At 54.1% G+C, this 56,956-nt stretch overlaps 1 protein-coding gene across 4 annotated transcripts; it reads right to left on the bottom strand.

Annotated features, from left to right (window-relative positions):
• Positions 1–222: 222 nt before the first annotated feature.
• FHL1 (four and a half LIM domains 1) lies at positions 223–56,154 on the bottom strand. 4 transcript variants are annotated; one of them, XM_064159132.1, is made up of 8 exons: positions 56,090–56,154; positions 46,614–46,720; positions 44,824–44,965; positions 9,437–9,618; positions 7,554–7,731; positions 6,764–6,933; positions 3,943–4,129; positions 223–1,153 (listed from the first exon to the last, which is right to left on the bottom strand). In XM_064159132.1, the coding sequence occupies exons 4-8, from the start codon at positions 9,590–9,592 to the stop codon at positions 996–998; spliced, it is 849 nt and encodes a 282-aa protein (XP_064015202.1). In that variant the 5' UTR covers positions 9,593–9,618; positions 44,824–44,965; positions 46,614–46,720; positions 56,090–56,154; the 3' UTR covers positions 223–995. The 4 variants fall into 4 exon arrangements, with proteins under 4 accessions (XP_064015202.1, XP_064015203.1, XP_064015204.1 ...); XM_064159133.1 differs by having other exon boundaries at positions 223–1,150; positions 56,090–56,153; XM_064159134.1 differs by lacking the exons at positions 44,824–44,965; positions 46,614–46,720; positions 56,090–56,154 and adding an exon at positions 39,030–39,125.
• Positions 56,155–56,956: the final 802 nt, after the last annotated feature.

Below are 56,956 nucleotides of genomic sequence, written 5' to 3'. Positions count from 1 at the left end.
CCTTCTCTTCTCCAGGCTGAAGAACCCCACCTCTTGTAGCCTGTGCTCATAGCAGAGCTGCTGCTTCTGCCCCTCCTCTGGTTGGTCCTCAGCTCCTTAAGGGCTTTGTCAGGATCACTGCATGGGAATTGCTTGCCTGTTTTTCCCTCGTCCTTGCTCTGTAAGAGCTGTCAATCCTGTAGGAAAGGTGGCAACATGAAAGAGGCTCTCAGACTGCAGGACTCACTCAAGCAGGCACTAGTGTGGTTTTTATTCATTCAGGAAGCACACACTGCCCCCAGAGGAGAGCTGGCATTGTCTGAGCTGGCTTTAGGGCACTCCTAAAATGCCATGTGCACTGTGGTTGAGTTGAAGGCTTTTCCTTCTCCTTAGCAGATCACTGTGTGCAGACAGCCTTGTAAAAAAAAGCTGATGAGCAAAAACTGTGCAGCAACCCATGCAGGAATCAAGACTAAAGTTTAGGGATGCTTAACTAGAACTAACTCTTACTGCCAAACCCTGTTATTTCTAGGTAAGATGAAGCCATTCCATACACATGCTGCAGTTTGGGGGGGGCAGGACAAGCTCAGGTAGTGATGGGTGAGCTGCTGTGAGCGGTGTGGTGTGCTCAGTGTGACAGCAGCAGCGTGGAGCTGATCCCCAGCCTCCTCCAACCCACCTCAGTGCTAACTTTCAACAGATACCAGGCAGCTAGTCGGGTTTATAGCTGAAGCCACACACAGGTTAGCTCTAATGCTAAACCTAGGAGCATTGCAAGCAACTAAGAGTTACTTGAGAGCAGAGTTAAGATTGTCTCAGCTTGCAGGAGCTTCAAAAGTCAAACTCGATTATCATGAGGCTGCTTTTAGCTTTGGTACTAAAATGGAAAAAGTTAAGAATGTTAACATGCAAAACCCACAACCAACCAACCAACCACCTGCTCCTTTTTACCAGGCCTGTTTTGGGGAAAAGCAGGGCTCTAAACTCCATTTTTACAGCGCTTTTGTGCCTGCTCCTCACAGCCGTTTGGGACACTCGGCGCAGTAAATCTTCCCATTGTGGCAGACAAAGCGCTTGTTGGCCAGGGCACGGGCACACCTGGTGCACTTGAAACAGTAATCGTGCCAGGACTCATCCTCGTAGTTAACCACACTGGTTCCTCTTCCAAACCCTGCTAGGAGAGAACACAATTATAGGACGGCGATAGTAGCTTTGCCCCGTGGCTGGGTCGTAAAGAGGAAGAGCAGATTCCTTAGGGAGCGCCAGTCCAGCTTGCTGCCTTCCTAGGAAGAGCTGCCAATATTTCCTGTATAGGGTTAACACTCCAAGGGGAGGAACCAGCATCAGGAAGTTTGCAGATGGCACCAAGCTGGGAGCAGTGTGGAGCTGTTGGAGAGTAGGAGAGCCCTGCAGAGGGACCTGGCCAGGCTGCATGGGTGGGCAGAGGCCAATGGGATGAGACTGAACAAGGCCAAGTGCAGGGTTCTGCACTTTGGCCACAACAACCCCAAGCAGCACTACAGGCTGGGGCCAGAGTGGCTGAGAGCAGCCAGGAGGAAAGGGACCTGGGGATACTGGTGGATAGTAGCTGAAGATGAGCCAGCAGTGTGCTCAGGTGGGCAAGAGAGCCAATGGCATCCTGGCCTGTATCAGGAGCAGTGTGGGCAGCAGGACAAGGGAGGTTCTTCTGCCCCTGAACTCAGCACTGCTCAGGCCACACCTTGAGTGCTGTGTCCAGTTCTGGGCTCCTCAATTCAAGAGAGATGTTGAGGTGCTGGAAGGTGTCCAGAGAATGGTGACAAAGGTGGGGAGGGGCCTGGAACACAAACCCTGTGAGGAGAGGCTGAGGGAGCTGGGGGTGTGCAGCCTAGAGAAGAGGAGGCTCAGGGGGGACCTCTTTGCTGTCTACAACTCCCTGAAGGGACTCTGTAACCAGGTGGGAGTTGGTCAATTCTCCCAGACAACCACCAATAGAACAAGAGGACACAGTCTCAAGTTGTGCCAGGGGAGGTACAGGCTGGATGTTAGGAGGAAGCTCTTCACAGAGAGAGTGATTGGCATTGGAATGGGCTGCCCAGGGAGGTGGTGGAGGCACCGTCCCTGGGGGTGTTCAAGCAAAGCCTGGATGAGGCACTGAGTGCCATGGTCTGGTTGACTGGATAGGGCTGGGGGATGGGTTAGACTGGATGAGCTTGGAGGTCTCTTCCAAGCTGGTTGATTCTATGTTCTATGTCTATGTTCTAACCCTGAACCTGACCCTAGGGGTCTTGACCCCTCCCCAGGGGTGGGTCTGAACACCACCAGGTGATGGTTTGCCCACTCCCCCCTTCCTGTCCCATAAAAGGAGGGGGACTGCCTGCTCCTCTCTCTCTTGCCCTGCACCTCACACTCTGCACATCTCTCCCTGCGTACCACCACAGCACGCAGCAGACACGAGGCAGCCAAAGCTGCACCACAAAAACTCTGGTTCTGTTTATACCTTTGGTATTTTGCTATTTTCCCCTTCCCTATCCTTTGTAAACTTCCCTACCTCAGGTACCTCTTCTAAGTTATTGTTAAAACATTTCCTTTTAACTCCCAAATCGAGTGAGATTCAGTTATTGGGGTGTGCTTACCTCTCTCTCTCCCTGTATCTAATCCCTTTCTTTGGGAAGAGGGGAGGGCACTCTACAATTTGTTATTGGTTCTATCACATTTATTAGGGTCTCTGGGAATTTGAATTAGAACTGAGACATTCACCCACTGGCATTTTTGCTGAATTTGGGGAGAAGAAATAAGATTGGAACGAATTTGCAGCACATGATGATGCTTGCTGGTAAGTTGCTGCAGCATCGCCTCTGACCACCTGGCCCAAGCTGCACTTCCTGGCCCCTGGGCACCTGGAAATGTTCAACCCTAAACCTATTAGTAGCAGTGTCTGGAGAAGAGACTGGGCAGGAGAGAATCACAGAATCAGAATCAACCAGGTTGGAAGAGACCTTCAAGCTCATCCAGTCCAACCTAGCACCCAGCCCTAGCCAACCAACCAGACCATGGCACTAAGTGCCCCAGCCAGGCTTGGCTTCAACACCTCCAGCCACAGCCACTCCACCACCTCCCTGGGCAGCCTATTCCAATGCCAATCACTCTGTCCACCAACAACTTCCTCCTGACATCCAGCCTAGACCTGCCCTGGCACAACTTGAGACTGTGTTCCCTTGTTCTGCTGCTGATTGCCTGGCAGCAGAGCCCAACCCCACCTGGCCACAGCCTCCCTTCAGGTAGCTGCAGACAGCAATGAGCTCTGCCCTGAGCCTCCTCTGCTGCAGGCTGCACACCCCCAGCTCCCTCAGCCTCAAGATGTAGATCAAGGACAGGTAGGGTTAAACCCTACCTGGTTGTTAGGGGCTGAGCCAAATGCTGTAGGATGCAGAGTGGAATGCAGAGGTGTCACAGGACTGGCAGGGTGGTGCTCAGATTCCAGGGCTGAGCTTTATCATCCAGTAACTGGACTGGATGATAAGAAGAAATTCTTGAGCATGAGGGTGGGGAGACCCTGGAGCAGGTTGCCCAGGGAGGTTGTGGATGTCCCTTCCCTGGAGGTGTTCAAGCCCAGGCCGGATGGATGACCTGGGCTAGTGGGAGGTGTCCCTGCCCTTGTCAGAGGGATCTTTAAGGTCCTTTCCAACACAAGCCAAGCAAATGTCATTTTGGTACAATAAAACAGAGCTCTTTTTAAGACTTAAGGAGATCAAGACACAGGTGGGATCAGTTGTAGGCAGAGAAGCTTTGAAGGAGGTAAATGAGGCATGCCAAGGGAGAGGAGCTCACTGTCTGACTCAAGACCCCAAGAGCACATGGCCCAGAGCTGGAGCACAGGTGAGTTGCTGGGCTTGGGACACTAAACCTGAGCTGCATGCCTCTGGGGGTGGCTCTTGTAATCTTAAGCACCCTCTGCCCCAGGCTGCACTGACTCCAACGTACCTGTGATGGGGTTCTTGCAGCCAGCACACTTCTTGGCCACGCACTCCTTGTAGCATTCCACACAGTAGAACTCATCCTCCACGGCCGTGAAGCGCTTCCCACCCAGCTGCTTCTTGCAGTTGGAGCAAATGAAACACTCAGAATGCCAAGGCTGTTCCTGGTAGGTGAGGCCTCCAGAAGTGATGGGCTGGGAGGGAAAAGAGCAGAGAGGCGTTTCAGAAGTGGCAGAGAGGGAGGGAAGAAGGGAGGGAAGAAGGGAGGGAAGAAGGGAGGGAAGAAGGGAGGGAAGAAGGGAGGGAAGAAGGGAGGGAAGAAGGGAGGGAAGAAGGGAGGGAAGAAGGGAGGGAAGAAGGGAGGGAAGAAGGGAGGGAAGAAGGGAGGGAAGAAGGGAGGGAAGAAGGGAGGGAAGAAGGGAGGGAAGAAGGGAGGGAAGAAGGGAGGGAAGAAGGGAGGGAAGAAGGGAGGGAAGAAGGGAGGGAAGAAGGGAGGGAAGAAGGGAGGGAAGAAGGGAGGGAAGAAGGGAGGGAAGAAGGGAGGGAAGAAGGGAGGGAAGAAGGGAGGTGCAGGCAGAGGGTGTGGGGTTGGAAGGGCTATGTCAGGGAGAAGATGCCCAAAGATGTCACTAGAATTGAACAGTGCAGTGCACAAGAGCCTCTGGCCCGAAATGCCTGGAGCTTTCAGAAGGGCTTCTTTTACCTGCAGTGACTCCACAATCCTGCACTAATCAATTCAACAAAGCAGCAATGTTTACTGCTTGAATCCACAAGACACTGCTGGGGAGCTCAAACCTTCCCCAAAGGCTGGTGGCCAGGTGGGTTCAGCAGAGCTGCCATCACACAACCCTGCAGCCCCTGCTCCAGCACTCTGCTGCCATCACACAACCCTGCAGCCCCTGCTCCAGCACTCTGCTGCCATCACACAACCCTGCAGCCCCTGCTCCAGCACTCTGCTGCCATCACACAACCCTGCAGCCCCTGCTCCAGCACTCTGCTGCCATCACACAACCCTGCAGCCCCTGCTCCAGCACTCTGCTGCCATCACACAACCCTGCAGCCCCTGCTCCAGCACTCTGCTGCCATCACACAACCCTGCAGCCCCTGCTCCAGCACTCTGCTGCCATCACACAACCCTGCAGCCCCTGCTCCAGCACTCTGCTGCCATCACACAACCCTGCAGCCCCTGCTCCAGCACTCTGCTGCCATCACACAACCCTGCAGCCCCTGCTCCAGCACTCTGCTGCCATCACACAACCCTGCAGCCCCTGCTCCAGCACTCTGCTGCCATCACACAACCCTGCAGCCCCTGCTCCAGCACTCTGCTGCCATCACACAACCCTGCAGCCCCTGCTCCAGCACTCTGCTGCCATCACACAACCCTGCAGCCCCTGCTCCAACACTGTGCTGCCATCACACAACCCTGCAGCCCCTGCTCCAGCACTCTGCTGCCATCACACAACCCTGCAGCCCCTGCTCCAGCACTCTGCTGCCATCACACAACCCTGCAGCCCCTGCTCCAGCACTCTGCTGCCATCACACAACCCTGCAGCCCCTGCTCCAGCACTCTGCTGCCATCACACAACCCTGCAGCCCCTGCTCCAGCACTCTGCTGCCATCACACAACCCTGCAGCCCCTGCTCCAGCACTCTGCTGCCATCACACAACCCTGCAGCCCCTGCTCCAGCACTCTGCTGCCATCACACAACCCTGCAGCCCCTGCTCCAGCACTCTGCTGCCATCACACAACCCTGCAGCCCCTGCTCCAGCACTCTGCTGCCATCACACAACCCTGCAGCCCCTGCTCCAGCACTCTGCTGCCATCACACAACCCTGCAGCCCCTGCTCCAGCACTCTGCTGCATGGCAGCCATCAGCTCTACATTATACCACCAGCAGCTCATGGAAAACAACCACAGAACCATTTTGGCTGGAAAAGAGCTTTAAGGTCATGGAGGCTGCCTGGATGTGTTCCTCTGTGATCTGTATTAGGTAGTACTGTCCTGCTCTGGCAGGGGAGGGTGGACAGGATGATATCCATTGGTCCCTTCCAACCCCTAACATCCTGTGAGGCTGATTCTGCCAAGGCTGGTGCTAAACCATGGCCCTCAGCACCACATCTCTGCCTCTTTGAAGCACCTTCAGAGAGGAAACTTCACTCCCCTCTCTGGGCAGCCTCTGCCAGTCTTTGAGAAACCTCTCAGGAAAAAAGTTTAATGCCCAAACTAAACCTCCCTTCATGCAGCTCAAGAGCAGTTCCTCTTGTCCTGTCCCTTGTTACTTGGGAGAAGAAACCAACCCAGACCTGGCTCTGACCTCCTTTCAGGGAGCTGTTGAGAGCAGTGAGGACTTCCCTCAGCCTCCTCTTCCCCACAGTAAATGCCCCCCCACCCTGGTCCCTCAGCTGCTCCTCCCCAGCCCTGCTCTCCAGACCCTTCCTCAGCTTTGCTGCCCTTCTCTGGACATGCTTCAGCCCCTCAATGTCCTTCTTGGAGTGAGGGACCTAAAACTGAACCCAGCACTTGAGGTGTGGCCTCACCACTGCTGGGGGGACAATAATTGTCCTGGTCCTGCTGGCCACACTGTTGCTGATCCAGGCCAAGATGCTGTTGGCCTTGGCTAGCCAGGCACTTGCTGGCTCATGTTGCACTAGCTGTCAACCAGCACTTCCACATCTTTTTTCTGCTGGGCAGCTCTCCAACCACTCTGCCCCGAGCCTGGAGCATTGCCTGGTCCAGCTTCAGCAGGATCTATCATGGCTTAGTCTCCCAGCTTCCAAAAGACACGTGAAGGTTAGGCTGGCAGCTGCCAGCAAAGGGGAGGACTCACATTCTTGCATTTAGCACAGGTCTTGGCAAACTTATGCTCGTGGCAGGAGACACAGTAGAAGTCATCACCCTTGGGGAAGAAGCTCCCAGATCCAATCACTTGCTTGCACTGGCTGCAGGTGAAGCAGTCCTTATGCCAGACCATCTTCTTGTACTCAACGTTTTGGTCTCCTGCAAGAATCAGAGAATCAAGCAGGTTGGAAGAGGCCTCCAAGCTCAGACAGTCCAACCTAGCACCCAGCCCTGCCCAACCAACCAGACCATGGCACCAAGTGTCCCATCCAGGCTTGGCTTCAACACCTCCAGGGATGGTGACTCCACCACCTCCCTGGGCAGCCCATTCCAATGCCAATCACTGGCACTTCAGGCCTGTGGCAGAGTCCCCACCCCACACAGTGCAACCCCTGGAGGCAAGACCTGACCATAGGGTTTGGTTGTACAGTGGACAAGGGCTCAGCCTCTCATTCCTGTATCTATAGCCACAGCCTCCTGGCCTCCCTTAAAATATCTGTCTGCCTAACAAATGCTCAGAGCAGAGGACCTCGCTCTGCAGAGCAGAGCTTTCATTCAGCACTAGCTGCAGGCTGACCCACCCTGGGGAGGGTTAAGTGCAAAGCAGCCTTCCAGCGCTTGAATCCAATGGGCAGGCAAAACTCAGTCCCTCCTGTGGTGCTCCAACCTTCCACCATAAGCCCATACCCCTCAGTGCAGCCCCCACAGCCTGCTGACCCACCGTGGGTGTGCCCTGGAGCACAACTTGGCAGCCCTCCCCCCACGGCTGGCACCGGTACCTGCAATAATGGGCTTGAAGCAGCCCTTACACCTGGGGGCATCCGCAGCAGCTGTGCAGTTGCTGCACCAGACCTTGTTGTTCTCCCTCAGCATGAAGGGCTCGTTGACCAAGGAGGTGTAGCACTTGAAGCAATTGAAGCAGCTGTCGTGCCAGTAACGGTTCTTGAAGTGCAGCTCCTGCAGAGAGCAGAGGAGCAGTGAACACTGAGCCCTTCTGGCTTGCTGACCAAGCCACTGCCTCAGCAGCCTCGGCAGGAAAGGACAGAGAAGTAGCAGCCAGGGGGGGTTGGGCTCTGCTGCCAGGCACCCAGCAACAGAAGAAGGGGACACAGCCTCAAGGGCAGGTCTAGGCTGGATGTTAGGAGGCAGTTCCTGCCAGAGAGAGTGATTGGCATTGGAATGGGCTGCCCAGGGAGGTGGTGGAGTGGCTGTGCCTGGAGGTGTTGAAGCCAAGCCTGGCTGGGGCACTTAGTGCTATGGTCTGGTTGATTGGGCAGGGCTGGGTGCTAGGTTGGACTGGCTGAGCTTGGAGGTCTCTCCCAACCTGCTTGATTCTATGATCCTAACCATGTCTGCATCCAGTGGTTGGGGGTGCAGGTCATCTGCAGGCAGTTAAGGGATTTGTGAAATCACAGAACTGATTGGGTTGCAAAAGACCTCTGAGCTCACCAAGTCCAACCATCAACCCAACACCACCATGGCCATGAAACCATGTTCCAGTGTGCCATGTCCACACTTTTCTTCAACACCTCCAGGGGTGGAGACTCCACCACCTACTTGGGTAGCCTGTTCCAGTGCCTGACCACTCTTGCAGCAAAGATATCTTCCCCAATATCCAACTCAAACCTCCCCTGGCACAATTTCAGGCCATTTCTTCTTGTTCTATCACTTCTTTCTAGGGAGAAGAGACCAACCCCACCTCACTCCAACCTCCTCTCAGGGAGTTGTTTTCCCACAGCAGCTCACAAACAGATCAGGAGGGTTATCACATGAACAAATTAGGAGGGTTAACCACATGAAGTTCAATAAGGACAAGTCCTGCATCTGGGGAGGAATAACAGCAGGCACCAGCACAGATTGGGGCTGTCCTACTGGAAAGCAGCTGTGTGGAGCAAGACTTGTGTGGGCAGCAAGTTCTACGTGGGCAGCAAGTTCTGTGTGGGCAGCAAGTTCTGTGTGGGCAGCAAGTTCTGTGTGGGCAGCAAGATGCCCCTGTGGCTAGCAAGATGCCCCTGTGGCTAGCAAGATGCCCCTGTGGCTAGCAAGATGCCCCTGTGGCTGAGAGAGCCAAGGGCACCCTGGGAGTGCATCAGGAAAAGTGTGGCCAGCAGGGCTAGGAAGGTTCTTCTCCCCCTCTACTCTGCCCTGCTGAGACCACCCCTGCAATGCTGTGTACAGCTCAGGAGAGACAGGGACCTGCTGGAGAGAGGCCAGCAGAGAGCCATGAGGATGAGTGGGGGCCTTGAGCATCTCCCCTGTGGAGAGAGACTGAGAGCCCTGGGGCTGTTTGGTCTGGAGAAGACTGAAAGGAGATCTGATCAACATCTGAGGGGTGGGGGTCAAGTGGCTGGGGCCAATCTCTTTCCAGTGGTCAGCAGCTGTAAGCCAAGGAGCAACAGCTACAAACTGGAGCAGAGAAGGTTTGACCTCAACATGAGGAGAAACTTCTTCACAGAGCCCTGGAGCAGGCTGCCCAGAGAGGTTCTGCACTCTCCTTCTCTGGAGACTTTCCACCCCCCTGGATGCATTCCAGTGCAAACTACCCTGGGTGGCCCTGCCTTGGCAGGGGCTGGGACTGGAGGATCCCTGGAGGTCCCTTCCAGCCTCTAAGGCTGTGTGAGCCTGCGGCCAGCGCCTGGCTGCCTTCCCTGCACCTGCTTACCTTGGAGTCGGCTCCGATGGGCTTCTTGCACTCGATGCAGGTGTTGGCACAGATCTTCTCGAAGCACTTGACACAGCAGTGCCTGCCCTCCTTCTGCACGTACTTCTTCCCCTGCAGGGGGTCACGGCAGTAGTGGCAGTCGAAGCGCTCCGACATGGTGCCCACGCTGTAGCTGCCAGGCCCTGCGGGAGGGAAGGGAGAGGAGAAGCTCACAGCGTGGCAGCCCTGAGCACCTCTTGGGGCTGTGCCAGCAGAGTCACAGACTCCTTCCAGTTGGAAAAAAGACCTTGAAGATCATCAGGTGCAACCATTCTCTAACTCTTACCAAGGATGGTGCTAGCTGTGACCCTCAGCACCACACCTCTGCTGCTTTGAAAGACCTCCAGGGATGGGGATCCAAGCACAGGCTCCCTGGGCAGCCTGTGCCAGTGCTGGGAACTCTTGCAGTGAAGAAGGTTCTTCTGATGTCCAACCTAAACCTGCCCTCATGCAACGCAAGGGAAGTTCCTCTTGTCTTGTCCCTCGTTACCAGGGAGAAGACACCCACCTAGAGCTGGCCCCAACCTCCTTTCAGGGAGCTGTGGAGAACAACAAGGTCTCCCCTCAGCCTCTTCTCCACACTAAACACCCCCAGTTCCCTCGGCTGCTCCTCTCCAAGCCTGTTCTCCAGACCCCTCACCAGCTCTGTTGCCATTCTCTGGACTCAGCAACTCAAGAGGTGCTGCTGGGCTGAGGTTGGGGCAGTGGTGGGTCCACAGAATCACAGACTCAACATCTCTCTGCAATGGAGAAGCCCAGAACTGGACACAGCACTCCAGGGGTGGCCTGAGCAGTGCTGAGCACAGGGGCACAAGAACCTCCCTTGTCCTGCTGCCCACACTGCTCCTGAGCCAGCCCAGGATGCCATTGGCTCTGCTGCCCACCTGGGCATGCTGCTGCTCCACCTTGGAACAAGCTGGCATTGACAATACCAGACACAGAGGACACCTCAAGCTGCCTCTCCCAGAAGCCACCCTCACAGCCCCTTCACCCTGCTAGCCAACCCTTGCCACACAAACCCAACACAGCAGTGCAGCAGGAACACAGAACCTTTCCAGCCCCCTTGATAACCACCCAAGACACAAACACCAGACTGCTGTGGGCAGGGGGGCAGGATAAGCTCCAGTCAGGCACAAGGTGGAGTTAGGTAATGCTTGGACTTCTCCAACCCAAATGACTCTATGAGCCTGTGAAAATTGCAGCTGTCTCCAGGGCCCAACCTGCTGTGAGCAGAGACCAAGTCCCCCAGCAGCCTTTTCCCCTCTATAGGGCACCAGAGTGGTTTCTTTCCCTGTTCCCATCAAGCGTGGAGAACAATCATAGAATGCACTGGGATGGAAGAGACCTCCAGGGGTCAGCCAGTCCAACCCCCCTGCAGTCACATCAGGGACACCTCCAGCTAAATCAGGCTGCTCAGAGCCCCATCAAGGCTGACCTTGGACATCTCCATGGATGGAGCCTCCACCACATTGCTGGGCAACCTGCTCCAGTGTTCCACCACCCTCACAGTCAGAGTTCATGTCCAGCCTGACTCTACCCTGCTCTGCTTGCAAACCACTGCCCCTTGCCTTAGTCCTACAAGCCCTTGCACAAAGCCCCTCCCCAGCTTTCTTGTAGCCCACTTCAGGTACTGGGAAGTTGCTCAAAGGTTCCCCCAGAGTCTTCTCCTCTCCAGGCTGAAGAACCTCAATTCTCTCAGCCTCTCCTCATGCCTAATCACTTGGCTGAGATCCATTTGGTTCTTTATGGCCAGGCCCATTGCAGGCCTGGGAGAGGTCTTGGCTGAGGTGCTGCATCATTTGTGTGCAGAAATCCCTGCCAGACACAAGGAGCCAGGAGTAGTTTCCATGTCTCCAGCCTAAGCCCACAGCCAGCTGCAGACCTAAGAGGCCTTTTGTGCTGGATAGTTGTGCAGCTTCCAGCTGCCTCTTTTCACCAGGCTCTCACTTAATAAGTCATGAAGGGGGGGGGGGGGGGGGAAACCAGTGCAAGAAATATCTCCCCATATGTACAGATCCTCCTTCAGCTCATGGCAGCAGGGCTGTGCCAAGGCAAGATGTTCCACCATGGCCAGGGAGCCAGCACACCAGTGGGAGCAGGCAACCTTGACCAGAGTGTTTTGCTCTTTGGGCAGAGGTTCAGGCTCATGTGCTCCACACACACCCCCACCCCTGCCTACACCCCCAGCCTTAGCCTGCCAGACTACTGAGAACCGTTGTTGCAGTTGGAAAAGGCCTCTAAGATCATCAAGTTCAACCATCAACCCAACCCCACCATGGCTGCTACTCTGTGTCCTCGAGTGCCATGGCCACACGTCCCCTGAGCACCTCCAGGCTCGGGGACTCCAGCAGCTCCTGGGCAGCCTCTTCCGATGCCTGACCACTCCTGCAGGGAAGTTGTTTTCCCTGATCTCATTTTCTGGCACAATTTCAGGCCAGTTCCTCTCATCCTATCACTTGACACGAGGAAGAGGAGACCAACTCCCACCTCGCTGCAACCTCCTCTCAGCAGCTCCAGAGTGAGGTCTCCTCTCAGCCTCCTCCTCTCCACACTAACCCCCCCAGTTCCCCGAGCTGCTACTCCCCAGCCCTGTTCTCCAGACCCTTCCCCAGCTCTGCAGCAGAGATGGGGACTGCTCTCACACCCTTCCCCTAAAACTGCCTCCCAGCAGCAGGCTGAGGGCTGAGCTCTGCAGGGACCAAAGCCTGGCAGTGCCACCTTGCCAAGGGGGGGAGGCAGCCACATCCTGCCCACAGCTACGCCAAGGGTTGTGCTTGTGCCACTTCGAGCACATGAAAGGAAGGCACAGCTGGGAAGGGTGGAAACTATGTGAGCCCCTGGCAGGCCTGCAGAGCCTTGTGGAGGGAGCAGGTGGGGTTTATTTAGGAGAAAGGCAGTTGCCCAGAGCCCAGGGCAAAGGGCACTGCTGGTGGCAGGGTTAGGGTTGCTGCCCAGCAGAACAGATAACCACCACGGCACGGCTCAGGGGTAACACGGCCCTGCCTTGCCACCTAGCACCTGGGCTAATGGCAGCCACAGCTGGCACAGCAGCTTTGGACCTCCAAGTTACCATCAGGTCTGGCAGCCCCAGGAGCTGGGCTGTGCAGGCAGACAGGCCAGCTGCTGCCTCCCTTCTGCCAGCTTAGGGACCAAACGGGTCCTGCTGTACAAAAGTCAGGGCAGGAGTTTGCTTCTGCCCTCACAGAGGGATTTCTACCCTCAGCAGTGTCATCTCCAACTCTGACCAGTTCTGGGAGCCACATAGAATCAGCCAGGATGGAAGAGAGCTCCAAGCTCAGCCAGCCCAACCTAGCACCCAGCCCTGCCCAATCAACCAGACCATGGCACTAAGTGCCCCAGACAGGCTTGGCTTCAACACCTCCAGCCACGGCCACTCCACCACCTCCCTGGGCAGCCCATTCCAGTGCCAATCACTCTCTCTGGCAACAGCTTCATAGAGAGGAGCTGAAGATGAGGCAGCAGTGTGCCCAGGTGGGCAGCAGAGCCAATGGCATCCTGGGCTGGCTCAGGAGCAGTGTGGGCAGCAGGACAAGGGAGGTTCTTGTGCCCCTGTGCTCAGCACTGCTCAGGCCACCCCTGGAGTGCTGTGTCCAGTTCTGGGCTCCTCCATTGCAGAGAGCTGTTGAGGTGCTGGAAGGTGTTGACAGAAGGGCAGCAAGGCTGGGGAGGGGCCTGGAGCACAGCCCTGTGAGGAGAGGCTGAGGGAGCTGGGGGTGTCCCTCTCCCACCAGCCCTGGCAGGGTGCTTGTGGTGTCCCTCTCCCACCAGCCCTATCTAAATGTAGCTTCCTGATGGATTTGGCTACAGCTCGAGGGCAGCTGGCCAGACTGGTGGCCTTCTCGAGTGTCAGGGTATTTGGCACACAGACCCACTGGAATTCAACCCTAACATTTACCTGACCACAGAGATGCCAGCCAGCCACATGTCCCCAGAGAGCATCTCTTGCTCTTTAAAAGCATCTGCTCAGCCCTTGGACAACTGCACCTTCCATCCTCTTTCAAAGACCTCAAATGTTTGAGCTCCACCAGCAGCCTTGCACCTCAAGTCATGCTGGCACCATGCTGGGGAGCAGTCACAAGGCTCTCCCAGCCAGCAGGCAGGGTCAGGGCTAAGGGGACACAGCCTCAAGTTGTGTCTAGGCTGGATGTTAGGAGGAAGTTGTTGTCAGAGAGAGTGATTGGCATTGGAATGGGCTGCCCAGGGAGGTGGTGGAGTTGCTGTCCCTGGAGGTGTTCAAGAAAAGCCTGGATGAGGCACTTAGTGCCATGGTCTGGTTGGTTGGGCAGGGCTGGGTGCTAGGTTGGACTGGATGAGCCTGGAGGTCTCTTCCAGCCTGCTTGATTCTATGATCTGCACCCTGCAGCCCAGCAAGCTTTGGGATGGAAAGGGTAGGAACCTAAGAAGTGCCACTCCACCAAAGACGGTTTTTTCCCTCCAACCTCCTGCCCCTGCTCGGAGTTCCTGCCTCCCACAGCCCCTGGGCTGGTTCCTCCCGGCCCAGCTGAGCTGTCTGCCACAAGGCAGTGGTTTGCAGAAGAGATGAAACCCAAGCGCTCAGCAAAGGGAGCTGGAGCATAGCTGATAAGCAAAGCAATTAGCAGAGGATCTGTGTTAATGTCCCTGGGGAATGTGTTTAAATGCAGTAAACCACCCAAGAGCTTCAAGTGTGGTCTCTCAAAACACCAAGGGGAAACTGCTTCAAGCTGGAGGGATTATTCTGCCACTCAGGACAGAAGGTTTGGCTGAAGGTGTTAACCCTCTGCACAGCTGCCTGCCCTGGCAGGAAGGAAGGAAAAGAGCAGCTGCTTTTTGGCTTCCCATCACTCTGACTTGTCTCTGCACAGTGAGTGAACACAGCTCCCATGCCTCCAAGTGCTGGCTACACTTGCCTGCTCCAGCTCAGAGCCGGGCAGCCTCTGCTCTCTCACCTCACTTACTCCTCTCAGCATTCCTCTGTGCAGTGTCCCTCTGGCTTTACCAAGGCTGGTGCTAAAGCATGGCCCTCAGCACCACATTTGCCATTGGAATGGGCTGCCCAGGGAGGTGGTGGAGTTGCCATCCCTGGAGGTGTTCAAGAAAAGCCTGGACTTAGTGCCATGGTCTGGTTGCTTGGCTAGGGCTGGGTGCTAGGTTGGACTGGATGGGCTTGGAGGTCTCTTCCAACCTGGTTGATTCTGTGATCTCTGCTGCTCTGAAGCACCTCCAGGCATGGAGATTCCATTCCTGTTCCAGTCTTTGAGAACCTTTTCAGTGAAGAAGTTTCTTCTCATAGAATCAACCAGGATGGAAGAGAGCTCCAAGCTCATCCAGTCCAACCTAGCACCCAGCCCTGCCCAACCAACCAGACCATGGCACTAAGTGCCCCAGCCAGCCTTGGCTTCAACACCTCCAGGGACAGCCACTCCACCACCTCCCTGGGCAGCCCATTCCAATGCCAATCACTCTCTCTCACAACAACTTCCTAACAACATCCAGCCTAGACCTGCCCTGGCACAACTTGAGACTGTGTCCCCTTCTTCTGTTGCTGCTTGCCTGGCAGCAGAGCCCAACCCCAGCTGGCTACAGCCTCCCTGCAGGCAGTTGCCATGGCTGACTTAAACCTTCCCCAGTGCAACTTGAGGCCATTTCCTCTCATTCCATCCCTGAGCAGAGCCCAATCCCCACCTCACTGCAACCTCCTTTCAGGGGCTGTAGAGAGCAATGAGATCTCTTCAGCCTCCTCTTCTCCACACTAAGCACCCCCAGCTCCCCCAGCTGCTCCCCCCCAGTCCTCTTCTCCAGATCCTTCCCCAGCTTTGTTGCCCTTCTCCAGGCATGCTCCAGCACCTCACTGTCATTCTTGGAGTGAGGGCTCCAAAACTGAACCCAGGACTCAAGGTGTGGGCTCACCAGTGCTGAGAACACAGAAACAGTCCCTGTCCTGGTGCTGCTGGCCACCTGCAGGCCATTTTTGCTGGGGGTGGTGTTGGCAGTAAGGAGGGGAGAGCCTTGCTCTGCTATTGCCAGGCTCTCAGTCCATAACTCAAGCAAAACCAGCCTGTTGATAAAATGGAAGTTCTTTATTTAGAAGGAGAACAGCTCCAAGTTCCTCAAGCCCTTGCCAAGAGCATTCCCCATGGCCCTATTGCCACCCTGTCTGAGCACAGCCCAGTCATTATCAAATCTGCACAGCTCCCCAGGGAAGCTGGGACCTGCTGTTCACATCCAGACTGCTCCAGTCCTGCAAACACCTCCCTCGGGGCCTGTTGCACTTAACACAGAGCTCAGCTAAGGCTAAGGAGGCTCCCAGGGTGCCCAGCACCACTGCCTGGACTGAAGCTGAGTTCAAGAAATGCAAATCCAAACCTTTCAAAACTAAGCCAGCCAACAGAAGTGGGGAAAGTCCTGTTCAGCATCTCACTCTGAGCCTGCCTCAAGCATCCACCCCTGAGATCCTTCAGTGACAGAGCAGAATCATTGAGGTTGTAAAGACCTCCAAGAACATCAAGTCCAGCTGTTGACCTAACACCACCATGACTGCTAAGCCATGTCCTAAAGTGCCATGACCACACATGTTCTTAACAGCTCCAGGGATGGGAGGATTCAGCTACCTCCCTCAGCAGCCTGGTCCAGCCTTTGAAAACCCTATCAGTGAAGAAGTTTCTTCTCATAGTCAACCTAAACCTTCCCAGGTGCAACTTCAGGTCGTTGTCCCCAGTGCTGTCACTTGTTCCTTGGGAGAAAGGACCAATCCCCACCTCACTCCAACCTCTTTTCAGGCAGTTGTAGAGAGCAATGAGCTGGAGTTGTTTAGCCTGGAAAAGAGGAGGCTCAGGGGTGACCTCACTGCTTTCTACAACTACCTGAAGGGAAGCTTGTTTTGAACAGCTAAAAGATGCTCTCTGTGCTGTCCTACCTCACAGAATCAGAGTTCACCAGGCTGGAAAAGACCTTTGAGATCAGTGAGTCCAACCTGGAACCCAACCCTGCCCATGTCACAACCTATGCTAGAATGAAACAGAGCAAAGCACTACAGACAGGGAAGAGAGTGGCTGAGAGCAGCCAGGCAGAGAGGGAGCTGGGGGTGCTGGGAGAGAGGAGCTGAAGACGAGCCAGCAGTGTGCCCAGGTGGGCAGCAGAGCCAATGGCATCCTGGGCTGGCTGAGGAGCAGTGTGGGCAGCAGGACAAGGGAGGTTCTTGTGCCCCTGTGCTCAGCACTGCTCAGGCCACCCCTGGAGTGCTGTGTCCAGTTCTGGGCTCCTCCATTGCAGAGAGATGTTGAGGTGCTGGAAGGTGTTTGGAGAAGGGCAGCAAGGCTGGGGAGGGGCCTGGAGCACAGCCCTGTGAGGAGAGGCTGAGGGAGCTGGGGGTGTGCAGCCTGCAGCAGAGGAGGCTCAGGGCAGAGCTCATTGCTGTCTGCAGCTGCCTGCAGGGAGGCTGTAGCCAGGTGGGGTTGGGCTCTGCTGCCAGGCAAGCAGCAACAGAAGGGGACAGAGTCTCAAGTTGTGCCAGGGGAGGTCTAGGCTGGATGTTAGGAGGAAGTTGTTGTCAGAGAGAGTGATTGGCATTGGAATGGGCTGCCCAGGGAGGTGGTGGAGTCTCTGTGCCTGGAGGTGTTGAAGCCAAGCCTGGCTGGGGCACTTAGTGCCATGGTCTGGTTGGTTGGCCAGGGCTGGGTGCTAGGTTGGACTGGCTGAGCTTGGAGCTCTCTCCCAACCTGCTTGATTCTATGATTCTCTCCTCAGCCTCCTCCAGATGAAACAACATCAGTTCCCTCAGCTGCTCCTCATGTTCCCAGCTATGCACACGTCTGCCCCCACCTCAGCAGCTGGATGCCCTTCTCATGTGCAGGTGCCCCTAGAAGCAAAACATCAGACTATCCTGTGCTGTGGATTCACCATCCAGGGCAGGCACTGCAGTACCCCACTGCAGCTGTCCTGCAGAGCTGGACACCCCGTGGGGTGTGAGAGTGGACACTGTGCTATAACCTGCTGTTGGCAGCATTCCAACTGCAGCATCTGCTCAGGAAACACTTTGGCCTGTTACAGGACAACATCAAATCCATGGGTCCTTGCCCCAGAGTACATGTCCCTGAGGAAGAGGAGGAAGGCACCAGAGAGCTGAGACAGCAACAAAAGGATGCTGCAGCACTGGGGAGGTTGGTGGGATGAAGAAATCATTGTCACCTGGTGGGAAGGGACCTCAAGGATCAACCTCTCAGGAGAAAAAAAAAAAGCACAGCCTAGACAAGATGACCTTTTCCAGCTTCCAAGTGTCCACTCTTGGAGAATCCACCCCAGGGAAGGTTGCTGCAGTTGTTCTTATTTGTGAAAGTTTCTCCTCCTCTTGTGTCTGATCAGAACACCCCCAGGAGTAACTTAGAATCACAGAATGGTTTGGGTTGGAGGGGACTGTAAAGATCATCCAGTTCCAGCCCCCTCTGCCACAGGCAGGGACACCTCCCACTAGCTCAAGTTGCTCAAGCTCTCATCCAGCCTCACTTTCAACACCTCCAGGGAGGGAGCATCCACATGCTCTCTGGACAACCTCTTCCAGTGTCTCCCCACCCTCACTCTTAAGAATTTCATTCCTAGTCTCCATTCTAAGTCTAGATTCTTCCACCTCAAATCATTGCCCCTCATCCTGTCACCACAAGCCCTTGTCAAAAGTCCCTCCCCAGCTCTCCTGTAGCTCACTTCAAATACTGGAAGGATGCTCTAAGGTCTCCCTGGAGCCTTCTCTCCTCCAGGCTGAACACCCCCAAACTCTCAGCCAAAGAAAGGCAACTCTCCCCTAAACCCCTCGTGTTCTCCAGGCATCTCCTTGTGAAGTGGAGTCCTCCTTCCCTGCTGTCTGCCACATGAGCAGGTCCCAGGCAGTGAGATGCCATGCCAGAAGCCTTGTGCTGGTCTTTGGAGGCTGAGCAGCATGGTGTGACTTCCCCCCCCAGCTATTAAACAGCCAAGTCTCTGCTGTCCACTGGCTCCTGCTGCGTGGCAGCTGCCTTTGGAAGCTGTACCCCAAAGTTGATCCCTTCTCTCCAGGCATGCCTGACTCTTTGGACTGTCTCATCGAGAGGTGCAGTGGCACTGCTGTTGTGATGCCTGGCTGTGGGACACACAAACATTGGCAGCTTCTAGCCATCAGCTAAGCTTTTGCAAACCCCGAAGAGCTTTTGATTGTAACTGGAGGGACTCAGCTGGAGCTTAGGGCTGAGAAGACACCACACTTCTTCATGCCACACAAAGCATCCTCTCACGAAGCCTGGCAGTGCGAGTGGGAAGGCAGAGAGAACATTTCCCTGCCACTGGGGAGGCTCAGCCCGTTTGCTCTGCAAGGCCAATGCAGAGGAGGAGCCACCAGCAGAGAACTCCCACCAGAGCAGAGCAGAGCAGAGCAGAGCAGAGCAGTGCGTGGGTTCACACCCCGCACACTCCCCCACGGGCACTGCAGCGGCTGCCACAGCAAGCTGGCCGCAAGGAGCAGCACCAAACCCCCTTCCCTCCTCATCTTCCTCCAACAAGAGCTGAGCCCCAGCCTTCCCACGGCAGCAGACAGCAAAGCAGCTCCCACCCAGCGCATCTGACCGAGCGGGCGATGCCACCAGCACCGTGGTGCCAGCGCCGGTGCCCCGCGCCGCTGCGGAGCCCTTGGCCAGCAGCAGCAGCAGCTCGCAGGCGGCCGAGGCTGCAAGGCTGCGCTCAGGAGCTGTGGTGCTGGCCAGCAAAGCTTTCCTCCCCATTGAGCAGGTGTTGCAGGGATGTGGCCTGTCCCAGCCTGTCCCCCTTTACCTGTGTGCCTGTGGAAGGCCATGGTGAGCAGCCCAAGGTCCCCAGCAGCCCCTCAGGTGACAGAGCGGACAGCGCCTGGCCGACCAGGGGCTGCCTCCTTCGATACCATACATTTAGAGGGAGGCTATTAATATGGACAGGGCTCCTACCAGATGTCCACTCCCCTCCCCAGAGATCACAACCCTAATCCCCCTTGCAAATTCTTACCATTTTAGGTGATCCAAGGGAGAAGAATAGGATCCAGAGAGCTCTAAGGCTCTGCAGGCAGCATGCAAATACCTGCCCGGCTACTCAGCACCCAAATTAGCTGCAGAGGCAAAGCCTGCCCTAGGAACCTGACCCCGTGCTACTGCTATCTGGCCTTGGCTTTGCAGAGAAGTTGTGTCTCATCCCAGTCCTGAGATAAGTTACAGACCCAACACTCATCCTGCTCTGGTGGTGCTGAGGGGAAGAGGAGGATCACAGCCCCGTGGGGGCTGGAGCAGGTTGCGCTCCCAGGAGCGGGCAAGGGGCTGTGCCCTGGCTGCAGGGCCCAGGAAGGGCATGGGTTGTACCCCTGAGAACCTAGCTGGCAGCCCAGAGAAGAGAAGAGAGCTTCATGGAGGAGGTCAGACTTGTCTTTGACACAAGTGTCACGCTGAAGTTTTACTGCTGGTAAAACTACAATGCCTGGTCCAGGGCTCCAGCACAGCAGGGGCTGGGAGGAACCTCTGGAGTTCATCTAGTCCAGCTCCCATGCTAATGAAGGCTCCACCAGAGCAGGTTGCATAGAAACACATCCAGATGGATTTGGAAAGTCTCCAGAAAGGGAGAATCCAACTTTTCCCCTAAGGAAGCTCAAGGCATCAACTGTTCCAAGCGAGCAAGCCCCTGACCAGCTGCCCTGTGGCAGTCAGGTTTCGTGCTTACAGAGCCTCTCCAGCACCCACCAGCACAGCTGGCTTGGTCCCCAGTGTGTGACTCAGGCAGCCACCGAGCAACTGTGGAGTCTCCTTCTCTGGAGACTTTCAAGACCTGTCTGGATGTGTTCCTGTGTGACCCACAGGAGATCATGGTCCTGCTCTGGCAGGGAGGTTGGACTCGATCTCCAGAGGTCCCTTCCAACCCCTAATACCCTGTGCTCCTGTGACCCCAGCTCCACAGCTCCAACCAAGCTGTTTCTACCCAAGTGACAAGAGGGAGCAGAGGCAGCTCTGGTCCAGGGCTTGTCCCCATAGGGGTGGGCAGGCTGCAGCAGCTCCATGGCCACGTCCTCGCTCTGGGTTATGCAGTTGGTGTCTGCACACGCCCAGGGCCGAGGGCCAGGGACACCCAGCTGCTAATCCTGCCTCCACACAGGCCCTGGGAAAGGCACTTCACTTCCCTGACAGCCACTGGGAAGAGCCAATGTTTATCATTCCTTCCACAGGGCCCATCAGCAGTGCTGTCTGGCCTCCAAACAGTAACCAACATCTTCAGCCCAACTGGTCCTGCTATAGACAGGAACTGGGAACCTCTTCCCTCTTGCAGAGGTCCCAAGAGCTCCTTGACCTACACACACACAGAGCAGGGCAAGCACAGCCTCCACTCCCAGCAGTGGGCTTGATGGTTCCCTGAGCCTTCAGAGGATCACAGAAGGGTGGGGACTGGAAGCGACCTCTGGAGCTCATCTAGTCCAGCTGCCCTGCTAGAGCAGGGTCACCTTTCACATGATGATCACAGGATCATAGAGTCAAGCAGGTTGGAAGAGAGCTCCAAGCTCATCCAGTCCAACCTAGCACCCAGCCCTGCCCAACCAACCAGACCATGGCACTAAGTGCCCCAGCCAGGCTTGGCTGCAACACCTCCAGGCACAGCCACTCCACCACCTCCCTGGGCAGCCCATTCCAATGCCACTCTCTCAAATGTTGTAATGCCTGAGGTGTCTCAGCCTCTCCTCATCACAGAGATGCTCCAGTCCCCTCAGCATCATTGTGCCCTTCATTGGGCTCTCTCCAGTAGCTGCCTGTCCTTCCCAAACTGTGGAGCCCAGAAGCAGACACAGGACACCAGCACAGAGCAGAAGGGGAGGAGAACCTCCCTGGACTTATGCACTCATCTTAGGCCCCCCTAGGCAGCATGCACATGAGGTCAGCATCTCACTGGCATCCCAACATCTGGAGGTGTCTGACAGGGCCTGGAAAAGGCCATAGCTGGCAGCAGGGTGTCCCAAATGAGTGCAGCTCGGCTCCACTCCTGCAGCAGGTGGGGGCTGGGAATAGCAGCACACTGGAACACTTTGGCTGGGAAAGACCCAATGTTGTTCTGTCCCAGCTCCTCAATAAACTCAAGCAAACTGTTTGCATAATCCAGCTGGTAACAGGAAGCCTAACAACTGGTCTGTATTTTCCTGTGCTAATCTTGCTGGGCACAGTGCAATATTTACAGACATGAGTTCATTTTTTTTGGCAGTGCGTGCTGAGTTTCCACCAGCAACCATGCTCATTTCCTTTCTAGCTGCTCACACAAAGCTCTGGCACCCTTCCACCCAGCAGTCCCCTCCAACTTCCCCCCAGAACACGGCAGTAACCTTTGCTCCTTGTGGTTACAAAGAGGAAGAGCATCACTGTGCAATGTCAGCAGCTGCCACGTCCCACCCCAGAGGCAGCTGCAGCTCAGCAGCAGTTTGATAGCACTGCAGAGGCATCTATGGACACTTGGCCACCAAAACATCTCATGTGCCTCAACGCCTCTGTGGCCACAGCACCACAACAGGCATGGAGGTGTCTAAGGCCAGGCTGGATGAGGCTGTGGGCAGCCTGCTCTAGGGTAGGGTGTTCCTGGCCATTGCAGGGGGGTTGGAGCTAGTTGATCCTTGTGGTCCCTGCCAACCCTGACTGACTCTATGGGCAGGAAGAGGTGGGAAGGAGAAAGGTTGGCCAAAAAAAGCCATGAGGAAGACCCTGCCTTGCTGATACCCAGGAAGATCTTCAGAGTAGCATTTACGTCCAGAGATGGGCAACAAAGTTGGTGAAGGGTCTGGGGAATAGGTCTTATGAAGAGTGGCTGAGAGAAGTGAGGTCTGGAGAAGGCTGAGCAGAGACCTCATTGCCCTCTACAACTCCCTGAAAGGAGGCTGGAGCCAGGTGTGCATTGGGCTCTCCTCCTTAGTGTCAGATGATAGAACAAGAGGAAATGGCCTGAAATTGTGCCAGGGGAGGTTTAGTTTGGATGTAAGCAAAGGTGTCTTTCCTGTAAGAGTGGTCAGGCATTACAACAGGCTGCCCAGGGTGGTGGTGGAGTCCCCATCCCTGGAGGTGTCCAAGAAAGGGAACATGGTTTAATGGCCATGGCAGTCTGAGGCTGAAGCTTGGACTCGCTGAGCTTAAAGGTCTAATCCAACCAAAGCAACTCTCTGACCCTATGATTCATGGCACAGCCCTCTCTGCAAAGCCTCCAGTGACCCTACCAGCACAGCCTGTAATAAAAAAAGGCCATTTTGCTTGATTTGGTGAACCCCCCCCCCCCTTGTGAGGGCAGTAGGGGAACAGGCTGAGGAACAGCTCTTGCTGAGAGGACAGAGCTGCTCTTAGTTTCTTGCCTGGTTTCAGCTGTATGACCTTGAGACAATTCTCATCTCCTCCCCAAGTGCCTCTTCACCCACACAAGGCCAGGTGAGTAAACACATTGTCATTGCAAGGTCTTGCACGAGTGCCCTGTGAAACACATCAGAGAGCAAAGCTGACCTGGGCTGCCCAGGGAGGTGGTGGAGTCATGGTCCCTGGAGGTGTTCAAGCTAAGCCTGGATGAAGCACTCAGTGCCATGGTCTGGTTGATTGGATAGGGCTGGGTGCTAGGTTGGACTGGATGAGCTTGGAGGTCTCTTCCAACCTGGCTGATCCTATAAAAGAGAGGATGCCCCAGAAAGGAGATGTGCCAGCCCTGTCTGAGCCCTTCTCTGCCACCCGAGCACCATGTACCCACAGGGGCACATCTCAGCGAGGGCACAGCAGCTTGAGCTTTCATGGGTTTTTAGCATTAAACCTGTCCTGTAGGTTTGCAGGACACTCCAGAGAGCTGCTCTGAACATGCTGACCCCATCACACAGGTCTGACAGCACCGTGGCATGACTGGGCTATAGTATCATCCACTCAGATAGACAAATGATTCACATTGTGCTTTCCAGAGGGGTTGTTTTTTGCCCCAACAATCCTGCCAGGAAAAGTCTCAGCTTGCTCACACATCCTGCTGTCACTCACTGGGCAGAAGGTCCTAAATAGAGCTGGAAGAACCCTGGCATTGATGAACTGTTAGTCACCATCATCAAAGAAAGAAGCAGGCAGCAGTAAATCCCAGCTGGAGAGGAGCACCTGTCCGCCCCGTAGGGTAACTCTGCACCTTCTGCTTCCATGCCCATTGCTCAGCAGTGCACAGTCAGCCAGCCTGCACAGGGCAAAAAGCACCACACCAGCCCTTCACTGGTCCTTCCTCATCAAACAGAAGCCCCACATTGCTCTCCCTACCTTCCCTGCAAGGCAGGGTGGTTCACATCACCTCCTTGCTCCATCTGGGACCTGCTGCTCTCATAGCACACACCCTGCATGGTCCCACCAGGCAGCATGGGGGTTAGCATCTCAGGGTCAGCTTTGCTCCTGCCTCACTATTTGCACTTCTTTCTTCTCAAGGAACAGGAGAGCAGATTTCCCCCCCTCCTTTTTAATCTTAATTAATGCAATATGTGTTCTCCCACAGCAGAGAGCACTCCTCCTGCACACCCTTTTGCAGACCTCAGTTAAACTGCCCTTGGCTCTTCTAGGGCAGTAAAAAAGGGGGAGGGCAACAATCCATAATTAAAGAGCCTTTTTAAAGACAGAGTTTGCAGGAAGGAATCATAGAATCAAGCAGGTTGGAAGAGACCTCCAAGCTCAGCCAGCCCAACCTAGCACCCAGCCCTATCCAGTCAACCAGACCATGGCACTAAGTGCCCCAGCCAGGCTTGGCTTCAACACCTCCAGGCATGGCCACTCCACCACCTCCCTGGGCAGCCCATTCCAATGCCAATCACTCTCTCTGGCAGGAACTTCCTCCTCATATCCAGCCTAGACCTGCCCTGGCACAGCTTGAGACTCTGTCCCCTTCTTCTGTTGCTGCTCAGGTAGCTGTAGACAGCAATGAGGCCACCAGGATTAAGACTTGAGGGGAGTGAGGACATAGATATAGCTGTCTCCAAGAAAAAGCACTTGTGGCTGGTCCATCAGTGGAATGGAGGAGACAGCAGCCCCAGTGCCACAGAAACACTGGGCAGGTTTGGGATCTGAGGCTGACAGCCGAGGCTGGTCCAGCTCTCCAAGCACTCAGCATCCCATGCCTTCCCGCTCCAGCACTGCAGGGAAGGGTCTGCAGACTGTCTGAAGAGAGCTGCCAGGAGATGGCCCCTGAATGTCACCCACTATCACACTTGAACCCAGATGGGGAGCTCCCACCTGGTCATACGTCCATAAAGTGCTCTGGGTTGGAAAGGACCTCAAGGATCATTCAGTGCCAAGCCCCTACCATGGGCAGGGACACTTCCCACTGGCCCAGGTTGCTCAAGGCCTTGAACAACTCCAGGGAGGGGACTTCCACAACCTCCCTGGGCAACCTCTTCCAGTGTCTCATCATCCTCACTGGAAAGAATTTGTTCCTAGTCTCCAGTTTCCTCTCTTTCAGCTCACCAGCACTGTCCCTTGTCAAAAGTCCCTCCCCAGTTCTCCAGTACCCCTTCAAGTACTGGAAGGTTGCTCTAAAGTCCCCTTGGAGCCTTCACTTCTCCAAGCTGAAAAGAACCACCTCCCTCAGCCTGTCCCCATGGGGAGGGCCTTTCAAGCAGCCAGTTCAGCTCAAAACTGGGCAGCTTCTCTTTGGAGCGTCACAAAAACACTTCAGGAGACTCAAACTTGGCTCAGTTCCCCCGATCTGCATGCAAGGACAAGACAGGCAGGAGAGAGAGAGAAATGTTGGTGCAGGATGCACCCACATCCAGAGCAAAAGCATCACTGTGACAGAGGGATGAACACATCAGGCAGCAGATGAGCCCTGTGCCCTCAGGTGGGAATGGTGGAGAAGGAAATGGGCAGGGCATGGCAAGGCACACAGGGTGTTTTCCTAACTCCCCCGTGCTCAAATCCAGCTGGGTCAGATCTGTGTGCTGAGCCTTTCAGTGCCAAGAAAAGCTTTTAGGATCATCTGTGTAGGTAGGGTTAGAAGAGCTAGAAATAACTTTCTAAGGGAGCAGGCTGGGTAACCCTTCATGAACTCAGAGTGAGAGTAAAAACAAAAGGGGGAAAAGGTGGCAGGAAAAGAAGAGAGGGGAAAAAAAAAGGGGGGGGGGTGTGCAGTAACAGGAAAGAATGGTCAGGAGATAAGAGGGCTGGAATAAAGGCATCCAAGAAATTGCAAACCAAGAGTTGTTCCCATCTGCCTCCATCTACAGGCTGGACTGTTTCCAGGACTGTTCCCGTGGCAGCTCCAAATTCACATTTCCCTGCTGCCATCTGCTCTGCAGCTCCCTCCACGCACGCTCCTGGCTGGCACTTCTGCCCTGTCACCTGTTGCCAACATGGCAGACCTCTGGCTGCTGCTGGAAACTAAGTGACACCAAGGCTGTGCATAAATCAAGAGCTGCTTTGTAGGCCTAAAGTTTTATCCAGCTGCTGGACACGCTCCTGACTAGGTCAGAGTTGGAGGGCAGAAGCCACGGCACAATGGAGCACAAGCACCATATAGACCCAGCAGCTCTAAGGGCATTCAGGCTCCAGAGAGGACCCAGGGTGAGAAAAGGCTGCTGGAGCAGCACAGGGTTGGCTTTGAATCAACTGCACAAGGAAGCCCACTTTCTCCTCCTGGCCCTGCTTCCTCCTCCTTGTGCTCTTCACAGTACCACCGAGAAGATGCCAAGATCCTACCTTCAAGCTTCAGGGATGCAGAGTGCCTGCTGTGGTCCCTACAGTTGGGTTTACACCTTCAGCAGAAGCTCAAAAAGATACAGTCATTGAATCATAGAATTGTTTCAGCTGGAAAGGACCTCTAAGATGATCAAGTCCAACCACCAACCTGGCACCACCATGCCCACTAAACCATGTCCCCAAGTGCCACGGTCGCCTTTACGAATGCCTCCAGGGATGGTGACTCCACCACCTCCTCTGGGCACCCTGTTCCAGTGACCTGACCACTCATGCAGTGAAAGGCTTCTTCCTAATGTCCAACCTAAACCTTTCCCAGTGCAATTCAAGGCCATTCCCTCTTGCCCTGCCAATTGTTAATAGGGAGAAGAGACCAACCCCCACTTCACTCCAACCTCCTTTCAGGGAGCTGTAGACAGCAATGAGATCTCCTCTCAGCCTCCTCTTCTCCAGACTACACAATCCCAGCTTCCTCAGCCACTCTACATAAGACTTGCTCTCCAGATCCTAAGTCTTGACCCTTGAGTCCCAAAAGAATCATTTTCCCCCCATATCTCTTAGCCAAATTGGTCTTCAATGAACTAGGTGCAACCTGGGCCACATCTCTTTCTTTCCAGCTCTGTCTCCCATGTCCTCCTGCCTCAACTTAATCTCCAGAGGGCAGAGTGAGTGTGCATGGAGCAGTGTGAAAGGCTTGAACTGCAAGTTGAAGACGACAGGTCTGAATGGGGCTGGAGAGCAGCCAACCCTAAGGAGACTCCTCGACTCGTTTTGCTGCTCCTGGGAGAAAGATTCACCTGTCCCTCCAGGCTGGTTCAGTCATAGAATCATTTTGGTTGGAAAAGACCTTTAAGACCATAGAATCAACCAGGTTGGAAGAGACCACACAATCTAGCACAGATCACACAGGAACACATCCAGACAGGCCTTGAAAGGCTCCAGAGAAGGAGACTCCACAGCCTCTCTGGGCAGCCTGTGCCAGGGCTCTGGGACCCTTACAGGAAAGAAGTTCCCCCTTGTGTTGAGCTGGAACCTCCTGTGCTGCAGCTTCCATCCATTGCTCCTTGTCCTATCCCAGGGAGCAGTGAGCAGAGCCTGTCCCCCACTCCTGGCAGCCCTCAGATGTTTATAAACATTTATCAAATCCCCTCTCAGTCTTCTCTTCTCCAGACTAAGCAGCTCCAGGTCCCTCAGCCTCTCCTCATCAGCCATGCTCTCCAGTCCCCTCATCATCCTCCCAGCCCTCCACTGGACTCTCTCCAGCAGATCCCTGTCCCTCTTCAACTGGGGAGCCCAGAACTGAACACGATGTTCTAGGTGAGGTCTCACCAGAGCAGAGGGGGAGGAGAACCTCCCTTGATCTGCTGGACACACTCTTCCTAATCTACCCCAGGATGCCATTGGCCTTCTTGGCCAGCAGGGCACATTGCTGTGCCATGGGGAACTTGTTAGCCACCAGCACCCCCAGGTTCCTCTCCACAGGGCTGCTCTCCAGCAGTCACCTCCCAGCCTGTACTGGTGCAGTTTATTATCCCTCCCCAGATGCAGGACTCTGCACTTGTCCTTGTTGAACCTCATCTGTGCCTCTGTGCCCAGCTCAGTCTGCCCAGGTCTCTCTGGATGGCAGCACAGCCCTCAGCTGTCTCAGCCAAGCCTCCCAGCTTGGTGTCAGCAGCAAACTTGCTGAGCAGCCACTCTGTGCCTTCATCAATGTCACTGATGAAAATATTGAACAGATATTCACCTTCCCTGGAAATCTACCCACCACAGGGCAGACAGCAGCAGTTAGCCAGACAGCAGCTACAGCACACTTGCTCTCCAGCATCCCACGTGTGGCTTCCCAGCAGCTCTGCCACCCTCCTGCACTCCTTCAGCAGCACTTGGCAGCCAGGAGGGCTTGCTGGCAGGCTCTGCAGGCTATGCCCAAGCTTCTCCTCAGCACTTTTGGTGGGATGTTTTCTAGTAAAATGTCATGTTCCCAGACAGCTGCTGGGCAGGTTGCTCTGCAGACCTCCTCCCTCTGCCCCTGCAGAAGCCAAAACTCCCCATAAGTGGTGCTCTGCAAGACCAAATGACCTTAGTGTTTCCCTTTAAAGAGCTTTCTTTCCAGAGGAGGAGAAGAAAAGGGTTCTTTTATGGGTGGACTCTGACCCTGACAATACCTCCTCCAGAGGTATCCTCCTGAGACCTTCAGAGACCTGCTCTAGTGGGAGGTGTCCCTACCCATGGCAAGGGGTTGGAACTGGATGATCTTTGAAGTCCCTTCCAACCTAAACCATTCTATGATTCCATGAAATTCAGCACATGAGAGACACTGAAGATAAAAGATTTCAGCTCAGGAGGTCAGAGAAATGGGAAGCAAAAAGCTCCTCAGGAAACTGCTGCACAGAGGCTTGCTAAGGGTAAAGAGAGGCCACAGCTTCGATGGGAAGGACATACCCTTCCAATCACTGGCATGCCAGCTGGGAAGGCTCCCTGACATCCAGCACACCATCAAAGCAGTGCTTGAACTTAGCATCATCCAGCAGACCATTAAAGCACTGCCTAGACTTGGCATGAGTCCCAGGGCCATGCCCTTAGCTCTGATTTAGAGCTGACAGGAGCCAGCAGTAGGCTTGGTAGAGTTAGATAACAATTGGCCTTGATGGTCATAGAATCACAGAATGTCAGGTTGGAAGGGACCTCAAGGATCATGTGGTCCAACCTTTCAGAGCTGAAATGAGCTGCCCCAGCACCCTGGCAAGCTGAGTCTTAATACTGTCCACTGTAGGGGACTCCACTTCTTCCCCTGGGAGATGATTCCAGGGTCTGACTGTTCTCATGGGCAAACTCTTCCTTCTGGAGCCCAATGGGGAACTCCCCAGCAGCAACTTGTCCCCATCACCCCTTGTCTGTTCCATGGCACTCCTTGTGCAAAGGGAGTCTGCATCCTTCTGCTGGCCACTCTGTATGTCCTGATCCATGGGGAAACACTTCCTTCTGGAGCCCAGTGGGGATCTCCCCAGCAGGAACTTGTCTGACCCATGGCACTCCTCGTACAAAGTGAGTCTGCATCCTTCTGCTGGCCACTCTGTATGTCCTGATCTGGGGGGAAACACTTCTTTCTGGAGCTCGATGGGGATCTCCCCAGCAGTGACTTGTCCCCATCACCCTTTGTCTGTCCCATGGCACTCCTTGTGCAAAGGGAGTCTGCATCCTTCTGCTAGCCACCCTCTATGTCCTGGTCCATGGCAATGAAGTCCCCTCTAAGCCTTCTCTTCTCAAGGCTGCCCAGCCCCAGCTCCCTCAGCCCTTCCTCACATGGCAGGGCTGCCAGCCCCCTGATGATCTTCAAGGTCTTTTCCACCCAAAACAGCTGTATGAGTCACCGTGGGTTTAGCAGGACAACCCATCCATTACCCTGCACACAGGACAGCTGCCTCCACTAAGCGTTTGGCCACGTACCCCTTCAGTTGGCAGACAGTGCTGGGTGGCTGAGAGGACCCTGGTTATGTGGCCACTTCAAAAATAGCCTTCTCCAAAGCCCCACAGTGCACAAGCCTATGTCTGACAGGCAGGGCTGGAGGAGATCAGCTTGCAGGGCTGAGGGGTATTTTTGGGCGCTCTGACTAACTGTCAGGACAGATGCTGGGCATTCTTTGCATGGAAAAACAAAGCTGCCAAGTCCCCCTCCAGGTCAGGCCTGGGGGGCTGGATTAGTCACAAAGGTTATGCTCAGAAACCCCTGCTTTGGGAGGCTTTGATTTAACTTCCAGCTTGGGATAACTGCACTTTAAAATGGAAGGAAGGGTCACGGTCCTCAGACCCCAACACTCACAATAAAGGCTCAGCCAGGCTGGGCCACCCTGCACCACCACCAAGGGTAGAAGTGAAAGCCTTCACCTTGGAGGGTCTTCAAACCCAGAGCTGCTTTTCAGGCACCACATCCTATGGGCACTGGCTAAGCATGCTAGAGAACATAGAATCAAGCAGGTTGGAAGAGAGCTCCAGGCTCAGCCAGCCCAACCTAGCACCCAGCCCTGCCCAACCAACCAGACCATGGCACTAAGTGCCCCAGCCAGGCTTGGCTTCAACACCTCCAGCCACGGCCACTCCACCACCTCCCTGGGGAGCCCATTCCAATGCCAATCACTCTCTATGGCAACAACTTCCTCCTCACATCCAGCCTGAACCTCCCCTGGCATAACTTGAGGCTGTGTCCCCACTTCTGTTGAACGGTAGGGGTTGGGAGGGACCTCTGAAGAGCAAGTCCAAACCCTCTGCCACAGCAGGGGTCTCTTTCACCTGCCATGACTCTATGATGATGTGAGCCAGGAGCAGCCTGTGTGGATTATGTTCTGTTACTCTGCACCCAGTAGGTGCACTGACTGTGTCCCTCTGTTGTTGGCAGAAGATACCAACCCCCACCTGGCTACAGGACAAGCCAAGGAGAAGACACAACCAGAGAGGGGCAAGCAGGCTCACAGAGAAGGTAGAAGACCTTTTTCTGTTTGCTGCCACCAAGGATCTCACAGCAGCACTGCAGGTTCCATTTCTATCAGTGCTCAGTCCTGGAGCAGCGGCCAAGGTCTAGGGGCTGCTAATTGCAGCCCTTGGCACGAGAAAAAAATGAGATCCTTGGACAAGTGCTGGATTTTAAACACAGAAATAAACTGTCTGGAGTTGGCACAACCACTTCTGCATCTCATTAAGCCACCCTCTGGGGCTGGAGCCGTGCCCAAACTGTGATTCTGGTCTCTTTTTCAAGCAGCAGGGAGACAATAAAATGAGGAACAAGGAGTAAGAAACCTGCAGAGAGAAGCAGCCCCCCCCGAGTACCACTGCTGCTAGCTGGCAAGCTGCTCTCCAGACCAAACTCTTTGAGGGTCAGCTCCACAGCACCAAAGAGCAGCACTAATTGCACACAAGTGCCAGAGAAAACTCCCACCAAGCTAAAGCAGATGGAACCAGTGGTTTGCTCTCTTTTCCAAGCAGCTTCTGCAGCTGCGTTGCATGGGAGCCCACCAGCACTTGGGTCCTGCTGGGAATGCTGCAGGACAAGGGGAGAAAGGGTGAGGCTTCCAAATCCTTGGGGACTTTTCCTGTAGTGGCAAGGACTCTGATGTCCCTGTGATAAAGTTGCAGCTCCTGAGCCAGTTTCTCTTCTCAGCTGTGCTAGAGCAAGCCCAGCAGCAACCTCTGCCTGCTTCCTGCCAGTGCTGAGCAAGGTTAAACCTGGTCCTGGCCAAGCCCAGCAGCATTTCTAGCTGAGCTTCCTTGTCCTGTCTTTCCTGATGGCACAGCCAACAGCCCTGCAAGAGCCCCTTCTAACCCCAACCTCCACCACCCAGGTCCTGTATCTGTAGCAGAGAGCACCAAGCCATCTGTCTGCTTGCAGCCATCGCTGCCAGCTGTGCCCAGCGGCTGGCTAAGCAGAGGTTCTCCTGGCACTCAGTGGCACCCATGGGCTTATTCCTGTGAGAAACTGCAGGGATGGACACAGAAAGCTGCTAAACCTTGCCTCTAGCATCAGCTCTTCAGAAGACAAATCTTAATCTCCATAACCTGAGGACAACTCAAGATGAAATCACTAAGGGCAGAACCCAGATTTTTCTATCTCCTGTCCCAAGCGTGCTGCAGAAGAGGATAAGGTTCTCCCAAGTGCTCACTCCAACTCCTGGGACAGCAGCAGGGGAGAGCCTCTGCCCAACTAGCTGTTTAAAACTGACCCTTACCTACAAGTCAAGCACCTCAGTTTTCCACATAATCCTTGCACAGGAGGAATTTCATAGAATCAGGCAGGTTGGAAGAGAGCTCCAAGCTCAGCCAGCCCAACCTAGCACCCAGCCCTGCCCAACCAACCAGACCATGGCACTAAGTGCCCCAGCCAGGCTTGGCTTCAACACCTCCAGGCACAGCCACTCCACCACCTCCCTGGGCAGCCCATTCCAATGCCACTCTCTCTGCCAACAACTTCCTCCTCACATCCAGCCTAGACCTCCTCTAGCACAGCTTCAGGCTGTGTCCCCTTCTTCTGTTGCTGCTTGCCTGGCAGCAGAGCCCAATCCCACCTGGCTACAGCCTCCCTTCAGCAATGAGCTGCAGACAGCAATGAGCTCTGCCCTGAGCCTCCTCTTCTGCAGGCTGCACACCCCCAGCTCCCTCAGCCTCTCCTCACAGGGCTCTGCTCCAGGCCCCTCCCCAGCCTTGCTGCCCTTCTCTCAACACCTTCCAGCACCTCAACATCTCTCTGCAATGGAGGAGCCCAGAACTGGGCACAGCACTCAAGGTGTGGCCTGAGCAGTGCTGAGCACAGGGGCACAAGAACCTCCCTTGTCCTGCTGCCCACACTGCTCCTGAGCCATGCCTGTGATCTCCCAGACACAGGACTTCACCTTGCTGAATTCCACTGGATTGCTCACTCTGCAGCCTGGCCAGATCCTGGTGGGTGGCAGCAGAGCCTGGCAGGGCATCAGCCACTCCTCCCAGTTTGGTATCAGCAGCAAACTTGCTCTCCCCTCCCCCAGGTCGTTAATGAATACACTGAATGCAGCTGGGATGGGGAAGGAGGTCACCTCCACAGCACCTTAACCTAACCCCAGGGCTCTCCAGCCCCTGGTCCCACCAGGAATTTATCATCACCACCCTTCCAAGAACTGTAAGAACCCAAGCTCAGCAACCAGCCCTGCTGCAGGATCTCTTTAACAAGGCCAAAGCTCTCTGGCTAAACCTCTCCCACAGCATCCAGATGTCATTGGAGCAGACAGAGTTACTGGCTCTGGTTCCCTTCCCATCCGGCTGCTCCAGCACCAGAGCATGAGCTCATCTCTATTTCAGGTTGAGGAGGAATTTGCACTTGGCAATCTCCCTGGTAACCAAAAAACAAATTGCTCACTGCTTTACAAGAGATTTCTTGGCTGTTTGTTTCAGTGTCCAATGAAGTGCACAGAGAGCCTCACCACGCTATGGCACCAAGGCAGCCTGGGGTAGAAGGGCTCAGGGGACACTATTTACAGCCAGTGCCATGGAGATGTGCTGGAGGTCAGAGGGAAAGCTGCCTCCACGTCTGCTCCCAGCCACCTGGAGCTGAGAAAAGGAGGGCTGAGACACAGCCTTCACTGACACACACTGTGGGTGACCCTGTGTGGCAGTCCCCTGCCATCCCAGACACCAGTGAAGTGGTGAAGCCTTCTCCAGCACAGAGTTTGCTGACTTCTCCAGCCAGAAACCAAAGCCACAGGCACTGGAGGGTCTGACACTGCCAGCATGAATGCCAGCCTTCATCAGCTTCACTGCACACGTCAGGACAATGAGGACACAAGACAGTTTTAGGACTTGGTGCTGTTTGTGCTCTTGGCCAGGAATTTCCTCACGTTCACCCTCCCATGCATCATCACAAAGGGCACTGAGAAGCCAGGGAACCAGGACTAACTCTGGGGGAATGGCCTGCTCTGATCTGCAAGGTGTAGAAGTGCTTGGAAGAGAGGAGTGAGGTCTGCTTCTCTGTCACACCTCGACCCGAGCCAAGATACAGCTCAGAAGTTGCTCAGATGACCTCTTACATTTAACAAAGGACTTGGGGAGGGAGAGGGGAGGTCAACTGAAGATTGACTTGCCAGAAACAAAAGCTCTGCTCAGGAGGATTAGGCTGGAAATTAGCACCATGGCTTAGTTGATCAGAAGGTGTTAGGTTGGACTTGATGCCAAAAGTCTTTTCCAGCCTGGTTAGTTCTGTGACTCTATGAAGCACTTCTGTTTCTCTCAGCAAAGGAAGAAAGGCACATCCAGCACACTGGTTCATAAGATAGGGGTTCAGAGAACTCAGCAGACTTCATTGCTCTCTGGCCAAACCAACCAACTGAGAGCAACTCTTGCTCTGCCAGAAGCTCTGAGTCTGAGCAAAAGAACCCTCACACACTATGGCAACTGCTTCAGAATTGCAGCTTGAAGCAAACTAAGTGGATCCTAGATCTTTGTACCAACCATGCCTCCCAAAAGGAGTTCCTTGGCATGTTTGGCACTTGCCATTACCTGTCAACGGTGGTGCCCTGAACCCATCATCTCACTAGACACACACTACTGCAGCCAGACAGCATTTGATTTGGAGTTCCTCTTATCATTGAATCAACCAGGTTGGAAGAGACCTCCAAGACCACTCAGTCTAACCTAGCACCCAGCCCCAGCCAGTCAACCAGACCATGGCACTAAGTGCCCCAGCCAGGCTTGGCTTCAACACCTCCAGGCACAGCCACTCCACCACCTCCCTGGGCAGCCCATTCCAATGCCAATCACTCTCTCTGCCAGCAACTTCCCTCTAGACTCAAAGCATCACAAAGCATGAAGATCCCCAAAGTTTTGAAGACAAGAGGGAGGATTTTCCAGGAGAGAAAGCTTCTGTTTTATTAATGTCTTTATTTTAAAGCTCTTACTCCTGTTCTTCCTCTCCATCCACACCACAGTAAAGACAACAGAGCAGACACCAGAGCTGTCTGGAACACTGCAGCTCTGAAGTTCAAGAAGTTGAACAAGAGGAAATGATGTGAAATTGCACCAGAGAAGGTTTAGGTTGGATACTAGGAAGGAGGAATTACTGAAGGTGTGGTCAAGGATTGACACAGGCTGCCCAGGGAGGTGGTGGAGTCATCACTCTTGGAGTCATTCAAGAACCCTGTGTACATGGCACTTGGGGACATGGTTTAGTGGCCATGGTGGTGTTGGGTTGATGATTGGACCCTGATGATCTTGGAGGTCTTTTCCAGTCAAAACAATTCTATCATCCTATAAATAAACTGAACATTCTGGTCCAAATGACCAACTCTCAAAACCTGCACCCATCCTGTGAGGCAGATTTTAGTCTCTTCCACTCTCCTCTGGTTTCTCCCTTTTACCAGGGTTGGAAAGGTTTTAAAACCAAGGAAGCTGAAAAGCCACTCTGCAGTGCTTGTCCCAGCAGGAATACTTTTCCCTCTGTTCTTCATTAGAGGCCTGGGTGATAATTGGTACCCTGCATCTGATCCCAACAGACCACAAACGCACCCACATTGCACAATTCCTAATCCCTGACAGTTAACAGCTGCTGATCACCTACTCACAGCCACCCCTCAAGCAGAGGGAAGAGAGAGATGCATTCCAAATTACATCATTCACACCTCAAGAAGAGAGGAAAAAGAAACAAAGCACCAACCAAAACGACCCAAAACCCCCCAATCTAAAGTCAAGAGAAACAATGCAATGCTGCAACATCATCCCAACCAAAACTGTAACCCTGCCTCCAAGTTTCCAGGCAGGCACACAGCAGTCCTTCCACCCTAGGCTGCAGCTCTGCCCCTAACAGGAACCCTGTCCTGGCTCTCCAGTCTTGTCCAAGGCACTCTTTAGTTTGACCTATTTTGGAAGAGTGCTTCCTCAGGACCCTGTCTGTCCCATTCCAGTGTGACTAGAATGCAATCCTTGTCCTGCTTTTAACTATCTCCAACCCCTAAATGTCATTTTAGCCCTGTCCTGCCACAGGACACAAAGCTTATTTGCCATCTCTTCAGAGGGAAATAAAACAGCTGGAGGAGGACAAGAGCATCCACCCAAAATCAACAGCCATCCATCACCCAACATCCAGCATCATGTTCTCTTGCTTCAGCACTGGGGATTTGCTCTGGCAGCATTCCTGGCACCACACATGCCTGAATCACTCTGAAAGTATCAAAGGGCAGATCCTGCTTCAGTACATGCTGCTGGGACATGCAGGGAGGGTGAACTCTGCCCCACCAAAAAGGCTTTTTTGGTGGCTTTCCACATCCTAGCTTGGAGCAGAGCAAAGCCCCTGCAGGAAATACTTCAAGCAGCAAAATGAGCCAACCTCTGGTAGATGATTTTTGGGATACAGGCAGAGGTTAGGCACAGCACCTGCAGCCTCTGGGTCTGAGGGTAGGAAGCTAAGGCACAGCTCTGTTTTCCTGCTGCTTTCCCCTCTTGGCATCCTGCTTGTTTGAGGGGCTCAGCAGCACCTGCCCAGCATGTAGAGACCTCAGAGGACCACAGAAACATTCAGGTTGCAAAGCACCCTCGGGATCATTAAGTCCAGCCAAGATCCTTACTCTACAAGGTGCACTCTAAACCGTATTCCCAAGCACCACACCCAAACACACCCAGGGTTGGGGACTCCATCACCTCCCTGGGCAGCACATTCCAGTGCCTGACCACTCTTTCTAGGAAAAAATGTTTCCTAATACCCAGTCTAAACCTATCCAGTTGCAGCTTTCTTCTACCCCTTATCATCTGTGAGAACAGACCAGCACCAACCTCATTTTAACCCGACTTGTCTGACTGCCTCTAGAGACTGCAGGATCACTTCCCTGCACCAAGCCTCTAGAGACTGCAGGATCACTTCCCTGCACCAAGCAGCTGATGATCCATCATGACTCCACCCATTTACACGTTTTAGAGCCCAAGGCTCTGTGGGAGTTTTGCAGGCTCCTTTTGGACGTGGGGTTAACAGGGGGAAACACTCACCAGAGAGCAGCCACAGCTCTCAACTCCCATTCATTCCCACTGAAGCTAGCTGGGGTGGCATCCCCAGAGCTGGGTCTGAGTTGCTCATCTAACAAACAGCCCCAGTCTAGGCATATGAGGGAGTTGGAAGACTCTGGACCCCAGGATAGCTTTGGTGTCTTTGCTCCCACACGTGGCCAAGTGACTGTTAAGAGGGTTTTTTGCTGCACCCAGGCATGGAAGAACTAAAGCCAGAACGGATGGCAGAGTCCTCCTAAAGCCATGCTGCAGAAGTGGAAGCATGCATTTATCTAAGTGGCATGCCAGGCTTTGGGGCTCACAAGTGCAGAATGCACTGGGTTGGAAGGGGCCTTTAAAGGTCATCTAGTCCAACCCTGCCACAGGCAGGGACATCTACAATGAGGTCAGGTTGCTCAGAGCCACATCAAGCCTGACCTTGACTGTCTCCAGGGGGGGAAAGAGACTGTTCTCACTGAAAAGAAGTCCATGTGTACTTCTACCATTAAAGAAGAAGAAGAAAGCTTAAAATTTAAAGCCATATTTGGTTGCTTTGTGTACCACAGCTACAGAATTTAATCACTTTCCTTGTGGGAAACTGATGACCAAAACAAAACTCCTTTTCCTTTTTCCTGTTTATAAAGAATATTCTTCCTCTCAAAAAAAATGGTAGGGGGATTGGTGATGTTTGTTTGTTTGCCATTTGCTGAGCTCCAGTGATTTAAAAAGCAGCCACATCCCTTTCTACAAGCACAGCTCAGTTCCTGCTCGCACAGCAGAACGGGACCAGCCTCGCACCCTTATCTCTGCGCAAGATTAACCACAGCAACACCCACGGTGCAAACACGGGGGGTGGACAGCGTCACTCGTGTCAGTGATTCCCTAGCAAGGGTGCCAGAGAGCACCTCTCCGGCTGCGTATTTACCCGGAGATAAAGGTGTTTGCGTTCACACGGGGACAGCTACAGGCGTGGCTTGTCAGGACCTCCCCAACTGCCTCGCGTTCCGTGATGCAGAGAGAGGAAGGTTAAAAGTCACAGAATCACAGAATCAGGCAGGTTGGAAGAGAGCTCCAAGCTCAGCCAGCCCAACCTAGCACCCAGCCCTGCCCAACCAACCAGACCATGGCACTAAGTGCCCCAGCCAGCCTTGGCTTCAACACCTCCAGCCACAGCCACTCCACCACCTCCCTGGGCAGCCCATTCCAATGCCAATCACTCTCTCTGCCAACAACTTCCTAACAACATCCAGCCTAGACCTGCCCTGGCACAGCTTGAGACTGTGTCCCCTTCTTCTGTTGCTGCTTGCCTGGCAGCAGAGCCCAACCCCACCTGGCTACGACCTCCCTTCAGGCAGTTGTAGACAGCAATGAGCTCTGCCCTGAGCCTCCTCTTCTCCGGGCTAAACAACCCCAGTTGGTAGTTAAAAGCTCACCTCTCTCTATTCCCCAGTTCTGTCAATGCCAGCCTGTGCCTGCAATTCAGGGAGTATCAGTCCTGGCTATCAAAGCATCACCTGAGAGCCCAAGGACACAGCCACTAAGTGAGCTGCTTCCTTCCCAGCACTAAAAGCTTCTGATAGGCATCCAATCTCCAGCTGCCAGCTCTTGGCCAGCTCAGCCCCACTGCAGAGCACCCATTCAGCTGGCAAGCAAAGAGAACAGCCATGTTTGTACCCCAGTGGCTACCTGTGCTTTAGAATATAATAGAATAGAATCAAGCAGGTTAGAAGAGACCTCCAAGCTCATCCAGTCCAACCTAGCACCCAGCCCTGCCCAACCAACCAGACCATGGCACTAAGTGCCCCAGCCAGCCTTGGCCTCAACACCTCCAGGCACAGCCATTCCACCACCTCCCTGGGCAGCCCATTCCAATGCCAATCACTCTCTCTGCCAACAACTTCCTCCTCACATCCAGCCTAGACCTGCCCTGGCACAGCTTGAGACTGTGTCCCCTTCTTCTGTTGCTGCTTGCCTGGCAGCAGAGCCCAACCCCACCTGGCTACAGCCTCCCTTCAAGCCCCACAACTTCCAGGAGAGCACACAGGTATTAGACAACACAAAAGAAACCAGAAGCAAGGATTTAGATAAATCCCACCCAAAAAAAACCCCACCACACAACCCAGAGGCACTTTCTGAGGGTCACTTTAGCCTATCCACAAGAAGCTGCCTGCTCGGGAGAGCGTTTCAGGCGTTCTGCACCCAGCCACAGCCCTGCTCCACACAAACCCTTCCCCAGCAGAGCAGACACAAGGCAGAGAAAAGCCTCAGCCGGCAGAAGACCTAAACCCCGAAGCTGTGCGAGGCATGGGGTGCAGAACTGCTCCCTGCCCTGCTCCGGGGGAAGATGCTGGAGGAGGAGGAGAGACAGAGGCAAGGCTTACGGGCTGCCGGAGAGCTGCCGCCTGGAGGAGGGCAGGGACGGAGCGAGCCCTGCGGTGCACAGAGCCCGACCGCTGGGATGGACCTGGATGCGCTGCGCTCCGGGGCTGGCGGAGCCAACGCGGCTGGGCTGGGGATGTCCCGCAGCTGCCTCGCCTCTTATAGCGGGAGGTGCTTGGCAAACAAAACTTAGCCCAGCCAATAGCTCCGGTCATGCGTGGAGGAGACACGCACACGCACACAGCCTACTCCTCGCAGGGGCTCTGTGCGGTCCTTGGTGATGGGGGGGGGGAACCCAATCGGTGAAAGCGCTCCACCGGCACAGCCGTTCCCCTGCTTCCCGACAACAGCAAACTGCTGCTCCTGGGAGTCGGCTTGAGCCTCCCCTGGTGCAGTCCCACCGACGTTAGGAAGTTTCTTTTCACGGGGAGGGTTGCCAGGCATTGGAACAGGCTGCTCGGGAAGGTGGCCGAGTCACCACCCCGGAGGTGTTCAAAAGCCCTCTAAAGGTGATGCTTGAGGAGATGGATTAGTGGTGAGCTTAGAAGAGTAGGGTTAATGGTTAGAGTCGATCCTGAAGGTCTTTTCCATCTGAAAGGATTCTGTATTCTATGACTCACCAGGCTGGGCAAAGCGCTGCTCTGCCCCCAGAGTGCTAGGGCTGGTTCACACGAGTGGGGAGGGGATAAAGATAGCACAGAATCACAGAACAGTTTGGGTTGAAAGGGGCCTTAAAGACCACCACCTAGTTCCAACCCCATGCCACAGGCAGCGACACCTTCCAGTGCCAAGTGGTGTCCCTCAGGGGTCAGTGCTGGCACCAGTGCTGTGTAACATCTTTGTCAGTGATATGGACAGAGGAATCAGTGCACCCTCAGCAGGTTTGCAGGTGGCACCAAGCTGTGTGGCACAGTCGACTTGCTAGAGGGCAGGGATCCATCCAGAGGCACCTGGGCAGGCTGCAGAGGAGTGCCCAGGCCAACCTCATGACATTCAACAAGGCCAAGTGTAAGATCCTGCATCTGGGTGTGTGCAATCCCAAGCACAGATCCAGGCTGGGTGGGGAATGGCTGAGAGCAGCCCTGAGGAACAGGACCTGGGGGTCTGGGCTGATGAAAAGCTCAACATGAGCCTGCAGTGTGAGTGCAGCCCGAACAGCAACCCTGTGCTGGGCTGCAGCAAGAGCAGTGTGGGCAGCAGGGCGAGGGAGGGGATTCTGCCCCTTGGCTCTGCTCTCCTCAGACCCCACCTGCAGTCCTGGGTGCAGTTCTGGAGCCCCCAGCACAAGCAGGACATGGAAGTGCTGGAGCCAGTCCAGAGGAGGACACCAAGATGCTGAGAGGGCTGCAGGAGCTCTGCTCTGAGGCCAGGCTGAGAGAGTTGGGGCTCTGCAGCTTGGAGAAGAGAAGGCTTTAAGGAGACCTTGGAGTGGCCTTCCAGGATCTGAAGGGGGCTACAGGAGGGCTGGGGAGGGACTATTGACAAGGTCTGGTAATGACAGAATGAGGGGTAATGGGTTTGAGCTGGCAGAGGGGAGATTTAGACTAGATGTTAGGAAAGGGTTCTTTGCAGTGAGGGTGGTGAGACACTGGCACAGTTTGAGGGTGGTGAGACACTGGCACAGTTTGCTCAGGGAGGTTGTGGAGCACAGAAGCACCCAATGTGATCTTTGTGCTTCTATGCTCCACAACCTCCCTGGAGGTGTTCAAGGCCAGGTTGGATGAGTCCTTGAGCAACCTGTTCTAGTAGGAGGTGTCCCTGCCTGTGGCAGGGGGTTGGAACTGGATTGATCTTTGAGGTCCCTTCCAACCTAACCCATTCCACTACCCATGCAGTGCCACAAGTCACACTGCCAGATGACTTCACGCAAGGAAAATGCCACACAAAAACTTTGTGGGTGGATTTGTCACCAGCCTCCCAGCCTGCCCAAGTGACTCTCTCTCAAAACTAAATTTTGCCCAGGCAGCTCTGCACCTCCAGGTTCATAGATGGAGTTTCCAGGACAAGAAAAGAAGCAGGAGGGGTGGATTTCAGATCCACAGGCTGCAGGGAGGGAAGGAACTCAGTTGGAGGGAACACAGCAGAAGTTATGCCAAAACAGGAGTATTTTCCTCACAGCAGACATGAGAAGCACTATCAGGTGGCAAAGGCATTCCTATTTTTAAGCAAATCTGTTTGCAGAGCAGCACCCCAGACAAATCTGACAACTTCCACACCTGTTTGCTTTCCTCCCTCCTTTCTCCATCTCTTTCCCTCTCCCCCACGCTCTTATATCTTCCAACTTTGTCCTACTTTCTTCCATGCTTCTGCCACTGGAGATGTGATCCAGCAAGTAAGTTTGGTTTTTGACAGAGGGTGCTTGGGTTGGAGCTTTTGCACTACAAAGAGGCTTTTGTGGTGCCTTGGAAAGCCACAGAGCTTCTGAGCAGCAGAAGCCTGAGCGTCCTGGTGGGTATGCTGGGTACACCACTGGCATCCTGGGGAAGCAGATCCTTGTACTCGAGCCAAGGGATTTCTGTTGGTTCAGTAAATGCAGTGACCATGGCCCGAGAGCAAGCACACCCTCTTGACACCAGCATTTCTCTTTCTGCCTGGCTCTTTCAGCAGCTTAGTCCCACCACATCATCCATGCTAACAACATCCACGCTATGCCTGCTCCCAGCAGGGACAAGGACATTGGGCTGCTGACTGTTACCACTTGCCAAGAGCAACTCCAGGCATGCCTAAAATACAGGTGGGAAACACCAACATTATTTACCACTCTGGACTGAAGTTTACAGCTGTATTTTTCAGAGGAATCCAAATATCCATTTCTGGCTCCCTTTTCCAACAGCTCTTCCAACAAGCATAAAACTTCTTTACCACCAGCAAGAGTGGCCAGCTGCAAACAGCCAGCAGACCAACAACAACAGGAGCAAAAGCTCTCCCAGGCAAGCAGCAACAGAAGAAACAGACACAGTCTCAAATTGTGCCAGGGCAGGTTCAGGCTGGATGTTAGGAGGAAGTTGTTGGCAGAGAGAGTGATTGGCATTGGAATGGGCTGCCCAGGGAGGTGGTGGAGTAGCTGTCCCTGGAGGTGTTGAAGCCAAGCCTGGCTGGGGCACTTAGTGCCATGGTCTAGTTCGGGTGCTAGGTTGGACTGGATGAGGTTGGAGGTCTCTTCCAACCTGGTTGATTCTATTCTATACCCCCAGCACATGATGTTGCTTATGTGACTGCAACTGCAAAGCTCTAGGACTCAGAAGTCATGGAAAGACCCCTCAAGGATGGGAGATCCAGAACATTCCCAATGACTCAAGCCAAAAGAAGCTAGAGATTCTAGAATCAACCAGGTTGGAAGAGACCTCCAACCTCATCCAGTCCAACCTAGCACCCAGCCCTGTCCAATCAACCAGACCATGGCACTAAGTGCCCCAGCCAGCCTGCTGGGTGATGTACACTGTGATGATATAAAGACAACCAAGTTTTTCACAGCAGTAGGAAAATGTCACCAAGGGGCAAGTTAATCTGCAGTCACCTCCTGTAGGCTTTCTTCCTTCAAAGGAAGGAGCTGCTTCTGGCCATAAATTTGAACCCAAAAATGATCCTTTGTGAAAGAGTACAAAGCTCCATTCTGAATTAGGACAGCTAGAGGGGCATATCACCAGCTACACTAAGATTAAACCTGATGACCTTAGAGGTCCTTTCCAGCCAAAATGATTCTAGAAGTAAAAGTAGGAGGTCACACAAGTAGCACAGACTCTGCTCCAGGAGTGCCTCTACTAGTGGGGCTTAGTTAATGCCCCTTCAGCAGAGACCAGTCAGTGCCACTGCTACCACAGGGCTATTTGGGGACTGACCTTGATGCAGAGAAGCCCAGCAACAGGTAGCTGCAGCCCACCAGTGGCCTAATAAACACCCCAAATCTGCAGGGAGCACTGTCAGGCTGCTGCCAGGATCCTCTGCCTCTGGTGTTAAATATCCAATGCCTTCCACACGCACCACAAACCAGAGACTTCACTGCCAAACACCAGCTACCACCAAATCAGCTTCAAGGCAGTATGTCTGTCAGCACAATGGACCTGCAGCTAAATAACACATGGATCTACTTAACTTGCTCCCCACTCATTGCAGCAGAGCAAGTTACTCCAGTCAGTCCTTGCTTTCCTTGCATTACAGCTCAACACCTGCTCCTGCAGAATGGACCTGCAGCTAAATCACAAATGGATCTACTTAACTTGCTCCCCACTCATTGCAGCAGAGCAAGTTACTCCAGTCAGTCCTTGCTTTCCTTGCATTACAGCTCAAGATCTGCTCCTGCAGAATGGACCTGCAGCTAAATCACAAATGGATCCACTTAACTTGCTCCCCACTCATTGCAGCAGAGCAAGTTACTCCAGTCAGTCCTTGCTTTCCTTGCATTACAGCTCAAGATCTGCTCCTGCAGAATGGACCTGCAGCTAAATCACAAATGGATCCACTTAACTTGCTCCCCACTCACTGCAGCAGAGCAAGTTACTCCAGTCAGTCCTTGCTTTCCTTCCATTCCAGCTCAAGATCTGCTCCTGCAGAAAGGACCTGCAGCTAAATCACAAATGGATCCACTTAACTTGCTTCCTACTGATTACAGCAGAGCAAGTTACTCCAGTCACTCTTTGCTTTCCTTGGATTACAGCTCAACACCTGCTCCTGCAGAAAGGACCTGCAGCTAAATCACAAATGGATCCACTTAACTTGCTTCCTACAGCAAAGCAAGTTACTCCAGTCACTCTTTGCTTTCCTTGGATTACAGCTCAACACCTGCTCCTGCAGAATGGACCTGCAGCTAAATCACAAATGGATCCACTTAACTTGCTCCCCACTCACTGCAGCAGAGCAAGTTACTCCAGTTACTCTTTGCTTTCCTTGCATTACAGCTCAACACCTGCTCCTGCAGAATAGACCTGCAGCTAAATCACAAATGGATCCACTTAACTTGCTCCCCACTCATTGCAGCACAGCAAGTTACTCCAGTTACTCTTTGCTTTCCTTGGATTACAGCTGAAGACCTGGTCCAACACTTGCTGCATCCTCCAGACCCTCCCATCTCTCTCAGCTGGCCCCACGGGCACAGAATCCCATCCAGGACAAAGCAGCAGAACAAATAACTACAAAGACAGACGGCACAGAGCAACTCCCTCACCCCACCTCCAATATTTCTGCCTCTGACAGCAAGTGAGTGCTTGCAGGATCAGACCTTAGATCTTCAGGCTTAAAATGAGCAGCATACCTGACAGAGAAGAATCTCAGCTCTCTTAAACCCAGCACATAGCACAGCAGCAGCTCAATTCCACTTGCAAAAGAGGAAGGGATTATTCAGAGAGCAAGCACAGGACGCAGATAAGGCAAAGAGATGCAACACAGTGTTATAAAAACCTCTGCCAAAGCACTTGGACTACACAAGATTAAACTGCAGAAGTGACACAACTCAACGGATTGAGACAAGTCTGAGTCAACCCCATGCCATCGCCACCACTTGCTAAGGAAGCTAAGCAGTTACCCTGCTCATGGGGTTTTGGCAAACAGAGTCAATTTAAGAGGGGGGGGAAAGAGAGAAAGCAATAAATAAATCAAGAGAGACTCCAATATATCCTTGACTAATTATCCAAACACAATGAGCTATGAGCAGAAGCACTTAAAACCCGAACCAGCCGAATTACTCACTGCAAATCTAACTGCTAGGAAACTTTATTTGGAAGTGGTAGAGCTCCTAGAACCGTGCAGGGAGGCTGCTCTGCAGCCAGCAGGCAGGGTGTTACCCCAAAGCAAAGGACTCACCAGAGCATGGGCTGGTCTGCCTCGGTGAAGAGATGTTTCATTGCATCATCCTTCGGGTCTCCACGATGTAGTCATTAAATCGCTGCAGCCAGAGAAGAGGCAAAGTCTCCCCCAGAGCAGGGCTCGTCTTTGCAAGCCGGTGCTGTGTGCAAGGAAACCACATTCGTTAGGGGGGGGAATAAATGCACAGTAGTGCTCACATGCCAGGCTAGGAACGGGGGATGTTGTGTCCCACCTGTGGGGTCCCCAGGCCAGGGCTGATAGTGGTGACAACCACAAGACTGTCCCCCACTCACCTGCTCTCTGCAGGACGCTGGTCACCTAAAGCCACCCAAGCTCTTCACAGTCTCTCTGCCTTCTTCTCCCAGCACACAGCGCCCCAGCCCTTCCCCTAAATTGCCTCCAGCCCCTCCACAGCTGCACAGCAATTACCACTCCTCCCTCTCATTAACCCTCCCCAGCCAGACCACCTTCCTCATAAGCAACATTCAAAACACCTGGGAAAGGCTTCTTTGGCCCTTCCAACAGTGCAGTCTCCCTCCATTGGGGGAGGTCAAGGTGCCACCACAAACCTTCTTTCTGCCCTGCTCACACCTGCTCCCCGGGGTCACCATCAGTCCATTTGCCTAACTGAAGGGTTTCAGAGACAGCCTCCTGCTTTCAGCAGCCTCCCAGAAGAGGCAGCCACATGCACACTGGCTGCTCCTCTGCCATCTCTTCACAGTCTCTCTGCTCTCTTCTCCCAACACACAGCGCCCCAGCACTTCCCCTCAATTGCCTCCAGCCCCTCCACAGCTGCACAGCAATTACCACTCCTCCCCCTCATTAACCCTCCCCAGCCAGACCACCTTCCTCATAAGCAACACCCAAAACTCCTCGGAAAGTCTTTCTGTGGCCCTTCCAGCAGTGCAGCCTCAGGGATGCAGCCACCGGGGGAGGTCAAGGTGCCACCACAAACCTTCTTTCTGTCCTGCCCATACCTGCTTCCCAGGGTCACCATCAGTCCATTTGCCCAGTAGAAGGGTTTCATCCCTGTAGAGGCAGCCTCCTGCTTTCAGCAGCCTCCCAGAAGAGGCAGCCACATGCACACTGGCTGCTCCTCTGCCATCTCTTCGCAGTCCCTCTGCCCTCTTCTCCCAGCACACAGCGTCCCAGCCCTTCCCAATCACCTCCAGCCCCTCCACAGCTGCACAGCAATTACCACTCCTCCCCCTCATTAACCCTCCCCAGCCAGACCACCTTCCTCATAAGCAACATTCAAAACACCTGGGAAAGGCTTCTTTGGCCCTTCCAACAGTGCAACCTCCCTCCATTGGGGGAGGGCAAAGTGCCACCACAAACCTTCTTTCTGCCCTGCTCACACCTCCTTCCTGGGGTCACCATCAGTCCATTTGCCTAACTGAAGGGTTTCACCCTTGTAGAGGCAGCCTCCTGCTTTCAGCAGCCTCATGCACACTGGCTGCTCCTCTGCCATCTCTTTACAGTATCACAGAAGGTCAGAGGCTGGAAGGGACCTCCAAAGCTCATCCAGTCCAGCCCCCCTGCCAGAGCAGGGTCACCTAGACCAGATCACACAGGGACACATCCAGGCAGGTCTGGAATATCTCCAGAGAGGGAGACTCCACAATGCCCCTGGGCAGCCTGTGCCAGTGTTCTGTCACACTCACAGGGAAAAAATTCCCTCTTCACATTTACATGGCACTTCCTATGCCTCAGCTTCCACCCACTGCTCCTTGTCCTGTCATGGGGCATCACCCAGCAGAGCCTGGCTCCAACCTTCTGGCACTCACCTGCACATGCTTAAAACCAGCCATGAGATCTTTGACTGCCTCTGGCTCTGAGTGGAGCTCAGGCTCATGCCCTGCTTCAGACTGGTTGTTTCCTCATGTAACCCAAACTGAAAAGATGAAAGGAGAAGAGTCACAGTGGAGGGCTGATCCCTCGAGGTGACGTCTTGCTCCTCAAGTCACCCTCTGGCTTCTGTAAAGGCTGAGTTTAGCCCTAGATGCTCGGGGGAAGACACAACAGCTTGCAGTGAATTGGTTCAAGAGATCCTAGAGGAAAAGACAGGGGAGGGGGAGAAGGCAAAAAAGAGACAGAGAGGAAAAATGAGTAGGGGAAGAGATAGGGCAGCCTCCATCCCACCATTTTAGACTCACAGAATCAGTCAGGGCTGGAAGGGACCACAAGGAGCAGCCAGTTCCAACCCCCCTGCCATGCCCAGGGACACCCTACCCTAGAGCAGGCTGCACACAGCCTCAGCCAGCCTGGCCTCAAACACCTCCAGCCATGGGGCCTCAACCACCTCCCTGGGCAACCCATGCCAGCCTCTCACCACTCTCCTGCTCAACAACTTCCTCCTCACATCCAGTGAGGATTTTGCTGCCTGGGAAGCAATTTGTGGCCAAAACTGAGCCCCAGCCCTGCCGGCAGCTGGGGCTTACCTGCAGCAGGCTAATTGCTCACAGGTCATTAGCAAAAAGTCTCCGAGCAAGTGAAGTAATGGAAAAGCTGAACCCTTTGTATAGGGTTAACACTCCTGGGGGAGTGACCCTGAACCTGACCCTAGGGGTCTTGGCCCCTCCTCAGGGGTGGGCCACACTCCAGGTGATGGTTAGCCCACTCCCCCCACTTCCTGTGGTATAAAAGACAGGAGTTCTCCTGTCTCTTCCTCTTTTCGCCCTCTTGCTCCCTACCTGCGTTCACGAACACACACACACACTGATACTGCATACCAGCCACGAGGCAGAGACACCATCACACTACTCGGGTTGTATCCATCCCTGTTTTGTATTTTGCTGTTTTCCCTTCCTTATCCTTTGTAAACTCCCCTACCTCCAATCCCTTTTTTCTAAGTTATTGTTAAACATTTTTCCCTTTTTAACTTCCAAATCGAGTGAGATTGATTTATTGGGGTGTCCCTACCTTTTATCTCTCTCCCTGTCTTTTGGGGAAAGGAGGGGGAGGAGGGGAGGGCACTCTATAAACTCTATAAATTCTATAAATTGTCATTGGGTCTACCAAATTTATAAGAGTCTCTGGGAACTTGCATTTGAACCCAAGACACCCTTGCAGAGTAATTCCTCTCAGGGAGTAAGGGTGGGGTTGTGGGAGGCTTTGTAATGGAGTGGTGAAAACATCAGGGATGCAAAACCTTCCTCCATGGAGTTCAAGCACATAAAGTGCTGCTCTCCAAGTTCATGCAAACAAGAGCAGTGCAGGGACCTCTGAAGGTCATCTAGTTCAGCCCTCCCTGCTAGAGCAGGATCACACAGAGTAAAGCACCCAGGAGCAGATCCAAGTGGGTTTGGAATGCCTCCAGAGAGCACCCCTGAAGAGAAGCCTCAGGGATGACCTCATTGCTGTCTATGACTCCCTGAAGGGAGGCTGTGGCCAGGTGGGGTTGGTCTCTTCTGCCAGGCAAGCAGCAACAGAAGAAGGGGACACAGTCTCAAGCTGTGCCAGGGCAGGTCTAGGCTGGATGTTAGGAGGAAGTTGTTGGCAGAGAGAGTGATTGGCATTGGAATGGGCTGCCCAGGGAGGTGGTGGAGTGGCCGAGGCTGGAGGTGTTGAAGCCAAGCCTGGCTGGGGCACTTAGTGCCATGGTCTGGTTGGTTGGGCAGGGCTGGGTGCTAGGTTGGGGTGGATGATCTTGGAGGTCTCTTCCAACCTGCTTGATTCTATGATTCAGAGGAGAGTCCACAACCTCTCTGGAAAGCCTGATCCCAGGCTCAAAGTAAAGAAGGGTTTTTGCCCATGTTGAAATGGAACCTCTTGCATTCCACTTTGTGACCATTGCCTCTTCTCCTGTTACTGGACACCACTGATTTCCAATCTGGCTTCATCCTCTTTGCACTTGCCCTTCAGCTACTGATCAGCACTGAGCAGATTCCCCTCTCAGCCTCCTCTTCTTCAGGCTAAACAGCCCCAGCTCTCACAGCCTTCCTCACAAGCCTTCCAATCCCCTCAGCATCTCAGTGGCCCTCTGCTGGACTCTCTCCAGTAGTTCCCTGCCCTTGATCCTTCCTATTAGTGTGGCCTGGAATCACATTCCTGCATGGCACTGAGGGGTTAAATTGCTGCTGAGAGGCAGCACTCAGTGTGGTTTGGAATCATATTCCTGCATGGCAGTGAGGGGTTAAATTGCTGCTGAGGGGCAGCACTCAGTGTGGTTCCTTCCTATTAGTGTGGCCTGGAATCAGATTCCTGCATGGCACTGAGGGGTTAAATTGCTGCTGAGGGGCAGCACTCAGTGTGCTTTGGAATCATATTCATGCATGGCACTGAGGGGTTAAATTGCTGCTGAGGGGCAGCACTCAGTGTGGTTTGGAATCACATTCCTGCATGGCACTGAGGGGTTAAATTGCTGCTGAGGGGCAGCACTCAGTGTGGTTTGGAATCACATTCCTGCATGGCACTGAGGGGTTAAATTGCTGCTGAGGGGCAGCACTCAGTGTGGTTCGGAATCACATTCCTGCATGGCACTGAGGGGTTAAATTGCTGCTGAGGGGCAGCACTCAGTGTGGTTTGGAATCAGATTCATGCATGGCACTGAGGGGTTAAATTGCTGCTGAGGGGCAGCACTCAGTGTGGTTTGGAATCAGATTCCTGCATGGCAGTGAAGGGTTAAATTGCTGCTGAGGGCCATTAGTGGATTTGCCTCCACCGGTGGCTATGGAAACTTGAGTCCAAAGGATGAAGTAGGAATTTCCCCCGAATCTGTTGGGCAGAACTAGAAGACACACAAAGAGGACTGTGGTGGTGGTGTTGGATGACACACACCAAGCTGCTCAGCTTGCCAGCATCCAGCGTCAAAAGAAGGCAGTGGCATAGCCCTGCACAGCCCTCAGCAAACCTGGAGCAAGGGATCAAGAGACTTGAGTAAAACAGACAAGCCCCTGCTGAAGGAGCAGTATCAAATCAGCCTGTGAGTAACCACAGGGACTGTGTTATTTGAGGCATCACCACTCAGATTTTCCTGAGTGACACCAGAACCTGCACACGAGGCAGGATCCAGCTAGAGATTGTTTCCCACCTTTAAAAAGCAGCTGCAGGGATGGCTCAGGGATCAGATGAAGAGGAACAGCAGTGCCAGCTTGCTTTGGTAGGGGCCAGAAATGCTTCTCCCGGCACAAGTTGCTCCTTCTGTGCATGGAAAGTTAGAAAGGTGACTCCCATTTATAAAAGATGATGTACCAGAGCCCCACAAGAATGGACCCAGCCCCAGCAGGGGCTGTGGTTTGAAAAGGCAGCAGATAGGAAGGTTTCCAACCAGCATTCCAGCAGCAATCTAAGCTGGCAAGGAATACTGGCAGTGCTCACAGCTGTTTATCTGCAGCCCCGGGTGGGGTCGTTCATACACATCAGGTTTTCTGCCAAGGGTAGGGCTTGAGCTGTTGTGCTCTGTGGTCATTGGAACCTCAGCATTTCCCTCCACGTTCATGTGCTGGTTCCCAGAGCTGTTTCTGCTGCCTGATGGATTGCAAGCAGAGATATTGCAAGGTCCTGCACCTGTGTCGAGGCAGTGCCAAGCACCAATCCAGGCTGGGCAGTGAGTGGCTGGAGAGCAGCCCTGAGGAGAGGGACTTGGGGATGCTGCTGGACCAGAAGCTCAACAGGAGCCAGGAGTGTGCACTTGCAGCCCAGAAAGCCAAGCAGAGCCTGGGCTGCAGCCACAGAAGTGTGGCCAGCAGGGCCAGGGAGGGGATTCTCCCCCTCTGCTGTGCTCTGCTGAGACCCCACCTGGAGTCCTGCATCCAGTTCTGGAGTCCCTGGGACAAGAGGGCTGTGGAGATGCTGGAGTGTGTCCAGAGCAGGGCCAGGAGGATGCTCAGAGTGCTGCAGCAGCTCTGCTGTGAGCACAGACTGAAAGAGTTGGGGCTGTTGAGTCTGGAGCAGAGGAGGCTCCCAGGTGACCTTCTTGTGGCCTGCCAGGATCTGGAGTGGCCTCAAAAAAAGCTGGGGAGGGACTTTTGAGGCTGTGAGGGAGTGGCAGGACTGGGGGGAATGGAGTAAAGCTGGAGGTGGGGAGAGTCAGGCTGGAGGTGAGGAGGAAGTTGTTGGTGATGAGAGTGGTGAGAGGCTGGCATGGGTTGCCCAGGGAGGTGGTTGAGGCCCCATGGCTGGAGGTGTTTGAGGCCAGGCTGGCTGAGGCTGTGTGCAGCCTGCTCTAGGGTAGGGTGTCCCTGGGCATGGCAGGGGGGTTGGAACTGGCTGCTCCTTGTGGTGCCTTCCAACTCTGACTGATTCTGTGATTCTATATGGCAGCAGTGGGTACCCTGAGGTCACAGGCAGTGCTCCACCTGGGCACACACCAGTGGGACAAGGTGGCCCTGTGAGCATGCACACCTCTGCTTCTTCATGCCCACACCCCCCCAGCCTCATCTGCTCTCATGGTTTGTGTGAGCTCTGGACAAGGAGGTTGAGGCACCCTGAGCAAGTCTGCAGATGACATCGAATTGGGTGGCAGTCTTGATCTGCTGGAGGGTAGGAAGCTCTGCAGAAGGATCTGGACAGGCTGGTGATGGGCCAAGGTCAGTCGTTTGAGATTTAACAAGGTCAGGTGTTGGGTCCTGCACTTGGGTTACAACAACCCCATGAACACTTCGGGCTTGGGGCAGAGCTGCTGGAAATTGCCCAGCAGAGACAGACCTGGGGGTGCTGGTGAAGGTGAGCCAGAATATGCCCAGATGGCCAAGAAGGGCACCAGCATCTTGGCCTGGATCAGCCCTGGTGTGAGGAGCAGGAGTAGGGAAGGGATTGCTCCCCTGCACTCAAGGCTGCAGAGGCCACACCTTGAGTCCTTTGAGGTTATCAAGTCCAACCCAGAGCTCACAGTCCCACCAGTGCTGATAAGCCTCTGCCACTAAACCACGACCCTCAGCACCACATCCACATGGATTTTGGATACCTCCAGGGATGGTGACTCCACCACCTCCCTGGGCAGCCCATTCCAATGCCAATCACTCTCTCTGCCAACAACTTCCTCCTCACATCCAGCCTAGACCTCCCCTGGCACAACATCCTTAAGCACCACATCCAAACGACCTTTAAACACAAAGGGTCGTTACACAAACAACAGCAGCCCACAAAACAAGAGCCAGTCGTGGGAAAACGACAGCCTGCTTGGCACTGAGGGAGTTATGAATGCAATTTCCTGAGCACAGTGTGCTGAAGGAGCTGTCAGGCAGCTTTCCTTACCAAAAAGATCTGAGGCAGGATGCTGGGCTGTGAAGGAGCTTTGCCTGTGCTGGATTTCTGCTCTCCTTCCAGGTCAGATGGGGTTTGGGGCAGAGGTTAAGTGCAGCTGGCACTGGAGGCAGCATGGCTGTGTTCTCTTTGGTTTGAGCCATGTTTGCTGGGAGTCATCTCCTGTGAAAATCACTCAATCACAGAATGTCAGGGGCTGGAAGGGACCTCCAAGGTTCATCCAGTCTAACCCCCCTGCCAGAGCAGGGTCACCTAGAGCAGGTCACACAGGGAGGCAGTCAGGTTGAGTGAGCTCAGTGCTTTGCTGAATGCTGCTGAAGATAAGGGACTTAAAGATGGTTTGAAGCCCGAGAGATACAAGAGAAAGATCTTTGCATAATAGAAAGCACTGGGTTGGAAGGGACCTTTAAAGGTCATCTTGTCCAATGCCCTGCAGTAAGCAGGGACATCCCCAACCATGCTGAAACACAGCAGCATCTCACACCCTGCTTGCTACCATCCCACCTGAGACAAGGAGCCACAGAACCACAGCATGGTTTGGGTTGGAAGGGATCTCCAGGCATCATCTTGTCCAATCCCCTGCAGCAAGCAGGGACATCTCCAACCATGCTGAAACACAGCAGCATCTCACACCCTGCTTGCTACCATCCCATCTGAGACAAGGAGCCACAGAACCACAGCATGGTTTGGGTTGGGAGGGTTCTCCAGGCATCATCTTGTCCAATCCCCTGCAGCAAGCAGGGACATCTCCAACCATGCTGAAACACAGCAGCATCTCACACCCTGCTTGCTACCATCCCACCTGAGACAAGGAGCCACAGAACCACAGCATGGTTTGGGTTGGGAGGGATCTCCAGGGATCATCTTGTCCAACCTCCCTGCAGTAAGCAGGAACCATCCTGAACTAGATCAGCTTGCTCAGAGCCCCCCCAAGTTTGAATGCCTCAAGGGATGGGGCCTCCACCACCTCCCTGAGCAACCCATTCCAGTGTTTCCCCACCCTCATAGGAAAGAACTTCTTCCATATGCATGGATATAGAGAAGTTGTCTTCCTGCCACTTCCAAAGTGAAATAAATACATTCAGTGAAAGCAGGTTGTGATTTCCCCCACCCCACCCCAAGCAGCTCAAGGGCTGGGGAGAGAAGAAGGCATTGAACCAACAGTGAGGAAAAAATTCTTGATGCTAAAGGCTCTGCATCTGAGGAGGAACATGAGAGCTCTGCAGAAGCTGTTCAGATTTTGATGAAGGTGACCCTCTCAGGACAGCATCACACTGCAGCAAGGGGTGACAGAGCAGTCCCCAGGAGCAGAAGGGCTCTGGGTGCTCCACCTTCACTTCTCACCTCACAGAATCACAAAGTTTCTTAGATTGGCAAAGCCCTTCAAGCTCCTCGAGTCCAGTCATCAGTTTCACACTGACAAGTCCTTGACCAAATCAAATCCCTCAGCACAACATCTCATCACTATGAATCACTAAGGTTGGAAAGGACCTCCAGCATCAGCCAGTCCAACCTTCATCCCAGCAGCCTTCATCACCAGACCATAGCCTCCAGCACCACAGCCACTCTCCTCTTAAACACCTCCAGGGGTGGTGACTCCACCACCTCCCTGGGCAGCCTGTGCCAGTGCCTGAGCACCTGCTCAGGAAAGAACTTCCTCCCAGCATCCAACCCAAACCTCCCCTGATGCAGCTTGAGGCCACCTCCTCTTGTCCTACCATTAGTAACCGGGGAGAAGAGACCAACTCCAGCCTCACTACAACCTCCTTTTAGGTAGTGTAGAGGGCAATAAGGTCCCCTCTCAGCCTCCTCTTCTCCACACTAAACACCCCCAGCTCCCTCAGCTGCCCCTCATGGCTCATGTTTGCCAGCCCTCTCCCCAGCCTCATTGCCCTTCTCTGCACTGCTCCAGCACCTCAGTGTCCCTCCTATGCTGTGGGGACCAAAACTGGACACAGTACTCGAGGTGTGAGAGCTGAGTGCAGGGGCATGATCACCTCCCTCCTCCTGCTGGTCACACCATTGCTGATCCAGGCCAGGATGCTGCTGGCCTTCTTGGCCACCTGAGCACACTGCTGGCTCATGACCTCCTTCACATCCACCTGAGTTGCTCAGCTCAAAGGGGCTCATTTGTGCCTCCTGTCTCCCTTCCCACAGCTGCTGGCTGGGTGCTGCTGTGGTGTGGCACCACAGCCAGGACTAGCTCTCAGTGGTTGCCCTGGGTGCTACCAAGCTGCCACCGCAGTCTCCTGGCTCCTTTTGGAGAGGTCTCTGCCTCTTGAGCAGCCCAGTGAGTGTCCTTGGCAACTGAGAGCCACAAACACCAAGTGGCAGGAGCCAAGAGGGACTGGTCAGACATGAAACCTGGTAACTGGGCTATAAATATTTACACACTGTGCCTCTGCTTTACTCACTTGGCTGCAGCAGGAGCATAGAAGTCCAGGTATTAACTGTCCTGCTTGTGGTCCAGCATGAGGAGAGGCTGAGAGACCTGGGGGCTCTTTAGCATGAAGTAAAGCAGACTGAGAGGGGATCTGATTGATAGCTAAAAGAGTGAGGGTGAAGAGGGTGGGGCTGGGCCCTTTCCAGCAGTGCCCAGTGCCAGGACACAGGGCAGCAGGCAAAAACAGGAACACAGGAGGCTCAATCAGTCTTAAGGAGAAACTTCCTTGTTGTGAGGGTGCTGGAGCCCAGGAGCTGGCTGCCCAGAAGGGTTGTGGGGTTTCCTTCTATGGAGGCTTTCAACCCACCTGGACATTGTGATCCTAAGCAACCTGCCACGAGTGATCCTGCTCTGGCAGTAGGGCTAGACTTAGAACAGAATCACAGAATCACTCAGAGTTGGAAGGGACCACAAGGAGCAGCCAGTTCCAACCCCCCTGCCATGCCCAGGGACACCCTACCCTAGAGCAGGCTGCACACAGCCTCAGCCAGCCTGGCCTCAAACACCTCCAGCCATGGGGCCTCAAACACCTCCCTGGGCAACCCATTCCAGCCTCTCACCACTCTCCTGCTCAACAACTTCCTCCTCACCTCCAGCCTGAAGCTCCCCACCTCCAGCTTTACTCCATTCCCCCCAGTCCTGCCACTCCCTGACAGCCTCAAAAGTCCCTCCCCAGCTTTTTTGGAGCCCCCTTCAGATCCTGGAAGGCCACAAGAAGGTCACCTGGGAGCCTCCTCTGCTCCAGACTCAACAGCCCCAACTCTTTCAGTCTGTGCTCACAGCAGAGCTGCTGCAGCCCTCTCAGCATCCTCCTGGCCCTGCTCTGGACACTCTCCAGCATCTCCACAGCCCTCTTGTAATGGGGGCTCCAGAGCTGGATGCAGGACTCCAGGTGGGGTCTCAGCAGAGCACAGCAGAGGGGGAGAATCCCCTCCCTGGCCCTGCTTGGCTTTCTGGGCTGCAAGTGCACACTGCTGGCTCCTCTTGAGCTACTCCTCCAGCAGCACTCCCAAGTCCCTCTCCCCAGGGCTGCTCTCCAGCCACTCACTGCCCAGCCTGGATTTGTGCTTGGCATTGCCTCAACCCAGCTGCAGGACCTTGCCCTTGGCCTTGTTGAACCTCCTGAGGTTGGCTTGTGCCCAACTCTGCAGCCTGCCCAGGTCCAGATGGCTTGCTGATCTCCAGAGGTTCTTTCCAACCCCCTACCATTCTGTGAATGAACACAACTGCTCCAATGCCATCTGGGCTTGACTGCCTGACCCCCTCATCTGGGCTGTCCTCCTTGCAGCAACCAAATCCTACAGGCACTGCTGGCTCTGGAATTCCAGATCAAACACCTGTAAAGCCAAGATGATATATTTTTTTTCCCAGTGATCTTTTCACTCAACCCCCTCCACCCTTTTCTGTCTTTAGGGCTGTGCCCATGGAGCTGCAAAGCAGAAAAGGTGTTGCTTGCTATAGGCCAGTACTGCTGGAAGGACAAGGGAGGTGTGCAGGGAACATAGGTGCAGAACATTCCCTCTGATCATCTCAGATAGCTCATTCCAAATCAGGCAGAGAGGCTGCATCCAGCACAGGGGAGAAGAGGAGACCAGTGGGTTGCAGGGCACTTACTTCTACCAGCAGTGAAGGCAACAGGAGCTCCTCTTGCTGTGTTTGGAGAGTGAACAGGAACTAGCTGTGGGCTGTGGACACCTGGCTGCAGAAGCAGGGAGAAGGAAGATGTCCTCAGTAGAAGGATTAGGTAGAATTCAGGCTACAGATCCATAGAATCATTAAGGTTGGAAAAGACCTCTAAGGTCACTGAGTCGAACCTTCCACCCAACACCTCCATGACAATCAGACACCTTCACAACCACCCAACAAAGTCCCTGACAACCAGAAAAGAGCTCAGGCTTAGCTGCTGGGTACTTGCAGCTCTTGACTGTAGTGGAGTATTGCTTTGAGCAGGAAGAAGGTCCGGGGAGGATATTTCTGCTGCTGTCTCAGCCTAAGCATATCTACTTTGTGAGATGCTTTGCTACTCAGCTGGTTGGGATTTCATAGAATCATAGAATAGAATCAACCAGGTTGGAAGAGACCTCAAAGCTCATCCACTCCAACCCAGCACCCAGCCCTATCCAGTCAACCAGACCATGGCACCAAGTGCCTCACCCAGTCCTTTCTTGAACACCTCCAGGGACAGTGACTCCACCACCTCCCTGGGCAGCCCATTCCAATGCCAATCACTCTCTCTGCCAACAACTTCCTCCTAACATCCAGCCCAGACCTCCCCTGGCACAACTTGAGACTGTGTCCTTTTCTTCTATTGGTGGTTGCCTGTTCACAAAGCATCCCCTGCACCACGGTGCCTGCCCTGCTCAGCCTATGAGTGCAGGCTGGCCAGCAGGAGCCCTGCAGCTGCAGGTAGCAGAGCTGCCAGGCTGGGTACAGCTGACAGCTTGAATTGAGGCACTTTTTGTCTTTGTCCACATTCCTGGG

The sequence above is a fragment of the Pogoniulus pusillus genome, chromosome 19 (genome assembly GCF_015220805.1).
Source record: "Pogoniulus pusillus isolate bPogPus1 chromosome 19, bPogPus1.pri, whole genome shotgun sequence".
In the NCBI taxonomy this organism is placed as follows: domain Eukaryota; kingdom Metazoa; phylum Chordata; class Aves; order Piciformes; family Lybiidae; genus Pogoniulus; species Pogoniulus pusillus.
This window is presented reverse-complemented; position numbering and strand designations above follow the sequence as displayed.

Coding starts and splice junctions, on each gene's coding strand:
- FHL1 (XM_064159132.1), bottom strand. CDS start 9,592: ATGTCGGAGCGCTTCGACTGCCACTACTGCCGTGACCCCCTGCAGGGG. Junction 6,934..7,553: donor CTTCAAGCCCATTATTGCAG/GTACCGGTGCCA, acceptor TGATTCTTGCAG/GAGACCAAAACGTTGAGTAC. Junction 4,130..6,763: donor CCTGTGCTAAATGCAAGAAT/GTGAGTCCTCCC, acceptor TTTCCCTCCCAG/CCCATCACTTCTGGAGGCCT.